The following is a 61,730-nucleotide window of genomic DNA, read 5'->3' on the forward strand; positions in this document are numbered from 1 at the left end:
TATTAAAGCCATTTTGGCTCGTTTTATTTCTAAACAGTAATCTGTTTACTCATCTATATTGCTTCCTCTAAACACCCTAATAAAAGAGACTATTTAAGGTAATGTATCTTTGTGACTCTTTCCAAAACAAAATATTTATTTAAAGTACATACTTAACACCTAACAAAATAAGGTGTCCTAGTTCAATGTTGAGCCTAGGCTAAATAGAAATAAGCTTAAAGAAGTAAGACAAACCAGAAAACGGCCAGCATATAAATTTTATATTTATTCGTGGATTTAACAATAAAATTTTTAGAATCAATGTTTTCAGCTGTTTTTGAATTGTAGGGTTTGCCAAAATTTTGTTATATACTACTAATTTTTTCCTTTATACTATACTTGTTAAAGCAATTATAGACACTAATAAAGGATGAAACATTGGCATAGATTTTAGAATTAGTGCTTCAAATTGTTCTGCCAAATTTACCGAAATGATATAAAGATATTACATATTTAATGAAGCAAAATAAAAATAACCATGGGAAAAGAATTAATATCTAATCATAATTTTTCATAGAGGAACTGCCGAAGACCTGGAAATTGAGGTTTAGAGGCGAACCCCTCAAAGTTTATATCCTATTTCATTTTAAATTATGATAACCGATTTCTTTATATCAATGCAGCACTAATGTTAGGCTTGGGATAATACAAAAAAATATTTGTCGATGTAATAATATTTTCATTGAATAATAAACAAAAAAAGTATTTTTAAATTTAATTGAAATCTTCAATGGAATCTAAAAAATAAAAATAAATATATATACCTTTAATATTTTTTCCCAAATGAATCATTATGATATAAAACATGTACAGTATCAAATAAAGAACAACCACCAGAAATAATATTTTAATTTTAAAAGGAAATATCTTGAAGAGCATGATAAAATAATAATTTTTCTAAGATTTTTAAGAAATTTGAAAATGAGAGAAATATATTTTTTTATTTAAAATGTATAACTTATACTGCTGCCATTGCAATATTTATGTAAGGGATATAACTAATATTGCTGCCATTGGTATGATATATTATTTATTTAATATTTTTATAATTTAAGTATATTTTGAAATATATTTTCAATATTTTTTAAAATATTTACTCTTCGGTGCCAGACTCATCGCACTCCAAAAACCAAACAAGGACATTCGGCCCATCGCCATTGGTTCAACTTACCGTAGATTGGTCGCTAAATTAATCGCATCTAGAATCAAACACGATGCCGCACACATTCTAAGCCCCTACCTACTTGGTGTAGGGATACCTGGTGGGTGTGAAGCTGCTGTGCACTTAACAAGAATTCACCTTGAAAATAACCCAAAAAACGAATCCCTAGTAAAAATTGACTTCTCTAACGCCTACAACACTCTTTCGCGCAACACGTTCCTACATTCAACTTGCTTCCATTTCCCCGCTTACACCAAATTTCTTTTCTCTTGCTACCAAACACCAACAATCTTACAATTCAACAAAGAAAAGATACTTTCTGTCGAGGGTATCCAACAGGGTGACCCACTCGGATCCCTTCTCTTTAGTCTCGGAATCAATGACATGATAAAATCAATAAACTCTTCATGTACTCTATCGCTCCACGCTTGGTATATTGATGATGGAATCTTGAGTGGTCCCTGTAGTGAAATCGCCAAAGCAGTCAACATAATTAAAGAAATGGGCACAGCCATTGGACTTTCGCTTAACCAGAGCAAATCTGAATTCTCACATTTAAATTCTAATGCTCCCAACACTCACGATTTCAAATTCACATCAAGCGTTAAATTAACACATCTAGGATCGCCTGTAGGAGGACACGAGGCAATAAGCACCTTTCTTCATTCCACACTTGACATACTCCTTAAACTGGAGGACATCTTTACACTTCTTCCATCACACAAGTCCTTTTTTTTGCTAAAAAATTTATTTTTTATACCAAGGATTCTTTACGCACTTCGGTCAACACCAATTTTTAAATATCCTATTCCTCTCCAAACTTACGAAAAAGGAATAAAGGACTTAACCGAAAAAATAGTAAATATCAGATTCAACGAAACCGCTTGGGCCCAAGCAACTCTTCCAACCAAATTTGGTGGTCTCGGCATCAGATCTCCACATGACTTAGCAATAACTACTTTCATATCGAGTAGTCTCTTGACAAAGCCAATAACCACCGCCCATAATTCTAAAGAAGACCTTTCCTTAATCGTGGCTATGGATATTTGGAAAACAAGGATCAATGCTGATTCTCATCCCCCCACAACCCATAGACAGAAAGACTGGGATGCACCAGTGGTTGCTCGCTGCGTTGAAACTCTCTTATCTAGCATGCAATCTACCGACCGCACCCTATTCTCTTCCCTGCTCAATGGTTCGGGACATGAGTTTCTTGAGGCCATCCCATCTACCAATCTTCAGCTTCAACTATCCAACAATGAATTAACCCACGCCATCGGCATTCGTCTAAATTGTTCCATCACTCACCCTCACATCTGCTCAGGGTGCAACTCGCCAGTTGACTCGAAGGGTAGACATAGTTTACATTGTCGCTCCTGCAATGGACGATTCATCAGACATAAGCAATGTAATACAATCATCCAACATGCACTGAAATCCGCCAAAATTCCTTCCACTCTAGAACCACAGGGTCTTTTTAGATCTGACGGTAAACGTCCTGACGGGATCTCTCAAATCCCATGGAGGAGAGGCCAACTTTTGGTATGGGACTATTCCTGTATTGACCCCTTGGCCCCATGCAACCACGCCATCAACATCCTTGACCAGAAGGAACAACTTAAGACTTCTAAATACACAGAAATAATGAACGATCATTGCTTCATCCCAATCATATCAACCACTCTTGGCACCTTCGGCAAACTCGCCTTAGCATTTTTCAAAAACTTAGGATCACAAATCAGCAAACTCTCAGAAGAACCTCGAGAGGGTTTTTTTCTTCGTCAACGATTATCCATAGCGATTCTCAAAGCTAATTATATCAGTTTCAATGGTAGTCTTCTAGCCAAAGAGCTATCCTAGACAACACTTACGTCCCTTTTTCATTTTTGTTTCCCTGCGTCACACCATCTCCGTTCTTTTTTTTATATAGTATTATTATATATTTTTCAAACATTTTTAAATATATTAAAACATAAAATATTATATTTTCGTTTTTTTTAATACTTTATATTATTTATTATTTGAAAATTGAAAATAAAGGATTTTAAAATAAAATAATTTATATATTTAAATCGCTTTTAAAGAAGGAAGGAAGGAAAGAAAGAAAGAAAGTAAGAAAGAAAGAAAGAAAGAAAGAAAGAAAGAAAGAAAGAAAGAAAGAAAGAAAGAAAGAAAGAAAGAAAGAAAGAAAGAAAGAAAGAAAGAAAGAAAGAAAGAAAGAAAGAAAGAAAGAAAGAAAGAAAGAAAGAAAGAAAGAAAGAAAGAAACTATAATAAATATGTTTTATTTTTTTTAATAAAAAGGAAAGAACTCAAACAAAGAAAAATAAATAATTTTTTTTTAAAAAAAGTCGTTGAAAATTATTTTTTATTTTAGTAATTAATGGACGACAAAGGATAAATTTATATTGGGATTGATCTTCGTTGCTGCTATTCGAGTTAGCTAGAGCGCTTGCGCTTAGATACGATAATGAGATGTTTTGCGGAGTGATTAAATGGATAGAATGCTTTCGCCCGCAATCATGAGTTTTGATTGATGCTATGGCTGAAGAGAAATTTAGAATGATCAGAATGGATATCCAGAATTTTTGAGACGAGATCGAGAATAGAATTCAATTTTTAGTGGTTCAAGGAGTATTCATGATTAAATTAGAATTTTTTTAGTTTTCTTTTTCTATAAATATGTTTAATTTTTAAGTTTCCATAATTACTTTATTTTTTATACAAATAGGAAATCTGCATGCTCAGAGCAGGCCGTAAAATCCGAGGCTATCTTAAAAATGAGAAATTGGGGCTTGTTTATAAAAAATTTAATCCTAGCTGGGTGTCAAAAATCTACACCTCCACGTCTCTTAAATAGTTAGTCTTCGTAAATATATTAATTGAGAATAACTTTTTTCTTAAATTATAATTAAAAACAAGGATCGGGACTTTATAATGGTTCGGTATAGGTTAGAGAAAAAAGCCCTTAACCCAGGTCCGAAGGTCTAGATTTGGGTTTGACCTAAACTCTCAATAAAAGTAAATTATGATTTAATTTAAGGTAAATTATAAGTGAATTTAATGAGATTTCATCTATTTTTTTCTAACTTAAAATTTTTTTTTTTATTAAATCTGGTCAGAATTTTTTCTTCATTTTTTAAAAAATTGATAAACAAATCCCGCCTTCTTTTTAATTTTTTATTTTATAAAATCATCTCAGAAATTTATTCTGCTATATGAAAAAGTTCCTTTTTAAACATTTAAGAAATTTTGTTAAAATTGAACTATATCTTGCCTATAGTATTTTTAAATCGGCTCAATCCTAACAGTCGAAAAAATTTGCTAAGCCTTGAGACACGAGTTGATTTTTTTTTCAAGATTGAGCTATCCTCTAAATTTTTAACTTTATCGAGGCGATGATAGTTTTTGCTTAAAAATTATGTTTGCCATTTAAGAGTTAGCTCAAAACTTGCTAAAGATGGAGCCATTTATCACTACTACTTGCTGATGGTGAACCTCATTCTATACGTAAATAAAAATTTCTATGGCGGTTATAATTTTTTTTATAGAAAATTTGATGTTTAATATATATCAATAATAAAAACAGTTGATTATTAATCTGGAATTCAGTAGCTTCATTAAATATATATTAATATATTTAAGAAATTTATTTTAATAACCATTTATCTTTAAAACATGTAAACAAAATATAAAAATAAAAAATGAATGATATTTTTAAAATATACATTTACTTTTAATATATATGTCGTATTGTGATATGGAATCATGTGGGATTCGGAATCCCAACTTGGGGATTCAAGATCTTGAATCTCCACGTTTTATTCGTGATCTTTTTTTAAAAATATTTAAAAAATATTCCGAATCCCCATGAAAAAAAAAATAATATAATTACTTTTTCTTCTCTTTTTTTTGCGGCTGGCACCATAAAAAAAGAGAATTTAAAAAAAAGTAAATAGTATAAAATTAAGGCATATAATAAATGAAAAGGGATGAGGTTAAGACTATTTTTGTTTTAAAAAATATATTACTTTTTCTTCTCTTTTTTTGCAGCTGGCACCATATAATTAAAAGGCCAAAATAAGGGATTTAAAAAGAGAATTTATAAAAAAGTAAATAGCATAAAATTAAGGCATATAATGAATGAAAAGGGATGAGGTTAAGACTTTTTTGTTTTAAAAATATTAAAAAATATATTTATAAAAAATCCGAATTATTGCAACAATTATTCAATGCAATATGGCATTTCGTTGAACATTTAAGCAGGGACCCCGAACCGTTATTTATAACGGTTCAATATATAAAAAATTATTATGGTTTATTTTTCTGGATGCCGTTTTTAAAAATCAATTATGAATAAGGAAAAATACTATGTATCTTTAGGTTGAGCCAAATAAGGTCAGACTCATTTAGAGATTGTTAAAACTAAATTATTTATAACAACGAACAAATTTAATTTGAGATTATCAAAATGTTTTTTTTAAAAAAATAAGAAGGATTAATGATATATTTTTATTTAGTAATTTTATATATTTTTACATATTTTTATATAGTTGTTTTAATATTTTAGTGTTTTATCATTTTTTAAAAAATTATACAAATATCAATATTATCAAAATAAAATTTTAAAAAATAAAACAAATAACAACAATGGCAATATTTTAAAGTTTTGGAAGCAGGAAAATTTATTTCCTTTTTTTGAGAAATTTAGAGAGTAAAATTGTCAGCCCTGGCAAATTGAGCTTCTAGTGAAAGGTTATTTTTTGTAGCCAATCGCCTATTAGAGGAACGTACACAATTGAAATAAAAAAAATAGACAGTCTTCTTTTTCTAAGTAAAAATTTGGATTTATAATATGTACTTATTTTTTGTTATTATGAATTATGGAATTAAAGAAATAAATAGAATAAATTCAAAAAAGTGTAAAAAATTATAGCATTAAAGTTTTGAAAAATTTAAAAACACCCTGAATTTTTGGGCGTGAAACAAAATATTGCCTTTCGTGAGCGGGGGGTCGGATCGAAAATTTTTTAGTGGTAAGCGTAAATGGGGGTGAATATTTTCATTGCCATATTTATTTTATTACATTTAATTTATATTAAAACCATTTTTTCGAGTTATTTTATGATTTATTAAAGCATAAAAGTAATATATATTAAATATCTCTAAAAAATAAAATTTTCTGGTGGCAGCCATGCGGCAAAAAAAATATAATTTAATTGTTTTTTTAAAACAAAGATTCCGAATCCCCTTAAATATTTTTATTAAAAAAATATATTTTTGTTATAAATATCTGAACCATAACTGTAACCGAACCGATATAATTATTTTTTGAAGGAGTAAAAACAAAGTTGTTAACGCTCCTTTTTAAAAGTAGCTAGCTCCCGCTTCTGCTCCTACCTTCTCAAAAGGAGCTAGCTCCCGCTCCCGCTACTACATTTTTAAAAGGAGCTTGCTCCCGCTCCAAGTAATGGAGTGCCACTCCATAACCGCTCCTTTGATTTTCATTTTTTTAGAAGGTATACAAAACAAAATCATATTCTTTTTTATCAAAAAGCTTTATTTATATTAAATGATCTATCAAAATATTTATAACCTTTTATTAGCTTTTAAAAGTAATAAATTTTCTAAATTAGAATCTAACAAACATCCACGCCTCTCCCCTAATACCTGTTTTGCAATACTAAATAGGCACTCCACAGTAGCACTAGAGGGAAGCGGGGTATTGTATTTTATAAAGATATTTTTTAATACAGGGAATTTATCAAAAATAGTAATTTTGGTATTTTAAAAAATATTTGTCCAATATATCATCTTCCTAATGATCAATTTCATAAAATCCAAAAAAATCTTCCAAATCAATTTGTATTTAAAAGAAAGATTTTTTTACTTTTAGATGCTTTTTTAGATTGAAGCTGCTCACTTTTGAATATTAAATAGTTTTATTTAAACACAACAGATACTTTGCCATTAAATTTGTTTGATCATTTGGATCAACATCTTTTAGAAGTTTAAAATGATGGAAATAGAAATTCGATTTCTTCATCCATGATCTCTAAATCCATAATATCTAAAACTATTTTTTATTATTTATCTATAAAATGAATATTAATATGACTTACAAGATTTTCCAAAAAATTTTCAATATAAAAAGGAAAACTTGATGTTTAATATTTTAAATGATTAGATGAAAAACTAATATAATACTCGGCTAAACATTTAATAATGGATAAATTTAAATTAAATAAAATTTCTTTTTATTGAATTTTAATTAATAAATATTATTAATATTTAAAAAATAATTTAATTTATACATTAAATTTAAAGGAGCGGTGGAGCGGCCCTCCTCCATTCCAGCCCTAAAAGGAGCTAGCTCCCGGTCCCGCTCCCCAATTTTAAAAAAGAGGGGCGCTCCGGGTGTTTAGGAGCGCCGCTCCTTAACAACTCTGAGTAAAAAGAACCTTTATAAAAAACGGTTAAACCGGTTCAGTTTTTATATTTTAGAAATGGAAATAATTTGAATATCCAGAATTATATAAACGTGCTCTTATAGTACTGGCGGTTCCCGCAACACAAGTTTCTGTGGAAAGGGCTTTTCGGAGCTAAAATTTGTGTTACCGTCACAACGAACAAAAAGGAATCCATTTATACTTGAAAATATATTACTTATAAGTTCAAATAATATATATTTAAAATGAGTTATTTTGAATTTTATATATTTTTTTATATATAATTCATAGAATAAAAATAAATTAGAAGATGGTGTTGCTTCAATAAAAAAAATTTCTAACCGTAATGAACATTTATAAACATAATTAGCTGAACCATAAATTTCTTCTCAAGAACCGTAACCAAAACGTAACCATTATAATTTTTTATATACTGAATCGTAACCAAACTGAACCGTTATAAATAACGGTTCGGGTCCCTGCTTAAATGTTCAACGAAATGCCATATTGCATTGAATAATTGTTGCAATAATTCGGATTTTTTATAAATATATTTTTTAAAACAAAAAAGTCTTAACCTCATCCCTTTTCATTCATTATATGCCTTAATTTTATGCTATTTACTTTTTTTAAAATTCTCTTTTTTTTTATGGTGCCAGCCGCAAAAAAAAGAGAAGAAAAAGTAATTATATTATTTTTTTTTTCATGGGGATTCGGAATATTTTTTAAATATTTAAAAAAATATATTTAAAAAAAAGATCCCAAATAAAACGTGGGGATTCAAGGTCGAATCATACATGATTCCATATCCCAATACACGACATATATATATTCATTTTTTATTTTTATATTTTGTTTACATGTTTTAAAGATAAATGGTTATGTAATATTAAATATATATTAGAATCTATATATTAAATTTCATTTATTTTTAACCAGAAATAAATGATTTTATTACTTTCTTTCATTTGTAAATTCATTCCTCAATCAATTTTTCTTTGTTAACAATTATAATTCATTCAATATCAGAACCATTAATATATTTTCCAAATTAAGTTTATTATTACCATACCATGACATTTTCCAATAATTCCCCATAATTTATTTTATAAAACATCCAATAGATTCATATTACAGGTTATTTTCATCCATGACTGCGCCAATATAATATTTGAGATAATTTCACATTTCAGATAACATAGTAGAATTCACAACTCACTCGTTTATATTTATACATCCATGATCATTCATAAAATAGGATATAAAATATTATATATATCGCTGTTAGGAGTTGACCTCACCCAATATTTTATTAATCATAAATAAACGAATTACAAATAATATAACACGATATATTCATATATATTTCCATAATATCAAATAATAACTATCTATACCATCTACATTACTCCACTGTCAAAATCGTAACGATTTTTAGGCATCAAACTCGATAATATTATAATCATGGTTTAGCTTTAAAATGTTTATTTTATATTTATAGAAGCTGGCTATCATCATATAATGCTATTGTAAAAAAAAATTTCTCCATAATACCTTGAGGGCAGGTTTGACAAATTTAAAGAATTCTGAAGATTCTGCCCACTTCTACCATGGCTTGTGCTATTGTTTTTCGAATAGAAAAATTTTATTTTATCACTTTGCGTTTCGGATAAAATCTATATGACGTCATGTCACAAGACTTATTTATTTATTTTTATTTAAAAATATAAAAAAAATAATATAAAAAAAATAATAATAAAAATTTTATCATATGTTTTGTATTTCCCGTTTCTTCTCAAATCATTCTATTCTAAATTCAACTCAACAGTATTCAAGTAAATTCAATTCTAATCAGTGGCGTAGGCATGGGGAGGGGGGGGGGGTTCAACCCCCCCTTTCCCCATGAAAAATTTAAAAAAAATAAATTTTTTTTAATTTTATTTTTAAAATTTATTTTTTAAAATTTTTTAATTTTAATTTTAATTTAAAAATTCTTAATAAACGCTTGATTATGTTTTAAATTTATTATAAATAATAATAGATATACACATTTGATTATTTTTATATTTATTGGTTTGCAGCTATTTCACACCACCCAAAAAAAGGAATTTATTTATTCAAACGTATCATAATGACTTAAAAAATCCAAAAAAAACTAAAGATTTTGTCCGACTAGATTCATCGAAAGACAAGAGTTGGGGAAACTCTTTATTGAAATATATGATGTTGTCTTTGCAGCACTAGAATTTTATATATCAAGCAAGGAAAAAGATTCAGCAGATGCCGAAAATCTTTTGCAGGCTATTATTAAGCCACAGTTTTTAATTTCAATTCAATATGTTTATTTTTTATTTAATTATACATATGATTTTAGCAAAATGCTACAAAAAATGGATTTGGATTTAAGGGAGATTATGAATAGAGCAAAGGATATTGTTGAAATATCAACAAATATCAGAGAGAATGTGGATGAAAAATTTCATGAAATATATGAAAAAGTAAAGGAGATTGCTAATATGTTTGGAATTGAAATTTTTAAACCTAGAGTAGTCTCTAGACAATCCAATCGATCAAATATTGATGCATCTACGATTGAGGATTTTTATAAAATAAACATTTTTATTCCCCTTATCGATACATTTTAATTTCAATTAAAAGAAAGATTTATTAGTCATAATTATATTTTAAAAAGCTTTTATTTTCTTTTGCCGGTTGAGTCTAAACTGTTGATTACACTTGAAAAACGAGAGGATATTAAAAAAATCTCAGAGTTTTATGCTGATGATTTATTAGGTTCATATGATAAGTTACTTTGTGATGTCAAATTTTGGTATAAAAATCTTGACAGAATAGGGTATTCTTTGAGACCAAAAAATGCTCTGTAGGCCCTTTCCATGTGTATTTGCATTTTAGATTCCCTGCCTAATATCAAAACATTATTAATTTTAGCTACCATGCCAATTAGTACCTGCATTAATGAAAGGTCTTTTTCAACTTTAAAAAGGTTAAAAACCTATTTAAGAAACACAACCGGTGAAAAACGTTTAAATGGATTAGCCCTATTGAATATTAACAAGGAGATTATTTTAGATAAAAATTTGATTCTAGATGAATTAGCAAAATCTCTGAGAAAAGTAGATCTCTCTTTTTAAATTCAAATCAAAAAATAGCAATAAGATTTTATTAGTTTTAATATATAATCAACTTTTTTTGTAAAAAAAGTATTATTTATAAGATAATATCATCATATTTTTTTAAATACCATTATTTGCATAAGAATTACACATATTTTATATAATTGTAAAAAATTACTTTTTTTAAAATAGAGTCTTTATACATTATAATTTTTAATATTAAAATCGGTATTATATAAAATATCAACATTTTGAAAATATTTTTAATAAAAATATATATATGATTAAATAAAGGAATGTAAAATATATAATAAAATAGTCTAAAATTTTGTTATATGAAAATATAAAACAATTTTAACAAATCCAAAAATATAAGCAATTAAGTGTTCAAAAAAATATGAGGTTTGGGGGGCTTTTTAACCCCCCCCCCCCCATGATAAAATCCTGGCTACGCCACTGATTCTAATGGGTCACATAACATTTTAATTATAATGTTGTGCAGATTTGAAGTAAAATATAATATTCAAGTAAAATTTGAACTAATGAGTTTCACATGAAATTTTAATTACAGTGAAGTAAATTATATTATATTCAATTAAATTAAATTATATAACTGTATTTTAGATATCATTTTTTACAAGTTAAATAATTTTATTTATATTAATTAGATTTGATAAAAAAATTTATATTGAACATAAATATATAACGAAACCCAATAAAATGTATCAACATACAAAATAATGCTTTACCAACATCTGATAATATTCCCACAATTGTTAGAAAGTTAAACCTAATATTGACTCCTCTGTAGGTTTAGTGCATTTTTATATTTATATTTAGTTTTTATTTTAGAAAACAGGGCCTGCCTTAACCCCTTTTAATGATCGTCAAATTTTGATTTATCTCTTGTTGCCAAACAAAGAAAGAGATGGCTGGTTAATCAATAAAATAAACATTCATAAGATCAAGAAACACAACAAATTCTCACCATACAAAATAAAATTAGTCACTTCTCCCTTTTTTTCTTTTCCTTCTCATTTTTATTTACTTCTTCCTTCCGTTTTCTCTCCTTTTTCTTTTCCGTTTCGCTTTACATATCTTTCCCCTCTCCTTTCCCCTTTTCTTTCTCTTCCCACTTTTTTTCCCCTTTTTTCTTTCCCCTATCCTTTTTCCTTCCCTTTCCATTTTTCCCTTCTCCTTTTGCTTTGTCATTTCCTCTTCTTCCCTTTTCTTTCCCTTTTTTCTCCCGCCTCTTTTCTTTCCTTACCGTTTTCTTTCCCTAATCCTTTTTTTTTACCTATTCCTTTTTTCACGTTTTCTTTCACATTTTTTTTATTTTATTTTTCCTACTCTTTTTCTTTCCTCTTTTCTTTGCCTTTTTTCCTTCTCTTTTTTTTCCTTTTCCTTGTCCTTTTTTTTCTCCCACTTTCCTTTTTCTTTTCCCTGTTTTCCATCTTTTTTTTCCTTTTTTCCCCTTTTCTTTCCCTTCCCACCTTTCTTTCCCTTTTTCTTTTTTTTTTTTACTTTCCCTTTTTCTTTTTTTTTTACTTTCCCTTTTTCTTTTCCATTACCTTTTTCTTTCCCTTTCCTCTTATCTTTACCTTTTCATTACCCTTTTCCCTTTCCCTGTTTTCTTTTCAATTTCCTTTCCATATTCCTTTTTCTTTCTATTTTCCTTCTTTTCCCTTTTAATTTTTCTCTTATTGTCTTCCTCTTTCTTCTTTTTTCCTTTCCTTCTCTTTTCCTTTCTTTCCCTTTTTTCTTTATTTCACTCTTTTCCCCTTTTACTTAACATATTTCTTTTTCTTTCCTTTTTTTTATTTCCCTTTTAATTTCTCTAATTACCTTCTCCATTTTTCTCTTTTTCCTTTCATTACCCTTTTTCCCCTTTCCCCTTTTCTTTCCCTTTCTCCTCTTCCCTTTTAATTTTTTTTTCATATTCCTTTTTCCTTCTCTTCTCCTTCCTTTCCCTTTTAATTTCACTTGTTACCGTTCTCTTTCTTTTCCTTTCCCTTCTCCTTTCCCTTTAATTTTTTCCTTTTCTTCCCCTTCTTCTTTTTCTTTCTCTTTTCCTTTTACCTTTACATATTTCTTTCCCCTTTCCTCTCGCTTTTACATTTAACTTATCCTTTCTCCTTTTCTTTCTCTTCTATTTCTCCCCTTTCCCCTTAAAAATTGTAAATCTCGCATATATCTTCTAAAAGTTTTAAAGGAAATATTGAAAATATATTAATCGATTCTAGGAAGTAAACACTCATACAAACTGAGTATTTAATCCCCTCATTTTAGCGATTTTTTGAAAAACTAATTTTAAATGGAATAATTTACTTCCTTAGCACCTATTAATATTAATTTCAAATTTACTTAAAAAATTTTCTAGGATATATAAGAAAGATTCCCAATTTATTTTTTGTTTTTGGCTATTTTTATTTTAGCAATTTAGAAAGGAAACTTTATTTCTTTCTCTTTTTCTTTACCTTGCCCTTTTTATTTCCCTTCTTCTTTCCTCTTTTCTTTCCATTTCCTATTTTCCTTGCCTTACACTTAGTGTTGTTAATTTGCTTGGTCGTAAAATTTATTCCCCAATTTTGTGCTCAGGCCTACTCTGAGCACGAACCCAGGGTTCAGACTCAGGGTCCAGAAACTGAAATTTTATTTTTAACCCTTCAATACTCGGGTGAAAAAATGACGTTAGTACTCGGGTGGGGTTTATAAGACCCCAATTTCAAATGTATATATCTCCATTAATATTCATTATTTTCATTTGATATTTGGATATAAGATAGATCTAACCTTAAGCTTGATAAAATATTTAAATATTTTTATTTCTTAAGCCTATATTAAAGATGATAAGGATAATTGTGCCAAATATCTTTTAAAAAAGCTTACTTTTTTTAAATTTCAAATATAAAATTAAAAAAATAACTTATCCATCATATAATCATGATAATTCATAATATGGATCTTTATTCTTCAATATAAAAAAAAATTACACTAATACATTCAAAAATAAAAAAAAATATAGAACATACAAATTTACGGGGTCTCACAAACCCCAATCAGTCACAAAATGCTTATATCTTAAAAACTACTCAACCGAAATATATGAAATTCGGAATGATTCTAAGATATATTTGTTGAAGCTACTGAAGAATCCAGATCATAATATTTAACCGTTTTTATGTAATATCATTTCTAGCATGCCTGGGGTTTCATATACCCCACCAGAGTATTGAAGGGTATAAAGAAAGTTAAATTTAATTTTCTATATAAATAACTAAAAAAATAATAATTAATAAACAACTTCAAATTTATAAAGAAACGCATGATGATTGTTGAGGATAATCAGTGGCGTAGACAAGGGGAACCTCCGAAAAAAAAAATTTTAATTTTAAAAGAAAATTTTTGGAAATTTTTTAGAAAATTTTTTTTTTTAATTTTTTTCTTATTGTGAATAATTTTATTTAAAAAACGGTTTCAATTTATAAATAAATTTATATACGATATCAAAATGAAATATATTTTAAAAAAACAAATAAGAATTTTCAATTTTAAATGATCACATGTATACCCACAAAAATACGAATCGAATGAATAATTGCATTGTTAGTATTCGTTTAAATCGAATAATTCATTATTCGTATATTCCATTCGATTCAATTCGAAAATTTTATTTAACCACAAATTAAAAAAGATAGAATATTAAATTTATTTTGTAAAATTTAATTATGGATAAAAGACAAACAAATTTTATTAGTAAGATAATATAGAAGCATATATATATACTAGTTGTACCCATCAAGAATGACGGGAATAAAAAAATCATGAACTATTACAGGAATTTTTTTTTTATTAAATAAAAAAGAACATTCAGTGAATTTTCTAAAATTTGGAGGTAAATTCCATTAAATAAGGAGATTGAAAGTATTTCTTTTTTACATTATCTATTTAGAAATAGCTGGTAGTAATTGAGGTATCGTTAATAGCCTGGATAACCTGATCAAACGCATGTCGCTGTAAAACATTTAAATTGGCTACCATTGCGATACTGCTTCTATTATTGGGTCATATAAATTAGATTGAGTGATAGGGTCAGGAGATGGAAGATTAAAATCGTTGCAATTGAACCCAGGACAATCTACACAGGTTAGAAGTATGGAGGATATTTCTGTGGTAGCAAAGGGTAAGACATTTTTTGTTGTCCTCTAAGATAGTGTAGTAGAGTATTAAAAAGATATGTCGTCTTACCTGATCCACCAGGAGCATCTATATAGAAAAATCTGTTAGTACAATAGCCTGGATAACCTGATCAAATGCATGTCGCTGTAAAATATTAACAGGGTTCCTTACATAAGATTTTATGAAAAATATACGCTCATCACCACAAAATATGGTAGTAAAATTTTTTTTTATCTCAACCACAATATGGGAACTTTGCAAATAGTTTAAAATACCTACAATATATTCCCATACCAGAAAATTAACCCCCCTCACTAATCCTAAGTACTTATTATAAATTAGATTTAACAAATAAATTTAAATTATATTTAGCCAATACATTTATCTCATATTACCACCCCAAAATATGCCAGTATAAAAATTTTATCTCAACAACAATATTTGAACTCTGGAAATGACATACAATACCAATTTATCAATATCTAGGAAAATTCTATTAAATAAATTTGACTTAAATGATAAAATAATATTAAATTTTAAAAATATTTCACTCATCCTACTGTTTTTTTTACATTAATTGATTTTAAATTTAATAATATTCATTCTTATCATATTATTAGATTTTTAATTTGTTCAAATTCAAATATTTCATCCTACTGTTTTTTTCTGAAATATGGAGGAAAATTCTATTAAATAAATTTGACTTAAATGCTAAAATAATATTAAATATTAAAAATATTTCACTCATCTTACTGTTTTTTTCTGAAATATGGAGGCGAATTCCATTAAATAAATTTGACTCTTACTACTTTATTATTAACACTCACAAATCATAATTAGTTTAATTTAACTTATAAACATTAATTGATTTTAAATTTAATAATATTCATTCTTACCATATTATTAGATTTTTAAATTGTTCAAATTCAAATATTTGATTCATCCTACTGTTTTTTCCTGAAATATGGAGGAAAATTCTATTAAAATTATAATATTAAATTTTATTTATATAATAATTTTACTTGACAGAGTAAGAAATAATTTATAATTTGATTAAAAATTAGTAAATTTAAAAAGGTTGTGATCTTCTTAAAAATCATTTTGATTAATTAATTAAAATAAATTTAAACCAATGAATAGAAGAAAATAAATTTAAACCAATGAAATAAGACTTTAATAAGCCAATAAAAATAAAAAATAACAGTAAAATAATAACGTATATAAGAAAGATTATATTACAAAATTTAATATAGAAGGTGGCTGAGGAAGAACGCTTGCCTTTAAAACGTTAAGTCATAGGTTCGAATCCCGTGATGTACAAAAAATTTTCTTAAAATTTAACATTAGAGATATATAGTCTCCATCGATTTATTAACATTAAGAGGATAGGAAAGTTGATAGAAAAAATAAAAATTTACATTAAGAAGATAGGAAAGTTGATGAGAAAAATAAAAATTTACATTAAGGATATACGAAAACGTTCATTTCTTGATTACGGTGATTATATATAGATAGTATTTTTATATATAATGTAGAAAAATCAATATAATATTCATATCATGTAGAAGACAAATATACCAACAACAAATTTTTTAAACAATAAGTTTTTGCAAAAAGTAAAATTTATGATTTCTCCTTCATCAAACGACGGAGAAATATCTGGTTCGCCTGTCATTCTTGACGGGATGGCTACAGTTTATTATAATTGTATAGTGTTATAAATTGCATATAAAAATAAGTACTTTCTTCGTCCAACATAAAACAATTATCGGAAGTTAATTTTATATTATGAAGTTATTCGAATAAAAACAGCCATTAACAACAATTTTAAAAATATAAAATGTTTCTTCATTATTCCACTAGGAAATTTTATTAAATAGGAATAATTGCAAATTTCCTACTAATAATATATGATTATTTTTCAATATGATTATTTTAATCGAATAATCTCGAATAATTCGATCGAATAATAGATAAAAAATTATTCGACCAATAATATATTTTCCTTATTAATTGTGTTATTCGTATTCGCAAAATACGAATCGAATCGAGTCGAATATCTAATAACAAATAATTCGTTTTTGGTATAGCAGTATAAGGTTTATTGATATGAAATCAGGTGATTTCAAAATGAAGGAACACTTTGTTAAATTTATTGACTTGCATGTCACTAAATCCTAAATCAAAGACGTTAGCCAAAATATATTAGCATCCATTCAAGATCTGGATTTAAATTTAAATCTAATGAGAGGTCAAGGATATGATATAGCTCCCTCGATGAGTGGTCACGTTAAATGCAGTCAAGAATTAGAGAGCTTTATAGCACAGCTCTATATGTTCACTGTAATTCACATTGCCTAAATTTGATGATATATGAGGCATGCGAAATTCGAGACATCCGGAACAGTTTACGTAAAAATATTTTAATTTAATTTGAATTTATTGGATTTTATTATGTATTATAGATATCTTTTATAATTCTAATATATTTTTCAAAATATAGAAACAATATCGTCGGTTTGTGACTTTTCACACCACCCAAGAAGAGGCAGCCTTTTAACCAAACGTTTATGATATTGATTCAAATAATCAAAAAAAAACTAAAAAGATTTTGCCCAACTCAACAATCAGTGAGGTTTTTAATCGAATTATATGAAGTTATTTTCGCAGCGCTCGAATCCTACATATCAAGCAAAGTAAAAGATTCCTCAATGCTGAAAATCTTTTGCAGGCTATTACGAAGCCACATTTTTAATATCAATTCAATGTGTATATTTTTTATTAAATTATACATATGATTTTAGCAAAATGCTACAAAAAATTGATTTGGATTTAAGGGAGGGTATGAATAGGGCAAATAATAATGTTGAAATATTAACAAATATCATAGATAATGTGGATGAAAATTTCATGAAATATACGAGAAAGTAAAGGAGATCGCTAATATGTTTGGGATTGAAATTTTTAAACCTAGAGTAGTTTTTAGACAGTCCAATCGCTTAAATATTGATGAACCTACGATTGAGGTTTTTTATAAAATAAATAGTTTATTCCCCTTATTGACACATTTTATTTCAATTAAATGAAAGATTTATTAGTCACAATTTTATTTTAAAAAGCTTTTATTTTCTTCTGCCAGTTGAGTCTGAATTGTTGATCACACTTTAAACGCGAGAGGATATTAAGAAAATCTCATTTTATTCTGTTGATTTATCAGGATCGCATGATAAGTTACTTTGTGATGTCGTATTTTGGTATGAAAATCTTGATAAAATAGAATACTCTTTGAGACCAAAAAATGCTTTGCAGGCCCTTTCCATGTGTAATTGCACTTTAGTATTGCATTTGTAATATGAATTATTTATATTTTGATTCATTTGTATTAATTAAAATTGTTATATTTTTTTTTTTAATACCGTACAAATATTACTTATATTTTATTGAATTATATTTTTTTAAATATAGATATATACAATAAATTTTTAATATATCTGTATAAAATTTCAACATTTTAAAATTTATTTTATTGTATTTTATCATTAAAATAAATAAGGGATGTTATTTATACTATAGAATTTTAACAATAAATAAAAAATTCTCTAAAATTTAATTAAAATAATTATTTTTAACACTCAATAAGATATATTGAGTAATCATAAAAAATGGAAGGTTAGGGGAGGGGGGGGGGGAGAGCAATTTTTTTTCTTCTTTCTACACTGGATGGATTAATTTACAATTTATTAAACATTGATAAAATTTTTAGAATAATGTTTCCAGCCGCTTATTAATCATAAATTTGAGCAAAATTTTGTTACTAATATTCTTTCATTTATGCTGGCTACTATAGTGTAGTGTTGTTAAATGGCTCGTTTTGAGCCGATTTTTAAAAAAGGCTAATTCAGTATTTTAGCCAGAAAAATATTGCCTAAACCTTGAGATTTTTCTGATAGATGTTCAAACCTTTGTTCCTTCTACAAACAAAATAGGATGAAATATTGAGTATTGAGTTAGACGTTTTTAAAATCGGCTCAAAAAGAGCCGTTTACCAACACTAATAGTGAAGCACATAATATTAGCAAAATTTTAAAATAGGGTATGGGGGCGAAGCCCCCCCCCCCAAAAAAAAATTTAACCCCCCCCCCTCCATGGATAAATCCTGGCAGAGTTGTTAAAGTATCTAGATATAAAAATGTGGTATCTGTATCTAAATTTTTGATTAAAGTATCTGTATCTAGATATTATTTTAGAGGTATCTGTATCTGTTTTTAGATACTTTTTAAGATACATTTTGATATACTTTTATTTAACGCTTTTTATATTATAAATAAAAATACTTGAGTGTAAAATTTATTTTATTTCATATATATAAATTAATATTAATATATATATTAAAAAATTATACATATATCTAAAATATTAAAACTTATATATAAAAAAGAATATATAAATATTAATTAAATATTATGTCCGTTATCAATAACAAGCAAATTCTGATATTACAATCCATCTCAAGGAGTTTGCCATTTTTAATTTCAATGGAATTGGTATTTTATTTTATTCTATTATATTAATTTTTAAGATTAATATTGATGACAAAAATGACGACATTCCATGGCCAATTTATAGAACATATTTTAAAATAATATCCTCAAAATAAAGAAAACAAATCTCTGTTAGTAAAATGTTTGTCATGTCCAAAAAATATGAAAATTTCAGTTAGCATTACCTCAACTTGCAACATTGTAAAACATTTAAGGGTATAGATACTAAATAAATGTTTACAATTTTAAATTTTAAGAGAAAACATCAAACACTCTTAATCCAAATAAAAAATCGAAAGGAGAAAAAATTTATTAAAGAAAATATTGGACTAGGCTCATCGTGCATTGATTTTTTTTTCAAGAGACCTCAGACTTTAAACCAAACCATTTTAGATGATTTAATATCTTATTTTATTATAGATAGCATTCCGCCATTTTCAATTGTTGCAAATCCATCATTTATAAAAATGATCAAAACATTAGCTCCACAAAAAAATATAATTTGCAGACTGACAGTGGTTGCTAGAATTTCCCAAAGATGGGAGAATGAAAAGAAAGGAATCATTAAAAGTCTAATAGAACCATCGTTAATATGCACAACAGCAGATTGTTGGAATGCCTATCGCCGGTAAACATATTTCCCAGCTCATTATTAAATTGAAAAATTTTAAACAAATGAACCTGAAATTTTGTTTACCACTCTTAAATGCCTTTCTTAAAGGAATTGAAGATAGGTAAATTAATAATAAATTAATCAGTATTTAATGATTCTAGGTTTATTGGGACAATTTTTGAAGATGAAAATATTTTGGCAACTATGTTTCATCCTTTTTTTAAACTAGATTGGACATGGTTGCAAATGGATGAAAATTTTAATAAAAAAAACAATTAATACAAAGATTAGTTGAGAAATTATCAAAGTCTTCAAATGAGTGCAAATTAACCTGTGAAAAAAAACAAATAATTTAATATCCGATTTTTTTTAGTATCCCACAGCTGGAGATATGATTGTTAATGATTTAAATTCTGATAATCAACAACTTTTAAATAGTTTTTTCAAAAATGAATGCCGAGATTTTAGTTTTTTTAAACAATATCCTGATATAAAAATGTTATTCATTAAATATAACACCACAATCCCTTCCAGCGCTCCTGTTGAAAAACTTTTTAGTATAGCTAAAAATGTCTTTACAGATAAACGAGGAAACCAAAATTTTGAAAATAATAATTATTTATTAATTCAATCATATATTATATTATTTTATTAATGATATATTATAATTACTTATTATTTTAGTTATATTTTGATAATATCGAGTCAATAAATTTTTTAGATCATTTCATGAATTTTCACAATAGAATTTTAGGTTTATTCAAATCTTATCTAAAAGAGTATAATAAAAAATGTATCTGTACCTAGATACATTTTAAATTGTATCTGTATCTAGATAACTTTTTAGAAGCTGTATCTGTATCTAGATAAATTTTAGACTATGTATCTGTATCTACATTTAAAAAGTATCTTTTAACAACTCTGAATCCTGGCTACGCCACTGAGGATAATTATGGCAAGGTAACATGCGTTTATTTTATATTTTTGAAGTTAAGTTTATTAATTATTATTTTTCAGTGTTGTGAATGTGATGATTTAAATTTTGTTGACGTTTAAATTAAAAATAAAATCCATTCAGATAAAATTATTTTGTTTACAAAAATAATTAATATAACATATACTTTTAAAAACTTGAGAAAAACATTATTTTTTAAAAAAATTTATTTTAAATAAAACTTATAAGATTGAGCCGAGCTAGCTTGTATTTAGCCATAACCCAATTGTGGCAATTACTTTATAAAAAGTAAATTGAAGATTTTATATATTTTGAATTCAGAATAGGCAGGACAAAAAGACGCTTGTTTATAACCACCCCCTCCCTCCCTAAATAAAAACGATCCAAAAGTATTCTAAATATCCCATTCAAGCTCAATCTTGCCGAATTTTGGAACTAATGTTATCATATGTACTTGTCTAAGATACATTTCTAAAATTATAAGAAAAAAAAATCATACGTGTTTAAAAAATAGCGATGAAATTAAACATCCGGCCAGAAAGTTCGCATCTAATTCTGAACTAGGATGATAAAGCTGGAAATAATCGTATGGCTAACCAACATAATAACTCATTTTAATCTTTTTTTAGTATTTCTAAGCCCTAGGTGGTCCCGATTAAATTTTAAATCTAAGCTAAGTTGTTTGCAAAGCTTAATAACCTCAGAAAATGCCATTGCATTTTGCTGTTTCTAAATTTTTAATAAATATTTTTTATTTGAAGTATCTGGTATAACATTATTCATCTGAACTTCGAATCTACAGGGGTCTGAAGCACGGGTTTGAACCCCGGGTGTGTGCAGGGGTTCATGCTCAGAGTTGGTTTAATCGATTTTAGACCCAAATCTCCTGTCTGGATTTAACACAACTAACCAATTAACAACATTACTTACACCTTTTCTTTCCCTTTCACTTTTTTCCCCCTTTCTACCTTTCCCTTCTACTTTTCCCTTCCCTTTCTCTTTTCCCTTTTCTCTATCTTTTCTTTTTTCTCATTTCCCATTTTGGTAACTCACTGAAACTCGGGGAAATTTTTAATATGATTTTTTTTAAAAAATTAAGAAAGAAAGAAGGAAAGGATAGGAAAGGAAAGGAAAGGAAAGGAAAGGAAAGGAAAGGAAAGGAAAGGAAAGGTTTATTTTAGAAAAATAAATACACAAAATATTTATTATTGGGTCTGGTAGGAAGAAGTCGTATTTTAATTTTAAAAATTTAGCTATAACTTGTCTAATTTGGAATTTTAATAATTTGAGGGATACAATACTAATAAAATTATAATAAACAATATTATTTACATTAAATTATATTTAATTTTATGGGTCATTCAATTTTAACGATTTCAAACCCAACAATGCCCAAATTAAACAAGTGCTTACTTAAAATTTATAAATCTAAAATAACTATTTTTTTTAAAAAATCAACCTTTTTCACAAAAAAAAATTGATTAATTATTTAGTATTTGATTTAATGGGCCTAACTTAGTAGCATCATAGCACGGTTTTTATTGTAAAATTAAAGAATTATGAAAATTTTCACAAGTTTTTTAAAATTTTTATATACTACTTTTTCATTGTAAAATTAAGGAATTATTATAATTTTCACAAAAAAATTTTATTCAATTTGAATATACTCCGTTTTTAATGTAATTAAAGAATAGTAAATTATCAGAAAAAATCATTTCCACCATTATCCAGACGATCTTATATTAATTATTCTTTTATAAAAAAAATTTTTTTATAATATTTAAAATAAATAAATAAAATAAAAAATATTTTAAAAAAAAATAATATTAAAAATATCCAAGTTTCAGTGAGTTACCCCTATTTTTCCTTTCCTTTCCTTTTACATTTTATTCCTCTCCTTTCCAGTTTCCTTATCTTTTACCTTTTTCTTTCGTTCCTTATTTTTTTCATTTACCTTCCTTTCCCCTTTTCTTTACCTTTTTTTCTTTCCCATTTTCTTTTTCTATCACTTTCGTCTTCTATTGTTCTATCCATTTTCTATTTTCTTTCACATTTTCTTTCCCTTTCGATTTTTCTTTTACCTTTCCCTTCTCCTTTTTTCCCACTTTTCATATCCCTATTTTCCTTTCACTTTCCTTCTCCTTTCACCTTTTATCCCTGATAATTATTCTTAAAGATCCTATTTAAAGCTAACCATTTTGTAGGGCCGAACAATATGTCTTTTTTTTTTATCCCTGATCAATATTTTGCATAACTCAAGAAAAAAATATTTAGTATTTAGTAGTGCTGTAAACATTTTTAAAAAAATCGAACGCGTTCACGTTCACGTTCAAATTCAAAAAAAGGAACGCGTTCAAGTTCATGAACGCGTTCATACGTTCAAGTTCATGAACGCGTTCATACGTTCAAAATTTTATGATAAATTTTTTTTAAATTTAATTTAATATAAATAAATGCCTTATATTTTTCATCACAATATATTAGCCATGATAAAAAATAATAGTTTTATTTTGATAATATAATTATAAATACAATATAATAGAGCGATAAAAAAATAAATTTAAAAAAAAATTTCTTATTAATTTTTAATAATAATTGCTTTTCAAATTCATCTGATAGGCATGAATGCTTGTCAGTTAATACAGCGTTAGCTATACTAAAAACTCGCTCAACAGGGGCAGATGAAGGGATTGCGGTGTTATACTTGATAAACAATTCTTTTAAAAAGGGGAATTTATTAAAAACATTTAATGTTTTATCCATTGTTTCAAAAAATTGAGCTATGTTATCATCCTCCAATCTGCCCTCTTCTTCCTCGTCAAATAAAAAGGATATCTCGGAATTGATTTTAAAACAGTGAAATATTTTTGATATTTGGGCCATGGTAATTCTAATTCATCTAATATTGAATTTTGATTTTCAGAATCTGATGATGAAATATTTATATCCATGCAAATGCTAATCTATTAAATTAAAATATAAAATATTCAAATTAATAAACTTTAATCTTATCTTCTCTAGCAGTAGCACTATGGTACGTTAATTGCAATATGAAAAAGGAAAAAGTAAAAACAGCTGATTAAAAAATATAAGACTTTTTTGTTAAAAAATTGGATTAAATATTAATTTTTCAAATAAATAAAAATATAAGACTTTTTTGTTAAAAAATGCGGATTAATATTAAATTTTCAAATAAATAAAAATAAAAAGTGTTTTTAAAATTGAACGAACGTAAAATTGAACGCGTTCATCAAAGAAAAGGAACGCGTTCATGTTCAAAGTTCGTCAAAAAAAAGGAACGCCGTTCATCACCTTTTTTCAAAAAAACGAACTTCGTTCACGAACGCGTTCCACTAGTATTTAGTATTTTATTTTTATTATTTAAATAAAATATATATATCTATTCTTAAGGATCCTACCTTTTTAAAACTTGACATTTGTCGCACCCCACCATTATTTCCTTTTATTCCTACTGCTATTTTGTATTACTAAGTAAAAAAAAACGAATGGTGGTTCAATAATTTATATGAGCATATATATGATATTTTAATTATTTAAATAAAATTTTATATATATTCCCAAGGATCCTAACGAAGTTTCCCAATTTGTCTCCTCGACCAAATTCCTTTTTATCCATGCTGATTATTTTGTATAATTCACTAAAAAACTATATATGCTTCGTTATTTAATTATAATCAGATCGAGATAACAATACATACTAGTATTATAATTTTATAATTTAAATAAAATTATATATATTCTGAAACCTACCTTTTTAAAGCTGATTATTTTGTCGCTCTTACCATTATTCCCCTTCATTATTCCTGCTGATCAGCTCCATGCCTATATAATATCTTTATTTAAAATCTGATATCTCATGATTTGTGATCAATCGCCATTTGTAACTCACCACTATTTGTTATTCATGGGAATTTCTGATTTCTCGCCATTTGTGATTCCCAGGCTGCACTTCCTCCTGCCGAAGACCAGGCTAGGGCGTAATCCTAGTTTTGTTGATAACAAACTTGGCTTGTACAAAATTTCAAACCATTTCGAAAGATATAGGGTTTGCTAAGTATTACATCCAATTGGCTAAAGATTACCTGATTAATTTGAGAAGATAATTTAAGGCATTGTCTTGCATTGTTTTTTTAATCCTAATAGATACTAACACTGAATTTTATATTTTTCAAAGGTATAAAATTTTATGAAGGAAAAAATCTACCTTTGATTTTATAAGTTCTAGACTTCAAACATTACAATCCAAAAAGGAGAGGTATATATAGTTTAATTTTTAAATATAATATTTTATTTTAGCCATAAAACCAGTTTATGCTGCACTTGATTTGATCATTATACAGTTTCATGAAAGATTCAATTATGAATTCATTAAATATTTAAATCAAACATCATTTTTTACACCAAAGGGAATCGCGGAAAAGACATTCTTAAGGATGATATCAAGGGTGCTTGTGAATTTTAGAGTCAAGTTTTCGAAAAATTTGTCTAAGTTTCGAAATATTTATATTATGACTAAAACGAGGGATGTAATTATTACATATGACCTGAAAGCTAACGAATCTAAAGATTTGTCATATTCTGAGAATTATAAATCTATTTATTAAAATATTTATCTTAATTTAGTTTCTTCTTCATCTTCTTCTGATGATTCTGAGACTTATTATTCAGATTGAAATTCGTTTATTTTACCTTATCGTTTACTTAAAATTTTTTTTTGTTTTCCTTAATTTAATTCAAACCATCCTTACTCATTATGTACTGGTGTCAAAAAATAATTAACTGTTTTTTCGGAATGGAGAGGGCTGGGGGTATTTCTTTTCTTGGGGGTATTCTGCTTCTATCACTCAGAAAGTGTAAGGGCTACACTGAATAACTCGGTGAAAGACGGACAAAAAGCGCCAAAGGGAGACTGGTCATTAAACACCCCCCCCCCCCCCCCACACAATATTTTAAACATAAAAATAGAATAAACACTTTAAAAAAATGCCCCTGAAAATATTTTGACACTCCCCACAACGAAAGGGCTTGGATAGTGTTAAACAGGGATAGAAATTTCGAACGTACCTCATTTCGGGCGCATATTAGCCTAGCGCTTATTGGAGTAGGTTTGGCCATAATACATAGTGGGAGGCGTCAAGAATAATAAGAGTGCCTAAAAATAAAATTATTAGTTTTCGACACAACTTATAGGTTTCTTCCTTTATTTACTAAATCCATGTAAAAAGTTCATATCCAGGTTAGTAGTAGTGCAACGTATAAATTAATCAATAAGAGGTAAATTATCGCTATTTATTTTTTATAAAAAGGCAAAGGGAGATTACGAGTTAAATTAGAAAATTAGTTAGCGTAAAAAAAATTGCCAACTCAAAATTAAAAATAATAAAATTTAAAATTAATCCAAAAGTGATTTCCAGGTCTTACATAAAAAATCCCGTTCTACCTTTATTTTCAATATAATAACTATTCGCATCATATATAAAAGTCTGTAAATATGCATTTTCTACAACCAATCTGAAGGCTCACGATTAGGCGGGACCCACATGGTAACAAATTTCTCAATATGGTGGAGGATGTGTTAAGTATAAAAAAACCTATTTGATTAAAAAACAAGGGGAGAGTTTTATATTGAAATTGCATTATATTAATCACTAAGGAAATTGACTTTATAGTTTTAAAATAAAAAAGATATACTCAAAATTATTTAAATTATAAATTAAGGGCATCGCCATTAGCGGTATTACATTGTTTTTGAAGGAAACCAGGGATATAAATAGCTTATCACTCGATACTATTTATAACTTTATGAAAGATCAATTGATTCGAAAACCCTCTCCATGTTGAATACTTTGCCATCCAATAAATCATGTATAAATAATCAGGACTTGTGACAGATGCAAAAGTCCGTAAATCGAGCAAAACTGAGCATTGCACAAATATGTTAAACATATGGAAACTTTTATAATACATATAATCATTATGATTCAAATATATTGAAGTAAATAATTCTGGCGAATTTATTGTATTTTTTTTAACTAAAATAATGATATAAACAATTGATATTTAATTAACGAGTTTAGTATTTAAAACAATTTTGATATTATAGAGTGCATCTAAGGCATAATAAAGCAATTGAGTAACTATAGAATAACTACTTTTAGCAAATATTTTCCAGCAAACCGGTGGTTTTGTGGTAGCTCAACCGATAAATATGAAAACTGATTTATAATTACATAATTATGTTTCAAATTTCAATGTTTATACTAATTAAATTCTTTAAATTTAAATATATAATGTTGAAATAAATTTATATTTTAATGTTATTAAAAAAACTAGATATTGGAAGAAAGAAAAAAATATATCAATATAATTATTAAGCTCTTCTCATATGAAACCTAAAGGACTTGAATCTTTGTTATTTAGGTTACTAAAATAAAAAATTTTAAAATTAAAACTAGATTTTATTATATTTTGTAACTTTTAAATTTGAAGGAAATTTATGACCGATGCAAAATTAACTAATATAATAAATTAAATATGGTATAAATTTATTGTAATTGATTATTATAATACAATATAAGTATAACTAATAGAATATATTTATTTATTATTAAAATTAGCCTTAAATAATAAAATATCATTTAAACATCCATGTATTTCATTAAGCACATGTTTAGCTTTACTAAACAAGCGCTCTTGTGGAGAGCTAGTGTGTTATATTCAATAAATATTTTCTTAAATTAACATAAGCATTAAAAATATTCATTGAATCATCATTTGAATAAAAAAATTATTAATGGAACGCATTTGTGAAAAATTTTTCCAATATTTGAACTATCTGCTTGTGGTTGATCCTACATATTTTCTAAATGGGCAATTAACCTTTCTTTTACCAACAGATTTTGTGGCAGATTAATATTAAGCAAATTTAGGTTAAATTTAGGGCGAATTATTGCTGCCAATTTAATACTATCATCATACAATGAAGGAAATCTATATCGTAATTAAGAAATGATAATTTATTTATTATTAAATAAGTGTTCATTCATATAAAATCAGGTATCTGCAAAACATAGCCCTTATTAACATATCAATAAATATTTTATTAATTTTTTTTTATATTAAAATTTTTATTAGTCAAATTGAACATTAAAAGTAAAACATATATACGTAATTTAAAAATATATATTAAAAATATTATGTAAACTATTTGTAAAATAAAATCTATATAAAAACTGTATAATAAAAAAAATATTAGTATAATAAATTGTATGTTGGGTGGGAGGAGGTCATAAAAGGGAGCCGTGGATGGCAATGCAGTTAGATCTACATATATTAATAGATATGCGCTGTCTGAGATAGAAGCCTTCCTGTGGGTCACTAGTGATGGCGCGATTTTTTTTACCAAGGGATTTGAAGAAGGTTAGGGCATGATTGCCAAAAAACCGGTTGTGTCGGATACTATGGGTATGAGATTGCAATTTATTAGGGAAGGGTATTTATTAATTTTAGAGTTTTCCGCTCGCACGAATGAGTTATTACTAAACGAGGGCGGTCGATGCAAATATAATCCCATGCTAATGGAGTTCCATTACTCCAAGATATTAAGGTCAGCCCATCTGGCCGTATATTATTCTCGGTTATATTATTTTCGGTTGAGAGGCCATAATTCTTATTATATACATATTGTTATGCTCTTAACAAATAAATAATAAAAATTGTATTTTTAAAAGAATTAATTACTTCCAAATGCCTTTTGAGCTTTGAACTACTAATCTTTGAAGAAGATATTTTGTTCTTACATAAACAGCATTTTGCACTGATAATTGTAGTTACTTCCACCCGTTTCACATAAAGCAAAATACTTACGTAAATTATGAAATGGTAAAAGATTCTCATTCTCACTTATATCTGCTCTCACATCATTAGTAGATGTATTATCTTCTAAATCTATAATGGAAGACATTATTAAAACCTAGAATTTATTTATATTATATATAATACAATTAAATAAATAAAACTTGTAGTCTCTAAATCTCGTTCTAGATAAAATTTAGGAAAGTTGAAATATAAAATATGTTGGAATGGAAGTTGATAAAATATGATGTAGATAAATATTTTTTATATTTTAATTTAATTTTCAAAATTTTTATTGCTAATAAACTTGAATAAAAATTGCTGAAATTGCTCAACTGCATATTATAAGCAAAGAGCTTAAACTTATTTTAGAATATATGACTATATAATTAATGTAAATATATTAATAATTTAGAAAATAAAAATAATGCTTTTGATAAAATAAAATGTTTGATTAATAAAATTGTATCAGTGGCAAATTAAATATAAAATAACAATTAATCAATGATAAATAATTATTATAAATATAACCATAGTATTTATTAAAATATTTACTTATAATTTAAATATTTGGTAGTGACAAATTATCATCGTGGTAATCACCGTGGTGTTAATGACGTTTCCAGCTGATTTCAATTGATACATGCTTAAAAATGCATTTTAATGAATGATTGTCAGTTTAGGTATTATTATATGTCATTGACCATAAAAGACTAAATCACGAGGACTTATGCTACATGGGGTGGGCTTATGTCACAAGATCCTCATTAAAATTGGAGAAGGATAGATAGTTATGATGACACTATAATTGAATAAAATTGCAAGGGATTAGGGGTAGTTTTGATTTCCTATTTTTGCTAATTTTGATTTGATTGGGGTGTATGGGGGTGGGATGTAGAATTTCCTATTAGAACCTCAATATATATAGATACTATTTGAAATATAAGTGAGCTCGCTTAAGATCAGAAGGAGAATAAGGGGAAACAAGTCTTCCTTTGATTAATCATCTCCTTATACATCTTAGATATCTTCTTATTTTTTAATGATAAATGGCATTTTTATCTATAAATATTACACACTGGTCATAATTTAACACACTTGCTCTTAATATTTAACAAAACCAATGACATATATGCCAATGAACAAAACAGATGAATAATCAATCACGTTCAACGCTATAAATCATTACCCAAATTATACCAGGAATTCAATTTTGAACTTCTGCATACGTTGTAAAGGTAAGTTGTTTTTATGAATTATGTAGGTTAGTTTGATAATGGATTTAGAATGAGCGCAAAATTAAATATTGAATATGAACCTCAATATCGAATGAATATTTTTATTAACTAAAATTTTATTTGAATTATTTCACTCTCATAATTATTTTAAAACTTTTATTTTAAGTTTTTTTAAATTTAATTTGGAATGTTTTTTATATTAAACAACTTTCCAATATTTAAAATGTTATTTTTTAGAGGTTATGAAATATTTATACACTATAATAAGTTTTAATACAGTTCACCATTAATTTTCTTGGCAGATAATTTTTTTTTGAACTGATAAGATTTAAATATTTTAGAAAAAATTATTTAACAACTTACTATACTTATTTACACACAATTTACTCAAATTTATTTTTCAGCTAAATCAAAGTAGAAATTATTAAATAAAATATATTTTTGATTTTTTTTTTGATAAATTATTTTTCAAAAAGAATAATTAGAAATAAAAATAGGGTAGTATAAATATATTTTTACCAAATTATTTGAATATTCAGTTGGGCAGATCATCCAAAAGAAGAATCTAAATACAGATACAGATTCTTTATAAAAAAATAAATCTTGATACAGATACTAGAATCTTTTTCAAAATATCAAAAAGATAAAAGATACACATCTCTTGCTAAATTAGAGTATCTTAAATACAAGATACTTTTATATTATCATTACCAATTAAATTAGAATAGTTTATAAAATACAGTTTTTATTATTTATTTGTGAAGAATAACAGTATATAATAATAATTAATAAAATATTTAATGATGAGTTTATAATAATCAAGTATTTTAATATTAATATTAGCCCATTCTTAGCATAGATAGGGAAGGAAGACTATATTTTTAATGAGAGTTGAAATATTAATTTGCAAAAGAGTATTTAAAATAGATTCAATATTAGATAATCAAATTTTTCTAATAATTTATTATTGGACCTTTGCCATTTTGGCGTACTTAACATTGTGCCTTAACTAAATGGCCTTTCATTTGGAACTGATGAAGGTATTGCAGTATTTTAAAAACATTTTCTTAATGGAAGGATAATAATTAAGCATTTATAATGTATTTCAACTTTCTTTTATATAATTTAAAATCTCGAGTTCAATGTTATTTGTATTATTGAACTCAGCAACATTTGTTTCACTAAAAGAAAAATAATCATCATTTTCTTTATTAGATGATAAATCTATTGATTTTATAGTCTGAGCTTGATTATATACTAGGGCTGTGCCGATCCGATATTTTGACTGATTTTTAATAACCCGCGTTTGAACCAAATGTAATTAAGAAATCAATATTTTTTATGCAAAAAATTGAATTATGAATTTAATTTAATTTTTTTATTTCTACAATTAAGACTATAATAAATAAATATATATTAATAATATATCTTATGTTGGAATTATAAAATTGTAATATTTAATATATAAAATTATAATATATTAGATTAAATATGAGAGCCTCTAGATTTTCTAGGAATAAGTCTACGATATGCACCATCTATATCTCCTGCCATACTGAAGGCAGACTCAGATGATTCCGCAGATAACGCATTTTGCAAAATTATCTTTGTCTTTTGTAAAATATTTCCATAATTCAGATACCATATTTAAAAAAATTCTTTTATTTAAAGTATAAATAAATAATTGGCGTTATTTAAGATTTAAAATAAATAAAACTTTGAATGTTCTTTCTATTTTTATAAAAAAAACTTTTAAAATACTATAAATCTATTTTAAAAAAGAAATAAAATTTAAAAAAATTATTTAGAAAATATTTTCTATAGCCATTCGCTTAAATGTAACAGCCTCATTTTTATATAAGTGCACCAAGTGCAAAAGGCCAGTAAGTCAAACTGGTCGTCATTGCCTCCAATGCATCTTTAGCAGTGGACGCGCAATCCGGCATAACAGATGTAATGCTCTCATAAAACGAGTTTTACAGTCCGCAGGCTTTCCTGCCACTTTAGAACCCTCAGGTCTCTTTACGGATGGAAGACGACCCGATGGAATTACACAAATTCCTTGGGAAAATGGCCGATTTCTAGCGTGGGATTTCACTTGTGTTGACCCCCTCTCACCCTCCAATATCAATAAGGACATTTTAAAATACATCGAAGATTTTGAAAACATATAAATATGTGGATATTCCAGATGAATATAAATTCGTACCAGTTGTCACGACAACCTTAACATCCCTTGGAAGTCAGGCTCTTAGCCTAATTAAAAAGATTGGCAGAACCTTAAGAACAAAATCAGGAGACCCAAAAGAAGGCGTCTACTTACGTCAACGCATAGTAATTCAGATTATAAAATCTAATTTCACATGCTTCATAGGTTCATTCCCAGAGGAGCTCGATTAATCTAGATTTTCTTCTTCTTCCCTAAATTATTTAAAATCCCCCCCCCTTCTTCCTCATATAATCATTTGCACTAATTATATTTCCATTATATCTATTATTATACTTTGTATTATGAAGTCGTTGTTTGTTAAATGTGTAGAATTGTTAAATTATATATTTTTTTAAATATTCCGTTATGTACAACAAAAATTACTTATATTATATTGTAATTATATATATATATTTTTTAAATATAGTATATTTTTTTTTAATATATGTATATTTATGCGAAATTATAAAGATTTATTATATGTAAAATAAATATACGTAACATAAATTAAAATAACAAAAAAAAGAAAAATAACAAGATCGGATCGGTTTTTTACAGGTATCGGCTCGATCCGATATTTTCAGAAAACGTTTAATATCGGCACAGCCATATTATTTACTCTTGTACTACATTTGGGGTTTGTTTTAATAATATATTAAAACAAAGTATTTTTTTTATCATTCGACTAAATCCTTAAGTTCTTAAATGCCACAAAGCCTCATTATACCCTTAATATTTTCTCAAAATCTTTTTCCCATACCATCATGAGCAGCTTTTAATAAAGGTAGACAATAACCTATGTTCCTTTTAACCACATATAAATATACTTTAATATGTTTAGCAAAATTTGTATTGAACCCTTTATCATTTTTTATACAGGTTTTACAGTCAGCCTGTACATTGTCTTTTTTAACTTTTATTTAAAAAAAATTTCCATCTAAAGTTTTAAGATTGGGATTTGATTCAGGTAAACTTATTTTCATAATATAAATTTCACTACCTTCTTCTTCACTACCACATTAATCATCCTTCAAATTAAAAATATTCATAAAATTGGTAATGATATTTTATCGAGTTACATATATATGTTAGCGGCAATGTGAAATATTCGGCAATGTGTTATTTTTTCAACTTTAAATCATTTTTTGAGCGCGTTTTTTAAACTTAAAAATCTGATTTTACCGGAAATGTATTCCATCATGTTTGGGATACCTACCCTATGAATTTCAAACAATATTTTCATGAACCTTTAATCTTAATTTAATTTATATTAGATTTTCCATATATTTTTTATATAAATTCTAAATGGCTCAAAGGTTATCAGCAAAATTGTCTACAATTCATAGGGTAGGTATTCCGAACATGATAGAATACATTTCCGGTAAAATCAGATTTTTAAGTTTAAAAAACACGCTCAAAAAATGATTTAAAGTTGAAAAAATAACACTTGCCGAATATTTCACATTGCCACTAACATATATATATATAAAATATAATATAATCTATACTTATTTCTTTTTGATGTTGTTATATTTTATCTATCTATCTCAATGTGAGTTGTAAATTTTCCAACCAATTTTTGTTGGAAAATATATTTAAAATATGGCGGAAAACAAACAAGGAAATTAATAAAAGATTCGCGAAGAAAATAAAATATATACTGTGATATGTAAAATTTTAAACATGAATATTAAAAAGAATCTGTATCTGTATCTCTTGTCAAGAAAATGAAAAAGTTACTTTGATATAAGTATTCTCGGTACTGCCCAACTCTGTAAATATTGATCCTAAATTTTGTAGTGATTTAGTTTTTATATTATTTTTGGCTTTATCAGTTTAAGAATCTATTATGGGTTCACATTATATCTGAATATATTTTTTTTAAGACATAACGTGTAAATTAACTAGGTCAAGTCAAGTGGCCAAACTTATTTAGAGATTTAATCTAAAAATTCACTCTAATTGACTTTATAATAAAATTTATTACTCAAATTTAATTAATAGAGGTAAAATACATAATAAATTAGATTACATTAGAATTTTCAATTCTTTATGTATATATTATATTTAGTGTTGTGCCGATATTGGATTGGAAACAATATTTAGCATTTTTTAAAAAAACACTTGATCTCTATTATAAATTAATAAAAGGAACTAAAATTTAAAAAAATGGAGTATTTAAGAATTTGATATTTTTTGTTATATTATCTACAACAAGAAAATGATTATAATAAGTCATATTAATTTAGTGTTTCTAAATGGCTTGATTTCACCAATTTTTAAAAATGGCTAATTAAAAAAGTAATTTATTCAAGCTTTAAATTTTTTCTTAGAGTTGATAGAAGGGTTTGGACATCTTTTGGCAAAATTTAGAGGTTTATATAATATACATTTAGCCATTTTTAGAAATGGGCTAAATTGAGCCATTTAACAACCCTATTGGCAGAGTCTTGTTCTGATACACATTCAATATTATCATCCTTAATATTTTTTGATCAATTTTACTGTTGTCGAGATCTTCAATCGATTTCTGTTTTAGTAAGAATATTAACCCAAATCAACCAATTTCTTTTTAAAGAAGCAGAATTATTAATTGTTATTAAAATGTCACATCTCTTAATGGGCATGGTGAGAAAAGCCCATTCCACTAACTTGAGGCACTAATCTAATTGTTTTACTGCTTTCCACATAATTTGCTACTAAATGCCACTTTTACTTCTAAAGAGCACTTAAAATATTTTGATCATCACCACATTGTAAAATGCCTAATTCTTGTATTATATCACATGCTTCATTAAATTCACTATACTAGAGATGCTCCCCTTGATATTGGGGCCCCAATAAATAAGCAGTATTGTGATCACATGTATTAATATTTTTTTTCTTTTTTTTTAAACATATTTTTAATGGGTTTTTTTAGAATTTTTGACCAGGTCAAATACTCCTCTGGTCAATTGGTCGAATTTGATCTGTTTGCTTTATAAATATCCTTCAATATTTTAGGAATAATATACCTTTTTTAAAATTTATCCAAATATAAAACTATATTATATTTAATGAAATGAATTTATTTTTTATGGCAGTTTTTCAGTTTTTTCTCAAAAACCATCAGCGGATGGGTTGTAAAAATTTGAAACAATGAAACAATGGGTTGGAGGTTTTTTTTTACAAAAACCATGGTTGGGTTTGTGTGTAAACCCATCTATCAGAATTCACAGTTAGCGTGAATGCGCAGCGAAGTGGACAAAATGACGGAGAATACAAAAATACAGCATATACTACGCTGCCAATTTGCGTTAACTGTGAATACAGGCTACTACATATCGCCAGCCTCAATTACTAATTTTTATATAAGTTCAGTTTTATTTCTTTCTTTTTTTTAATTGACTTCAACTTTTCGTATTAATAATTTATCTATGCTAATTTTTAAAAAGCTATGAATATTTTTTTACAAAATAAATAATCACAACATTCTTTAGAAAACAATGAGTACTCTGAACCCATGCTTCTTCATCACGATAATGGTACTCACGGCCTTACGATTGGCCGCGGCTCCACCTCCTCCACAAAGACCTATTAAAAATACGGTTGAACAAGCCGAGGCGGAACCTTACCCTGATTCCGATGATTTTGATTTGGTGAATCTATTCAACTTATTTCAGTTTAATTATTTTGGGAATTATATCCAAACGAGGAAAACTAAAAAAAAGTTGATGAGGATAGGTGAGATATTAAAAAATAGGATTCTTAATCCTGGCACCTTAAAAATTTCGCAAATCATTGCAAGGCCACATCTGGTTGTACAAATTGTATTTCTTAAGATATTATAATTATTCAGTATTTTATTTAATCAAGTTCGACCAATTATAAAAAAGAAAAAGATTTAATTGTTAGTGCTTGCAAACATTTTATAATAATAAAAAATTCGTGTTCAACGTCCATATACAAAAAAAAAGAAACGCGTTCTCATTTAATATAAATCTTTGTTAGCCGTTGGAACCATTATATATATATAGTAAATGATTATATTGCTAATTAAAAACGGTTAAAATTTAATTTTAAATATTAATATTTTTTCATTGTTATTTCGGATGAATTTATTCATTTTTATTTTACAAAAAAAATGGGATTAACAGGGCACTCGGCATTACAATAAATATCTTATGGACGTGGTAAGCGTTTTAGACGGCGACGAACATGGCAAAAAATTGCTTCAGGAAATGAGTCAAATCGATATAGCAGTTTTTTAAATTTAAATATATTCTGTTATTTGGCCATTATTATCTTTAATATCTTCTTCTTTTTTTTAAAATGTATATCATAAATTCTTTTTATTATTTTATACATTCTTTTCTTTATTTCCTACCCGCCTTTCTTTCATCTTGTTCCACATATGTTTATTTTTTATTTATTTTTTACATCTTTCCCTATTTAAAAATTAAATAAACTTACCTTACAGTTGGGAAATTTTACGAAAGATTTCAAGCTTAAATCCAAAGAGGCTTACGAACAACTCAATCAATTGAAATCGGACGAGCTCGAGAGATTGAGACATTTGATGAAAACTCAACAAGGTATTATATTCATTCAATTTTTCATTTCAAGTTTATCTAAGAATTATTTTAAGAAAAAAATATTTTATTTTATCGGCTGGAATCTTAAAAATGCAATACGAGAATCTTTGGGAAATTTTTCGAATATACAACGAAAGAAAAAATAGTTTTGTGATTATTAACATTTATCTGGAACAATGACTTTTTTGAATTCATCTATCCTATCACGCTCGATCTTTAATGAAAGTAAATAGAAGCAAAACAGTTCAATAGCATATTTTGAATCAAGTAACAATTTAATATCAATCTGATTCAAGGCGCAGTCCTACTCATGAAGTTTGTTATACTTTTGAAAGATTTATAACAAAAATGGAAAATTTCTAAAGTTGATATCAAGATTCAAGATAGAACGAAAAGTAGAAACATGAAAACAATAAAATAAAAATAATATATTTAAAAAAAAATTATTATAAAAAAATGACTTTTTATCGTATTTTAAAATATGATTTGATGTCTCTGGCTGTAGCTTTGATACTTTTATGTAGTGGTAGCATAAAAGGTAATTAAATATATTTGTGGCACCTATGGAATATGACCCATATAAGATGGATTTGGTTACGATATTGAAAACGATTACGATAAAGCTAAGGTTGAGCGATTAGTAAGATTAATACCAGGGATTCAAACCGAACCCTTAAAGCAGCATCAACAGTTATGATTAACCGAACTTCCCGGTTATATTTTTACTAAAGATGATTAATAATCAGTTTTGACTGATTAATAGTAGTAATTATTTTTAGATATCTTTGTATGCTATTTGACTATACCCTAATTAGCATTTAGGAGTGTTCTCAGTCATAAAATGTAGTTTTCCTACTTATAGGATATAATTTGATAGAAGATAATCTTGAAAACATTTTAATCTTATATGGCTCGATATTTTTTAAATAGTGATAAATTTTTAAAAAATGTTAACATAATTCGAATATGTTTATATGCGGAAAGGTTTAAGCCGGTTTTTATAGGTTTAAACCGATCCGATATTATTAACGTACTGAACTTGAACCGTTATTTTATCTGAACCGAACGGATGTTCATCACGGTAGTCTACTAATTACCCTTTTACAATTGGAAATTGAAAAGGACTCATGTCTATCCCATTGGGAAACGTCCCGTTATTCAATTTTTTGCATATAATTTATAATATATTTTGCGGGAAAATTTTATTAAAAAATTAAATATGTATACAATATTATTTATTCGTAGATTTTTAGGATTTTTCGCGCATTTTTTTAAAATGGAAGGAAAAATTTCTGAGATAATTTTATAAAAATATAAAATAAATGATCTTATAAATTTAAAAAAGGAAAACAAATTTTCGTCTAGATATCAATTTAAATATATTATTTTCCATAGGGAAGGAGGAGAGGAGGAAGTTTCAACCTCAAACGTGCCCACCTCCTCTTGTCACAATTATAAATATTTTTAGTTAAGTTGCGGGACTTAGTTTACAGGGAGACATTCCCTTCTGTTCGTTTGAGATTGAGTGAGCATCATTGAAATTTACTTTATGCTTAATAATAATCAAAACTGTTTTAACCAGAATATTTATTAAACCACAAACAAATTTTCTAGACTTTTATTAAATTTATAGAATAATAGATTATTAAGAATTAATTATAAATAAAAAAATGAAACATAAATATATATTGTAAACATAAAATTGTGTTCCTTTTATAGGAAAAACAAAAGGCGCAGTAATAATTAAAATTAATGTGACGCAAAGTGAGGAAATGAACGTTTTTGAAAATAAGAATTGTGTTTTATCGGATATAATCGCTTTCAAAACTAACACATATTTCGATTTTTCGAGGATAATTATACTCCGAGATTCCAAATATTCTCGTGGTTATAGAGACATATAAATTATTACAAAAAACATTGATAAGATTTAGAAAAATGCCTCAAACTAACAAGCTAAAATAAAAGACAAAAATCGAAAATAATTTACATATAAAATGATGGACATAAAAAAACTGGATATATATAAAACAACCATAAGGAATGGGGGGAAAGCATGTTATTATTAAAAAATTATATATATTTTTATACAAAGCATAACAATTAGGATGAGTTTTTATAACGCTTATATGTATATTATATCATAAATTAATCTAAATTTGTAATAATTTTCTAATTTATGCAAGCTAGCCATTTTTAGACAGAATCGCTATCTTGTATAACATTATAGAAAAGGGGGCGGAAGGGGGGGGGGGGACATAATAATTTTTAAAATTTGCTCTTGATAACATTTCATTTAACTAGCGACATTGCTAAATAATTTGTTGAATAGGGATTGCCATATTAAAAACTTCCTGGTATGGTAAATTTTCGTTGTTTGAATTTAGGCATTCCGAACGATCTAACAGATCATATCGATACCAATAAACGACATTTCGACAACGCCGACCTGATACTTCTGCTTCAAAAGGTATGTTTTGATAAGGAGAAAAGTGAAGGGGCGTATAAGAATGGTAAAAAAGGAAATTAAGACAGAAAGAATGAACTAATGAATAAAAAAAGAAAAAAAAGAGAGAAATTCAAAGTAAGAATTGATTTGTGGAATGAATGTATAATAATTCTGATTTAAACAATATATAGACCATTAAAGACATAGACGAGAAACGCAAGGAGGCCTTTAAAAACTATGAGATGGAAAAGGCATACAACAAGACCAAAATGTTGGAGAAAATGTCGCCCGAGCAGAAGATCGAATTCCAGAAAGCCGAAAAAGACCACGAAAATAAGAGGCAGCTTGATGAGAAGAAAAACCCCACTCATGAACCCGTAATATATAAAAAAAAAATTAAAATTGTATAAATTACCTTTTAATAATATTTTTTTGATGTTTTGGTGCTCATTATATCTCATATTTAGGCCGTGACAATTCTTTCATCATTTATTTAACCAATATAAATTCTTTTGGATACTAATTTTATTATCTTAATTATTATTATTTTAAAAGAAAGAAATATAATATATTGTTTATTCTCCATTCTATGTCGCTTATCAAATTTTAAACAAATATTAAATCATATGTTAATTGTTGAAGACTAACACTGAACTAATTATTTGAGGACTACATATTATTTTATTTACCTTTTATTTTCTAAACAACTTCACAATAAAATATATATATAATTTTCATTTTCAAAACAAAAGATTTTATAACTGTCAAAAAAACGCGAAAAAATAAATCTGAATATTTTAAATATTTTTTTTAAAACGCTAAAAATGATGTCGTTTTCTTCTCTTTCATATAAAAGTAAAATATATCCTTGAAAAAATTGTAAATAAAATTCAATTACCCAATTAAAACATAAAAATAATCAACAAAATTAAATAATATAATATTGCATTATTCATAGATGATTTAAAAGTACGATTATATAATTGTAAACCTGTTATACAAACGTATATTAGTTAAACTATTACACAGGGCATCAAAACTAAACCTGCACTGTGCTAGATGCATACGCACCGGGGGGGGGGCAGGAGTACAAATCCTCCCAAAGCCAAAAAATCCAGATGCCGGTTAAAATATTTTCTAAAATATTACTAATTACAATATCTTATTGCTTATGTATTCCAATTAACATTTATTTATCGCATTCATAGCAGAAATAAATGCGCTACTAATTTATTCTATAATTAATATCAATTTCATATTTTCCTTGATGTATTTACCATTTTTAAATTTCTCTAATAATTTGAAACTTTTTAATCAAATCTAAAGTAAAATGTATCAAAAAAATGATATCGATTTGATTGTTGAGACTATCAGAATAGCTGAAAGCATTATATTAGACCAAAAGGAAATTAGGGCAGACGAATTTCATAAAATATGTCATTGTTAAGTCAAAGACAGCTCATGAATTTAATATTATTCTACCTCGACTCGCGGAAAGGAAGCCTATCGTTCCAATAGTAATATAAAGTCAATCGAAGAATACCATAGAATAACTATCTTTAGCCCCCTCCTGGATACTTTTATAACTATGAAAGGTTTTTAATTAATCAGGTAGCATTTACAAATTTACAAATATTATTACCGTAGTATACTTCTGAATCCTTTCAAGTTTTGTTAGAGAAAAAACATATTTAAGACTATTTTCCTGATGTATAAAAATTATTACATATTTTTCTACCAATAAAAGAACACTTCCTTTCTTAACAAGATTAAAAACATACTTGAAAAGTAGTGTTAAATGACTCGATTTGAGCCGATTTTTTAAAACAGAAAAATATTGCCTAACCCTGAGAATTCGTTAATTGATGTTCAAACTAGAGGTCTGCAATGGGAGAGTTTTAGTCAAAAAGCCTCCCACTCATTGTTTTGAAATTTTAAACCGCTCGCCCACTTATAATTTTTTTTTAATTTACCCTTCCGCCCATTTATCTATATATTTTGTTTAACCCACCCGCTCGCCTAATGTTTAAAAATTATTTTATTGGCTGGTTTGGCTCTTTATTTATTTATTTTAATGTATTTTTAATATTTTATATATAATATGCATTATTATAAAATAAAACTATTATTTTTAATAAATTGAAGCCTGTTCTGTTCAATTTGCCTGAAAATATTAAAGATTCACCCACCCACGCCCGCTAATTACTTTAAAAAAATTTTACCAGCCTGCCACCCGCCCAATGTTGTACGACGGGCTAGCTAAAAACCCGTCCATTGCAGACTTCTTGTCCAAACTTTTATGCTATCTATAAACAAAATCTCCAAGTTTGCATAATATTTTTCTAGATAATGTATTGAGTTATCCGCTTTAAAAATTGGTTCAAATTGCTTTTAACAACATTACTAAGAAATACTACCTCTAAAAATAGATTGGATAAGTGTTAGCCCTTTTAATATACAAATCACTGATGAAATCAATGAAAAATTAGCTCGATCCCCAAAATATTCAATTTCACAATATAAATTTATAATATTTTTAATGATTATATTTAATGGTAAACGACTCGATTTGAGACGATTTTTAAAAACAGCTTACTCAATATTTTATCCAGAAAAATATTACTTAAGCTAGAAGATTTTTTCTCCTAAATAACACAAACGCTTGAATATCCATTAGTCAAATCTCGAGGTTTTGGCAATTTTTTTCTGACTAAAATATTGAACTAACCGTTTTTAAAAATTGGCACAAATCGAACTATAACAACACTAATTTTTAGATATCCCTTAATTTCTTCATGATATTTTAGAAATTTATATATGCAATATAATTCTTAAGATTTTTTTTGTGCATTCATATATATTTCCAATATTTTTTTTTAATATATAATTTAAATTTATATATCATATTTTATATGCATAAAAAATTTATCCTCTTTTACAATTTATTTTTCGAGATATTTATTTTATAATGATTCATACCTATTATATGCATTTATTTTTTAATTAATTTATATTTGAATTTGGTCAATATTTTATAGTCACTTAGTGTTGTTAAATAGCTCGATTTAAGCCTATTTTTAAAAACTTAACTCAAGATTTTAGCCAAACCTTTGTACCATCTATGAGTAAAATCTTCTGACTTGCCTTATATTTTTCTGGATAGAATATTTAGTTCGTTGTTTTTTAAAATCGGCTCAAATCGAGTAATTCAACATCACTAGTCACTACTCATAATAAAATTATGAAACTTAAGTGACTCCTAGAATAATTTTTAGAGATAAATTTAATTATCCCCCCCCCCCTCCCCAATGGCAAATACCTGCGTACACGCCTGCTGTTCTATCATTTTTTTAAGGGACCCGAACCGACCTTATTTTTTTTAAAGAGCGGATTGACTTGAGGTCGGAGTAATTTGATCGTTTAGAAAAAATTACACTCAAATAAATGGGCCGATATTTCACCTATTATAAAATATCAGTTATCGGCCAATATTATAAAATTTGCCGATCCGATATAAAATGGCGTCTTTAACAAAAATAAAATGTTATAAATTTTTAAAAAAAAGTTATATCTAAAATCATTTATTTTTATAAATAAAATCCAAATCCATATTTTTTTAATAATAATAATTAATTAATAAACATCTGCCATATTGTTATTTTTTGCGCATTCTGTTTATAAAAGTGTGCGATAATCTCTTCAGAATCTATTTTTAGTGAAGCTGGTAATATTGACAGTTACCATCGCCGCAGACTGATTTCTGATAAATTGGAAATTTTGATATTTCTAAAAAGAAATCTTCGATATTTTAATGTTAAATATTATTTTAAATATTTATTAAAATTTCATAATATATTATTACTTATTATGTATACAGATTAATGTTGTTACTTATTATATAAAAGTGATTTATAATAAAAATATTTAATATACTTTTAGGCAATATAATTGAATATAAACTATAACAGATCATTATAATATATTTAAATGACATAAGTTATGGTATAATTAAATTATAGATGTTATACTAATAAAAAGTATATTACAAATTAAAACCATCGGTATCTTCACAGAATACAAAATTAGATATGATATCAAATCGGTTATCGGCCGATATCAATTTAATATCTGAAATATCGGATCGGATCGGCCTTCAAAAAGTGGTATCGGTACACCCCTACTATATTTCATTTCATATGGTTTAAAATTCGATAAGACGTATTTTTATTTTATCAACTAAATAAGAGGGTGTTTTAAATTTTAAAAATTTAACTTATATAGGATCATTCACTGAGTCCTTCGGTGAACTTTTATTTGTGTATAAAATCGTGCCATTGAAATATAACGGAAGTACCTTAATTAGTAAATATACGTAGTCACTAGTCAGTATTCATTTTATAACTGAGTCATTTTTTATTTTAGTCATAATATCTAATCACTCATAACTTGAATACAGATTTGGGGGGTCTGGAACATTTGGGACGGCCATAGATTGTAAAGGCAAAAATATTTATGATTTGTTTTGTTTTTTATATAATGTGGCCAATTATTATTTATCGAATATAAAAAATATCTTCATTTAAAAATAAAATAAAATAAAGGGCAGCAAAGAACAATTGGTAGAAGTGGCTGAAGAAAAAGATCATTTGGAAAATTTCGATCCCAAAACTTTCTTTCACTTGCACGGTTAGTAAATCTTATTTTTTAAAAAAAAGCAAATAAATAAAAAGCTTATTTTTTTAGAAAGTAAAATTTTGAGAATAATTTTTTTTGAATTGTGTTGAAATTGATTTAAAATATCCAATTAACTTAAGATATTTTGATAATATTGATTTAAAATATCCAATTAACTTAAGATATTTTGATAAAATAAATTGATAATTGATTATCGAAAAAGTAGAACAACTTATCAAAATTTCAAATCATATCATCCTAACTTTGACTTTAGCACCCGCAAGTGCAGAAGTTGGGTGTGGGGGTTTATATTAAAAAGAAGCATATTGTAGAGAGAGGATAGATCAAAATTTATATCTATCAATTATTAAATCTAAAAAAAAATTAAAATCTACAATAACTTTTATAATTAGGCATATTACTCAAAAGCAAGGATTGATCCCGCTCATTTATAACTCATATATTTTATAAGGTTTGGCTAATAAAAAAATCAATTGCTTTCCTAGTTGTAAGCTTGACGCGCTTCGTCACTGGCAAAATACAACGATTGTATTGTGATCTGGGCTGAGAAAAATAAATAAAATAACAAATAGGAAGCAATGATAATTATATGGTTTTGTTATATCATATATTTTCTTATACAGTGAAGCTCCATATAGTGACCATTATTATTGTTAAATGGCTCGATTTAAGCCGTTTATTTAAAACGGCTAACTCAATTAGTCAGAAAATTATTGCCTAAGCTTCGAGATTTCGCTAATGGATGTTTAAAATTCTGTGCTATGAGCAATATCTTCAGGCTTGCGTTATATTTTTCTGGATAAAATGTTGAGTTAGCCGCTTTTAAAAATCCTCAAATCGAGCCGTTTAACAACACTAGTGACCATTAAAGATCGGTTCACTTGACTGGCCATTTTATACAGATGGTCTAATTAAATAAATGAAATTAATCATAATTAGAAAAAAATATTTTTATATTCAAATTTTTTGAAGTAAATATCAAATATTTGTTTAGTGCGTCTTTTTACTCTAAATAGCGTTATTTTCCGAAACATTTTTATGAATATATATCCTTTTTTATAAGTGGGTCGATTTTACCTTCGAAATTACTATCAGAACTCAAGGTGACGCTTACAAAAATATTTTCTTGGCTGTCCAAAAATATTTATTACCAAATTTTTGAAATTTTATCGCAAATAGAAGAAAGCCTATTTTAATATAAAATTAAAAACTAATTTTAAAGATTTCAGAAATTTAACTTACGTTCATTAAAATTGTAAAACTTCTGAAAGTTTTAAAACTTTTCAAATTTTTTATTAAAAATTTTGGATATAACCTAATGATATTTCCAATATATTATTTAAAGCACCTTTTAATCTTGACTCCTCACATCTGCAAATTTTTATCCATATTTATTAAATGATTCGTATGATTGGAAATTTTATAGTGGTAAGATTTATAATATATTATCACAAAAATATCTTCATCAGATTCCAATTAAAATTTAAATTATTCTTGCTTAAAACACCAACACACCCTGAACTTATCCAGAAAAATTTTTTTTCATGTACTAGTGAAGCTGAAACATTTAATTAAGATTGAGCTATTACCAAATTTTACTAAATTATTTTTGTAAAATAATTTGAAATATTTTTTTATTTTTTGATCAAGTGGTTGTATAATTGATGTTATATTTGGCTGTAAGTATTTAATAGTAATATTTAAAAAAAAAATTTGTGATAGGATAGACATTTGGATATTGTAGAAATTATTTTAATATTATATGTTTAAAAAAATTTGTTTTACTTCTGTCCCTTGAGATGAGATCAATGTTATCTTTTCTCTTTATATTGATTACTTCTCTATTTGTTAATAAAATTCATTGCAATGTATATGTTACGTTAGATCGAATAAAATTCATTTGAACATATGAATTTTTAAGTTTCCATAAATCCATTATTTTTAATACTTATAAATTTAAATTCCAATTCACCGCAAAAGTCTAGTCGATATAGGCGTCACTAGCCTTTACAATCCTAGGGGGCTTAACTAAAAAAATTTGAGGATCCAATATACCTTTATATGAATTATTGCTACCAATAGCATCCTTATCAGATTCCATGTCTATATCTAATTTTATCTTTAATTATATTAAAAAATTATTACTATCATAGTGTCTCAAGATTCAATCTCACATATAGCAACTATTATTTAACAAATAATTAAATATAAAATTTACCTATTTTTTTTTTTTAAACTTTTGTACTTTTATTATTTATATCTCTCAGAACTACAATATCTTTCAATTATCTAATAAAGTATAGTTTGGAATTTTAAAAAAACTAACTGTATTTCATATGTACTTTTAAACTCCTACTCTTTCATTGCCTCCTCTTCTTTTGGCTAAATATAATCAACATCAATATTGCTTCCATTTCCATTATAGCATTCATCATAAAATCAATATCTATTCTTACTTAATTATCTAAATAAAAGTTGTTTTAGTTAAATATTATTAGAGTTTTAACAAAGAATTTTCAAATACTGGATTGGATCTTAGAAATTTTCTTAGGAAGAAGCATAGTGAATTAAATTTAAAAATGAGTGATATGAATGATTAGTGATTTTGAACTCGGCTAACACAAATCACAGTATTAAATTGGATTTATTTTATTTTCAATTAATAAATGATTATATTAATTTAATTAGGATTGTAAAATAATTTAAATAATATTAAATCAATTAAGTTTCAACTGTTAAGGCTTGATTGATAAAGACATGAGTGATATTGATATTCCATTTTTAACACCGAATTATCGCAATTGTTGACATATTGAAAATACTATATGTACTAATCTATTAAAAATAAAAAACCTAAGCCGGTTTAAAAATTATATTTAGTTTAAGAAATATTTGGCAGAGCTTGAAAATGGGGGGTAGGGTGGATAATTAAATACGGGCACAGCCTAAAAAATGCTGGCATCTCAATTCTCTCATACATAGGTTTTGATAACGCTTCACAACGGATAAATATTAAAAGATTATAAAATTGTTTTTTTTTATAAATATGATTTGTTCAGATGATAAAAAAATTGGCAAAAAATATTAGATAATATCAATATTTCACATTAAGCATATAATATGTTGAATTTTACTCACTTTGTTTACTGCCGATTATGATGGTTTAAAGGAAAACATACCCACAGAAATCTAGAGAAATCAACTCTTGATAAATGAATATTCTTATGCGAACAAAACTGGAGAGAATTGTAATATATCAATACCCTGCAATTTAAAAATAATATTTGGAATGTTCGATTTACAATATATCGTCCCTTGATTATTGGAGTTCTCCAATCAATATTTTTTTTAAAGAAAATGCGCTAATTTATAAATAAATAGATACTAATCATTATTTCTATTTAAGGTAAATTTTAGAGAAAAATGTTTTGATTGAATTATGTCTAATTTTTTTTGCTTTATCTTCATATTTTTATCTTTACCCTGTTGCTTGCTTCTAAGAATTATTTTTCCATATTTTATAATAGATTTGGACGGAAACGGATTATGGGACGAAGATGAAATAGGAGTTGTTATACAAAACGAGGTTCATATTGATTATTTGAAAAAAAGAAAAAATAATGACACCATAGTTTAAGAAAGAAAATGCACGAAAGGAAATATGAAAAGGGAGAATAACTTTTAAATAAAAAAAGAAAAAAAATGTTAAGTTGGTAACATGCCTATTCAAAAACGAATAAAATACCATATTCAATTTATATAAACAAATCGAATAATTTACTTTTATTATTCGGACGAAATATATAAAATATGCTTCTCTTATTCAGTTGGTATAATTACGAATGGTAAATTCGTTACGGCCTAGCCTAGTTAGTAGCTCTCGGGCAATAATTAAAAAATTAAAATACTAGTAAATGTAAGGGGGGGGGGGGAGGCTGGAAAATAATATGTAAAAAAATATATATCTTATGAATGGCTAACTCGATTTAAACTTCGAGGTTAAAACCTATATTTTTTGGCTAAACCTCGTCTATGCTCCCTTGGAGTCAGCTCGAGTTAGGTGAATTATAACACTAAGAAATCGATTTTAGAACTGCTTACGGTTATAGCTTTTTTAGATTCGCGAAGGAGAAAAATAATAATATTTTAGATTTTAAAGAAAGTCAAACGTCTGTTGTCTTGATGGATCAGACACTTCGTTCTCTTAAATGTGTCCCATAAGTAAGGGTTGGCTTTAAGAGACATCTCCACCTATAAATAAAATAGGAGGTGGGCGGGCTTTTTACTCATTATAATCATTTTTAAAAATTTTATACACTTCAAATACCTTGATTCCTGAAAGTTATTTATTTAAAAATAATTTCGAATTTTTATGTATTATTACCAGGTGGATAAAAGATTTCCTCCTAACGACCCTACCGTGGACCCGGTAGAAAAGGAAGAGTTTAGGGAGAACGTTAAGGACGATATCTTGAATGAGGTGCGAAAAATGATTTTGTTAAATATTATTAATATATTGAGGGGTAGAGCCTTTCAAATTCAATTTTTTATTTATTTTTATACCTTAGTTTTATATTATTTATTAACCAGAGCATGACCCAAATTTGTAACTGGAAAAAATACAAATTAAACTCATATAAAGTCAAATTAACACTTTTGTTGATATTAAAGTGACCAGGTTATAAATGTTTAAATTTCGGAATTAGCACATGTTTAAAAGAAATTTGTTAATACATAACCATCTTAGAATGTTAATAACACTTAAAAATATTATTTATACAAAAATATTTTAAGGAAGGGCAATAGCGGCAAATAAAATCAGCTTATCTTTTAGATCGGTTTTTGCCGATTTGATTTTGTACAAATTTTAAATCGTCCGATTCTAACGCCTCCTTTAAAATAATTTTTTTTATAACTAGTTATGATGTTATATCGATATTCCAAGAGTTATGCATAAAAAAATTAGATGCCAATCTGGTTGCCAATTCTGAGATATACATATTTTTAATCATGTCATTTAATATTGTCAAAAATATCGATGCGGCCCTAGTCACCGAGAATATTCTCGTTATCGTTTTATATTGAAAGAAAAAATTTTCGGCTAAACCCTAGATTTATTTATTTATTATCAGGGTTGACTTGCAGGTAGTGTTTACAGTGGTCCGATCGGACTGATGGTCCAGTTCAGTCTCATCTGACTATTGGGTCCGACGGGACGGTCCGGCCTGACAACACGATACAATGGTCTAATGGTCTAGTTCGGTCCGACCAAAGACCGATTAAAAAAGATGAAAGTTTACTATGAATTGCGTTTTAGTTAATGTACATGAACACTTAAAACATGATTATTTAATGCCTAACACTTTATAATCTCATTCATCGTTTACTTTTTATATCCTTCCGTTTCATTCATTTGTCTAATGATTTAATTTAGTAGGTAGTAGTATTATATTTTTATTTCTAGAAATTGAAATCATAGAGATGATAATATTATTGAACCACCACCCTCGGTGAAGGAACAACTATTGATTTAGAAAATAGTATTGGTAGTGCAAATGAAAAAAATCGATCAAATTTATATTTGTAAGATGTTAAAGAATTATATAAATTTTTGAGAAAGGATAATTCTGGGAAAACATGTAAAATATGTCTCCAGATATTTTCCAATTCTTCAAGCACAAGTACATTATACATATTCATTAAATTGAGAGCTCAAAATTTTAAATAGATGAATAAAATCATCATCAAATAAACCAATTTATATTTTTGATTAGGGCTGAACCTATATTAAAAACCCAAGATTAATGAAGTATTGTATTGGTATTGTGGATGGATAAAAAATGAAATTATATTTTGATTTTTTAGAAGATAATTAGAATATTAGATTAGTAAATTATATATTTAATTATTAATCTCATTATCTCTCTCTGAACAATAAGTTTTAATTTTATATAATAGTGTTTCATTTCAATTTAATCATAATTTAAATTTTATTATATGATATATAATTGCTTTTCTCATCGCCAATTCTGTGATTAGGGGGTATCAGTCATTGAGAATATGAAGCTGAGGTAATTGGATTTTATTATATTGAGAGCTAATCTTTGGCGTAGGTAGTAACCCTCGTTGGGATCTTCGGTCCTAGTAGAGATCCGTTTCCCCAGTTCTTTAAAGAAGGCAAGGGCGTGAGAGCCGAACGATGTTAGAGTCCTGGCGATTAGTGGTAGGAATGTGTAATTGGCCGGAAGCGATGGCGAATATTTAGCGAGTTTATTTATCTCGGCGTCTACTAGAGCATCTCTATTTATATTGGAAGGGGCAAGGGGATCGATGCATGAGAAATCCCAGGTTAGGAATTCCCCCTCTTCCAAGGGATCATGGTAGAGCCATCGGGACGCTTACCGTCAGAATTGTAGAGTCCAGTAGGTTCGAGGGTTGATGGGATACCGGCAGATTTTAGGGCCCTGGCACTAGTATCATTGCATTTTGAATGTCTAATGAATCTGCCTCTACATCGCTTGCAGTGTAAAGAGTGACGGCCTTTGGAGTTGACCGGCGTTTGACAAAGGATGCAGTGATAGGGTATTACCATATCGCAATTAAGTCTTAGACCGATGGCGTGACGTAGCTCATCATTGCTTAGGAGCTGGTCAAGGTTTCGCGATGGAAAAGCTTCGAGAAATTCATACCCGCTGTCTGCGGAAATGGAGAAGAGTAGAGAATGGTCCTCGGGTTGGCTCCTCGATTTAAGGTATGCAACGGAGTTGCCAACTAGAGGCTTATCCCAGTCCTTCTGCAGTGTCGATGAGGGAGGATCGACTAATGAAAGAGATTTCCATAGATCAATTGCTTGGGGAAGTAAAGGGTCAGGATGTTTTGTGAGTGTGTGTATGATGGGCTCGCAGGACAGGCGAGAGGATATGAACGCACTAACAGAGAGTAGGGAAGGCGATCGTATGCCAATGCCGCCGGATTTGGTTGGCAAGGTAGCTTGTAGCCAAGATAGGTCTCCGAATTTGAGATTGAGTATATCCTCAGTGAGGTGTTTAATCTCTAGCTCGTGTGCCGCGAGGTTGACGTCGTTATAACCACTGCCAACACCACAACCGGACATAAAAATGATTTTATCATCCAAAATATTCAGTCCTCTTTCATGATTTTGCATCAATGAATTCTATACAATTCCAATATATCAAAATTTAATTGTAGATTAATGATACAAGAAATTTAAGTAAATATTTTCTCCTTTAATATTTCCTTTACTTTTAGATTACCAATCATCCTCAATTATTATACATCAATTAATAACCAACAAGTTTTTTTATATTATTCCCAACATAACACTCTACATTATCAATTCTATCATTCTTACCAATCTTTACAATTTACCCTTATTTATACCAAAAACTGTTGACTAATATAAAATTGTCATCCAAACATTTTATTTAAATGTACAAAACACAATCAATATTCACACTTGAAAAGGATAATACATTTAATCTCTTATCTAATTATACTATTGATTCAAATCCTTTAAAGCAAGCTAATATTGCTATAAAAGCAGAAAGGGAAACTGAATATTTTACAAAAATGACTGATAGTTAATTACATTGTACTAGAAGAATATGGACTCTACAGCTTACTATTGCAAAACCCCTCCATGAACTAAATATTACAAGCTATTTTAATTCATGAGCTTACCAGACCTCAGCACAGCTTCTACCAAATCTAACTGCCCTCTATGTAATAAACTTGTTAAAGTAACCAAATTGGGGCTATTGCCATCTCACCGAAACCAGAAGATAAAATGTCCTCAATCTGGGCTTCCCATCTTATCACCAGCTATCCCTCGAACCCTAAATGCCTTTTCTGCCCTTGCCCTCGCACAACCTATAGTTACCATTCCCACGTTGACTGATGTGCCTACTAGCCCAATAGTCCCTACCTCAACCGCCGAAAATGCTCTCACTATCAATCCAACCGACTCCACAGATGTAGAAATATTTTTAGTCACACCAAAACCATTTGTGATATCACGTATACCTAAGGGAGCAAGACTTCAAGTTGCCAAACACCTCTCAAAGAACTTGACTTCCTTGATAAATAATTATTCTTCCATAAAACACTGGCTAGACACCCTGTCATTTGCCTTTACAACCTTGCAAGTTCCTGATCCTGCCAGCAAAAAATCTCTGACACAGCAAATCAAGGATGCTACTATCTACCCCTTACCCATCAATCACTTTTCCACATCTTTTAAAGGTGATGACACTAATAAAAATAAAAATCACAAAAATGACCTACTCACCAAGGCCAAGCTTATATCTAAAAAGCTGGATAAACTGAATGTTAAATCCGCCATACGACTGGCAACATCTGACAATAAGCTAGCTCCCTACGATCAAACAACTTATCAAGCTCTTCTCCTAAAACACCACCCACACGATCTTAAGAACGAAATACCGTCTTACCCCGAAGCTCCTCTAATTGCAACCACTTTTACCTCAAGCGAGGTTAGAAAGGCTATTCTCTCCTTCAAACGCGATTCTTCACCGGGGGTTGATGGGTTTCGCCCAATATTCCTACAGGATTTAACCGCATACATCACACAACAATGCGACGTTTTGAAAAAAATTACTCAGCTCATCAACCGTATGCTAGCTGGAGGCTTACCACCCGCCATTATTCCACTCCTTTATGGAGCTAAACTCATCGCCCTCCATAAACCTAATAAAGATATTCGCCCTATCGCTATTGGAACCACTTGGCGCCGATTAACCGCAAAGCTAGTAGTGAGCAGAATATTGTTCACAGTATCTAATCACCTGTGCCCTAATCAATTAGGAGTCAACGTAAAAGGGGGATGCGAGGTATCCCTACACATGACCAGAATGTATCTACAAACAGACCCCAGCAACGATATCCTAATTAAAATAGATTTTTCAAACGCTTTTAACTCTCTAAAACGTACAGCGTTTCTTAATCCCATCCTTACCCTTTACCCAGAATACTCGCAATTCATCTTCGATTGTTATGCTAGTCCATCGCATCTTCAATTTGGAGATAGATTGATTCCTTCTAGTAGTGGAATACAACAAGGTGACCCACTAGGCTCCTTCTTATTCTGTCTGGGCATTAATAGCCTAATACAAAGCATAAATGACCAATGTAAACTAAACCTTCATAACTGGTATATCGACGATGGTATACTAGGCGGCTCACCCAGCGAAGTTATGAAGGCGGTCGAAATAATAAAATTCAGCGAGAGCAGTTTGGGACTGCGAATCAATCAAGACAAGAGCGAATATTGTCCTCTTGGAATCATCGACCTTAACTATGATCCTATGTTCAATCATACACCATTGAACTTCTTAACACATCTCGGATCTCCAGTGGGTAAAGACGAGTCCTTTGTCAAGTTCTTCGCCGACACTCTACTAGAAATATCCCTTATGCGCGGTACACTATCTTTCCTCCCAGCCCACCAAGCGTTCTTTCTATTAAAGAACTACCTCCTAATCCCAAAAATTCTATATACACTCCGATCGTCACGTATCTTCCAATTAGAATATTTATATATAAATCAGTTTTATTTTATAAACAAATTTCTATCACATTATATCTATCAAAAACAAAAACTAATTAAATATGCAAATCAAATTGATTTAAATTATATTCAATAAATTTGTATTGGCTTAATATTCTTTTGAAATATTAGGCAGTTGCATTGTATAATATAATAAAAATGATTTGATGATATAATTAAAATATTGGTAATTATACACAATTATTTTTAATAAATTTAATGCAGAATAAAACTTTTATAGCTTAACAAAAATATATTTATTAGAAGGGACCGAACTGGGCCGACGGTCTCACGGTCTGGTCTCACTTGATTAACGGTTCATTGGTTCGGTCTTATTTTAGAAAAAAGAGCTGGACGGGACCGGACCATTGCAAACACTCTGCAGGGTTCTATTGCTGGATGTTTAAGAGGGAAAGGGCTATGGTAGAAGGAATGAATGATAAATTAGAAAGGAAATTGGATATATTGGGGAGTATTCGGTTGAGAATTCTTTTTTTTATAAGTATAATTCATATAATTAATGAAGAGAGGGATGGGTCGATAAATGTAGGTAGGAATTAATGTATTTAAACGGACCGGTTCAAGTCTGACCTGAGTCCGCCCTCCCAAAATCGAACTTGAACAAATCGGATCTATTTTTAAAATATAGATTTTTAAAGAAGACTGGCAGAGTTTAATTCTATTTTTTATTCAAGTATAAACAATTTTTGGCATATTATACTATATTATTTTTTCGTGATTACAAATTACCTTTATATTTACCATCATTCTCCAAAATATTATTAGAATTAATTATTTTTCAAAATCAAACTCCTTTTAACAATAGCTTTATTTATTTTACATTTAAATGTTCATTGATATCAGTGACGAAGCGTCCATAGAAGCAAGGGAAACATTGCTTCCCTTGAAATTTTTCTTACAAAATTCTTAAAAATAAACTTAATATAATCTTTATACTATGCTAAATAAACTAAACTGATCGTTAAAAAAATTAATATAATTTTTATAACGTTAAAAAGATTAATATAATTTTTATAACGTTAAAAAGATTAATATAATTTTTATAACGTTAAAAAGATTATAATTTTTATAACGTTAAAAAGATTAATATAATTTTTATAACGTTAAAAAGATTCATATTATTTTTATAACGTTAAAAAGATTAATATTATTTTTATAACGTTAAAAAGATTAATATTATTTTTACTATATTAAGAAATACTATTATTTTTACTACATTAAAAAATTTACTATTATTTTTACTACGTTAAAAAAATATACAAGAGGGAAGCAAATTTAATATTGCTTCTTTTTTTAATAAATAAAGAGAAAATCATGCCATGGTATTGTGTAATTTTACCATTAAAAAATAAGCTTGGGAAGCAAATAAAAAATGCTTATTTTTTTAAATAAATAAAAGAGAAAGAAATTTTTTTATATAATATTTTTTTCCTTACTTTTTTTAAATAAAAAATTTTTTCGTTTTTTAAAATCCTTAATTAATGTTTAATAATTGTAATTTTATTATTGATAACATTATCATTAAGCTCAAGAAATTTTGATGCGAAAAAATTGATTATTAAAAAGGAAGACTAAAACCAATTTTACAAAACTTAAAAAAGTAATCAAAACTTGCATCCGTAATTTTTCTATCTATAAATTTGAAAAATATGAATGGCTCACTGGATGTGAATTTTCTAATTCTCTATATTGTTGGTCATGCCTATAATTCCCAAAGGAAAAATATGTTTGGAATGATAAAGGATTTTCAGATATGAGTAATTTTTCAAAGGCAGTTAAACGACATGAAGAATCAACCGCTCATTTGCAGGATTCAATTATAAGCATTTGGGCAAAATCGTATTGAAAATATGATAGATTCGATGCGCAAAATATCAATTGAACAGCATAATTCGAAAGTCAAATCAAATAGAGAAATATTGAAAATATTGATCAACTCTATATGTTTTCTTGGAATTCAGGAGCTCGCATTCCGTGGTGATGATGAATCTTCTAATTCAGTAAATAGAGGAAATTATATTGAATTAATTTATATGCTGGCGGGAGAAAATTTACTATTGAAATATCATTTAGAAAATAGTATAGTTTTTTATTGGGCTATCAAGCGATATTCAAAATGATTTAATAAATTCAATTTCATTTGTCTTACACCAAAAATTTTTAAATGAATTAGAAGAAACGGAATTTATATCAATAATATTAGATGAAACAACAGATATCAATAATAAATCTCAACTGGCTGTAGTTTTTCGATATGTTTTAAATAACGAAACATTTATGAGACAAAATATTTATTAAATTTGACACTTATTCTCAATTTTTCGACTTACACAAGCTAGAAACTGAATTAAAGGTAGTGTTTCGGGACGATGAATTTAGAAAGAAAAAGAATGTTAATGAAATACTTGAATTTTTAATATGCACCGATTTGATGAAAAGTTTTAAAGAGTTTTTTAAATTATGCAAATTCATCTTAACGTTGGCTTCAACAATAGCAAGTGCAGAACGGAGTTTTTCATCTTTAAAAAGAATCAATCAATTGCAGAAAACAGGATGAGCCAAAATCGATTATCGAATCTATCTTTGATTTCGATTGAAAAAAATTATTAAAAAATTTAAAATCTAGCGATAACTTTTATAATGCAGTACTTGATCATTTTACTCAAAAACAAAGACGAATACCACTAATTTATAAATCTTAATGTTTTTATGGTTTGAGTTTGACTAAAATATAAAAATAAAATTTATTTTTGATTGCTTCCCTAGTAGTAAACTTGACGCTTCGTCACTGATTGATATTATTATTAGAATATTTATTTAACTATCACACCTGACATAATAAACTTTGTTTTTGGCAAATTCTATTCCACTTGCAAATTCACGCCAACTATGAGTTCAGAATAATGTGTATTTGTATTTTTTTATGAGAAGGGCCTTAATATTTAATATATTGAAGCATTTTTAACCTATTAAAGTTCCTTGCGCAAACATTTTTGTTAGTTTTCTAAAAAAAATATTTTAAAAAATCGGATGGACCGAGATAGATCTTACCTAAGTTTTGTTGATTTTTGGGACTGGCAGGGCATATTTGGCTGGAAAAAGTTTGGGCAGAAATCGGATTCGGGCCTAGAAAAAAATCCGATATTATTTTCAGATCAGGCCTGATCTACAAAAACTTCTAATGAATGGTAAGGAACGGGTGTTAAAAGAGAATATTTGATTCAGAAAAAAAATTATAAAGGGAGAAAGGTGGGAGTTTGTATAGGATTTTAAATATTAAATATTGGTTAGAGGAGATGAGAATGGATGGGAGGAGGAAGGAATGAATGAAAACATAAAAGTATCGGTAGATGCCACTTGAACAAATATTCAGGAATTTGATAGAGCTGGTAAAATTTTAAAGGGTTAACCGGAAGAGTCCACCTGCCTTAAAGATTATTATGGTTTAGGTAGTAATTTTATTTTATCCTAAGAATCAACCTTAAAAATTAAATAGAAAATTTGTAAATTAATAACACTTTTAAATCTTTTATGCAAAAATCAGAAGGAAACTGTTTCGTTATAATTCATTTGCAGATATAGCTTTAATCATCCTTTTATAGTAATTTATAAAGTAAAATAAAAATAAGGGATGTGGAAATGGAAAGAAAAAGAAACAAATTTGTTGGATAATTTGCCTATAATGGATGCCATTAATTTATACTATTAAATAAAATTGTTTACATAAAATTTAGGTGGATACCAATAAGGATTTATTTATATCCCTTAATGAATTTTTGAAGGATTACAACGAACCAGAAACACACGACGCTAATAAACCGGTTAGAAACAATATGATTTTATGAGTATACATTTAAAATATAACAATTTCCCCATTATCAGAGTTATTAAGTATTCCTATACATTTTCCTCGTATTGAATGGTAACGCCGATATGATAAATTAACACATTCTAAATATATAATTTATCAGTTAATTTATCAATAATAAATTAAATATTAAATTTAACAATGTTAGATTATTTTAATTTAATTTATATTGTTATGCATAAATAGAAGTAAATTTTATTACGTGCATCTGAAGTAATCTTATATAAACAAAATATAAAACAGAATTAAACAGGGCAGAAGAGAATTTATCTTTATTTTTAAAAATATGAAAATTAATTTTTATAAAAGTTTATTATACCAAAAATGATTTCAGGAATAAAAAGATAGAATGATAATTATAATTATATCATGCAAAATTTAGTAAATTTCTATAGCATAGATAGAAAAATTAAATAGGATTTAAAAAATTTTGCCGCACTAATATCGTTTTAAAAATCTACGAGTCTCTGCGGCTCAACCCAATCAGTCTTCGCGCACGTTTAGTATCGAATACATCTTAGGAAATGCATTTATACCAGTATTAGCTGACCTTTTTGAATATTATATCGGTTTCGAAATAATATATTATTAACAAGTTTGTCTATTATCGACTGCTATGTTTTTATTATAATTCATCTTTTATGGGTTAACTTCAACTTCTAATGGTAAAAGCTTGATTTCCGTCTTGGTCCTAGTGTTCTTCAGCACCATCTAAATTGTTATATATCTGAATGCACCCTTAATATTCTTTAGTGGGTTATGATTTTTGTATATTTTTTATATTGCTATTTGATGGTATCGTCACCTTAGTTAGTGTATCGTATGGACTTCTTTTGAAAATAATTTGACAGAAGAGAATCAAAATATTTTAATTATTTTTATGTGGAATGATTATTTAAAATAAGGTTAGTGTTTATAAATTTTTTTTAGTAATAAATCTAAAAAAGAATGTTCCTTTTTATACATAATTTGAATAGGTATGTGAAGTGATTCGCACTGGGCACCGGTTTTTAATTAACCTATATATTCGTTATGGTTCAAATCCCTGCACATAACTCAAAAAATGATCCCCCCTCATCTTTTACTGGCAAGGATGCCTTCATCGTCATTAACAAGGATTGGGTTGCTATACGGTAGCATCATCAATCTTCTCTAAAAAAATTTGCTTCTTATATAAATATTTTTCAAACTAAGATATTGAATTAATCTTAACAAATTTTAATGTAATATTATTATTAGGAAGAACATACAACTCTTTACTCCCCCGAGGAGTACCAGGATATGGTCGAAGAAAGGGAGAGGCTTTTCGATCGCCATCTCACAACTATGAATATCAATCAATTACGTCAGGTTTGCTTACTATTTTTTAAAGAATACCATTATCCCCAGCATTTTTTTCAATATTTTTTTTTTCGTTTCCTATTATTTTTTTAAAAACTATCTTTCATTATTTATTCATTTCTATATTATTTTTTTCCCATTCACTTCTCATTGGGATAATTATTTTCACGAATTTAGTTTTTAAACATGTCTAATTCTGCATTTAATAATGGAAATAAGTTATAAAATAAATTGCCGATGCTATAGAGGCTGCGATGCCCGCGTCTGAAATTTTTTCCATTTTGGCCTGGCAAAAAAAATAATTTTAAAAAACTGGGCTGGGCAACCTTAATAAAAAATTGGAAACGGACCGGACGAAAGCTAAATTCCAACAGGGTCAGGCCTAAAAATTTTGCCGTTTGCAGACCTGTACTACTATGCTTAATAATTTTTAAAAATATTATACAAATACGTCATTATGAATCTTCTTTATATGGATTCTTATTTAATTTTGAACAATTATCAAAGCCCTATAGGCCCATAAAAAATAAATTTTAATTTATCCATTTAATGATCATATTTTAAATTTCTCTTTGAATTTATTATAAAAAAAACAGCTTGTTTAAAATAATAAAATTTGAAATGGGCCGGGCCGAAAAATGATTTAAATTTAAATTCAGTTAGGGCCAGGATTAAAATCTATCTAACAACACTCAGCCGCCTATTAAAATAAAAAAATTTAAATCCGAGCCAGGTTTAATACATTGACTATATATTTGATAATTATCATGATTTTTTATATTCGATTTTCAGAACGATAATTCTACAATCAACCATCATGAACAACAGCAATTGGAAAACAATAGAGTATAATATATCGTGATAACTCTATAATAATACGTTTTAATTTTGTAAAAAAAAAAATCGAGATTTGCCAATAATAATAAATAAATATTATATTTTCTTAATTTTTAGCATATATTTTGTTCACTTTTTTGGATCTTAACCTAACTTATTTTTTTTAACTCCTCAAAAAATATGTCTATATTGAAAATCCGTTCAAGTATTCCATGCACATGTCTTTCTGTCTTCCTATAAATATATAATTATTTAGCCAAATAGATTACAATTTAAAAAGACATTCAAAATTTAATAATGATATTTGACTATAAATCGAAATATTTAATCAATTTTTATTTTTAGACATGTTATTGTATGATAAATACTTTGTCACAATAATTGTTCATAGATGCGGACTTATTTATAAATGTGTAATAGATATTACGTATTTATTTTAAATAAAATCTTTTTTTCATTTTACGTATCTATATTGTTATAATACTGTTCAAGGTTATTAATAATGTACTCTTTATAAGGTTACTAATACATTATTCAATTTACGATTTGCAATTAAATTTATGACAGTTTTATTATTTATTTACTATTCAACTATGCCATTTTTTGGTATATAATTTATTTTGATTACTTTTAAAAATAAGTATGCTTCTTATATCCTTCTTTTAAAACAATCTATCACCTTTTAAAAAAATAATTTTATGCTCAATTTTTTACTATGTTTTAGGAAAACATTTGTATTCAATGGTTTTTTTTACTAGCATCAAATTTCAGATATTGTTATATTATATTATCAGGGTTTAACAAAAATCTTCAAATTTTTTTTCGCCCAAGATTGAGCACAAAATTTTGGAAAAAAAAAATTGACGATTTTTTCGTAAAAAAATTTTGAGCATGCTCTCAAAGTTTGAACAAAATAAAAAATGTAAAATCTATGATTTTCACTTTGATGCTTTATTTTAAAAAAAAAATTTCTTTAAAACTTTAAAGAGATCATTGAAGATTTTTTTATAAAAAACATTTTTATTTTGCTCCAAGCTCAAAAATTTTTTTACGAAATATTTTTGATCTTCAAAAGAGCAAAATCTTATAAGATTTTAACAATTGTTAAGCCCTGCTTATAATATCTCTTATTCCTAATCTTATCAATATTACATTATGCCCATCATGCTATGCTGTAAACCCGATAATATTCTAATTGAATTATTTTATCCTATGTATTTTTAAGCAATCATCTATCAAATCAGCTGGTAATAATTAATTTTTCAAAAAGTCTAACTAAGCTATTCCTCATCATATATCGTAGACAATTTACATATATATCCGAATTTGATTCAACTTATTAATTGTGACTCCAATCTATATATAAAAATGTTTGCATTTCTATCATTTTAGTCACGATATCCTATATAGACTCAAGTAGCGATGCTAAATTTTTAAACTTGATGGCTCTCACTTAAAAAAAAATGAATTATCTTATTTATTTTCATTAAAGCTTCGAAAGTTTGTGAATTTAATAAAATATTAAAATTTTTAAATTATTATTTTAAATAATTGCTATTAAATTAGCAATGAAATGAATAATATTTAATAAAATTTATACTATATAGTTAACTATTGCAAATATTTTATAAAGAAATTAAATAAAGTTTTTCACACCCCTTGCACAAGCAGCGTCTACATGAGCGGGAGGGGTAGGAACAGTTTGCATCCTATTTTTTTGAGGGGGTAGCCTGATTTAATGGGGGTAGGATAATTTCTTTGGGGGGTTGTCTATTAAATTTTGAGATGAATTAGGACAAAATTTATTGCTGTAAATACTTTTTTTATAGAATTATTATAATACAATTCATCGACCAAATCTATATATTGCAAACAATCATACACATTGTTTTCCAAATAAACTATCCTTTTAAATGTAATTTAAAGGGTTTCGATATTTTAGCAAGCTCATAATGCCATAATAATT

General features: G+C 27.2%; 1 protein-coding gene across 1 annotated transcript; it reads left to right on the forward strand.

The window, feature by feature from the left end:
- The first annotated feature begins 30,089 nt into the window (after window positions 1–30,089).
- Window positions 30,090–60,024, forward strand: LOC135926293 (nucleobindin-2-like). The gene is made up of 12 exons (XM_065462102.1): window positions 30,090–30,184; window positions 35,873–36,031; window positions 36,530–36,634; window positions 36,853–36,967; window positions 39,355–39,437; window positions 39,608–39,793; window positions 44,018–44,102; window positions 47,639–47,697; window positions 48,499–48,591; window positions 57,453–57,539; window positions 58,826–58,936; window positions 59,720–60,024. The coding sequence occupies exons 2-12, from the start codon at window positions 35,879–35,881 to the stop codon at window positions 59,777–59,779; spliced, it is 1,137 nt and encodes a 378-aa protein (XP_065318174.1). The 5' UTR covers window positions 30,090–30,184; window positions 35,873–35,878; the 3' UTR covers window positions 59,780–60,024.
- The last annotated feature ends 1,706 nt before the right edge of the window (window positions 60,025–61,730 follow it).

Source organism: Gordionus sp. m RMFG-2023, chromosome 3 (genome assembly GCF_954871325.1).
Source record: "Gordionus sp. m RMFG-2023 chromosome 3, tfGorSpeb1-WG-v2, whole genome shotgun sequence".
Taxonomy (NCBI): Eukaryota; Metazoa; Nematomorpha; class Gordioida; order Chordodea; family Parachordodidae; genus Gordionus; species Gordionus sp. m RMFG-2023.

What these genes read in the sequence shown, in the direction of transcription:
- LOC135926293 (XM_065462102.1), top strand. Translation starts at nt 35,879, where the DNA reads ATGAGTACTCTGAACCCATGCTTCTTCATCACGATAATGGTACTCACG. An exon ending in AACTTTCTTTCACTTGCACG is followed by an intron (nt 44,103 to 47,638) that starts GTTAGTAAATCT and finishes ATTTTATAATAG; the next exon opens with ATTTGGACGGAAACGGATTA. An exon ending in GAGTTGTTATACAAAACGAG is followed by an intron (nt 47,698 to 48,498) that starts GTTCATATTGAT and finishes TATTATTACCAG; the next exon opens with GTGGATAAAAGATTTCCTCC.